This window comes from Eschrichtius robustus, chromosome 6, assembly GCF_028021215.1.
Source record: "Eschrichtius robustus isolate mEscRob2 chromosome 6, mEscRob2.pri, whole genome shotgun sequence".
NCBI lineage: Eukaryota > Metazoa > Chordata > Mammalia > Artiodactyla > Eschrichtiidae > Eschrichtius > Eschrichtius robustus.
The window spans coordinates 80,375,473-80,439,135 of record NC_090829.1 but is presented as its reverse complement, the minus strand read 5'-3'; the positions used below and the strand labels follow the sequence as shown (position 1 = coordinate 80,439,135).

At 38.0% G+C, this 63,663-nt stretch overlaps 1 protein-coding gene across 1 annotated transcript; it reads right to left on the bottom strand.

The window, feature by feature from the left end:
* Nucleotides 1-11,796: 11,796 nt before the first annotated feature.
* Nucleotides 11,797-36,452, bottom strand: LRRC58 (leucine rich repeat containing 58). The gene is made up of 5 exons (XM_068546668.1): nt 35,869-36,452; nt 24,450-24,578; nt 22,800-23,077; nt 12,944-19,881; nt 11,797-11,957 (listed from the first exon to the last, which is right to left on the bottom strand). The coding sequence occupies exons 1-4, from the start codon at nt 36,366-36,368 to the stop codon at nt 19,673-19,675; spliced, it is 1,116 nt and encodes a 371-aa protein (XP_068402769.1). The 5' UTR covers nt 36,369-36,452; the 3' UTR covers nt 11,797-11,957; nt 12,944-19,672.
* Between the last annotated feature and the right edge of the window lie 27,211 nt (nt 36,453-63,663).

Below are 63,663 nucleotides of genomic sequence, written 5' to 3'. Positions count from 1 at the left end.
AGACGCATAGTAATCAAACTGGCAAAAATTAAAGACAAAGAAAATTATTGAAAGCAGCAAGGGGAAAATGACAAATAACATACAAGGGAACTCCCATAAGGTTAACAGCTGATTTCTCAGCAAAAACTCTACAAGCCAGAAGGGAGTGGCATGATATACTTAAAGTGATGAAAGGGAAGAACCTACAACCAAGATTACTCTACCTGGCAAGGACCTCATTCAGATTCAACAGAGAAATCAAAAGCTTTACAGACAAGCAAAAGCTAAGAGAATTCAGCACCACCAAACCACCTCTACAACAAATGCTAAAGGAACTTCTCTAAGTGGGAAACACAAGAGAAGAAAAGGACCTACCAAAACAAACCCAAAACAATTAAGAAAATGGTAATAGGAACACACATATCGATAATTACCTTAAACGTGAATGGATTAAATGCTCCAACCAAAAGACACAGGCTTGCTGAATGGATACAAAAACAAGACCCGTATATATGCTGTCTACAAGAGACCCACTTCAGACCTAGGGACACATACAGACTGAAAGTGAGGGAATGGAAAAAGATATTCCATGCAAATGGAAATCAGAAGAAAGCTGCAGTAGCAATACTCATATCAGATAAAATAGACTTTAAAGTGAAGAATGTTACAAGAGACAAGGAAGGACACTCCATAATGATCAAGGGATCAATCCAAGAAGAAGATATAACAATTATAAATATTTATGCACCCAACATAGGAGCACCTCAAAACCTAAGGCAACTGCTAACAGCTATAAAAGAGGAAATCGACAGCAACACAATAATAGTGGGGGACTTTAACACCTCACTTACACCAATGGACAGATCATCCAAACAGAAAATTAATAAGGAAACACAAGCTTTAAATGACACAATAGACCACATAGATTTAATTGATATTTATAGGACATTCCATCCAAAAACTGCAGATTACAATTTCTTCTCAAGTGCTCACAGAACATTCTCCAGGATAGATCACATCTTGGGTCAAAAATCAAGCCTCAGTAAATTTAAAAAAATTGAAATCATATCAAGCATCTTTTCTGACCACAACGCTATGAGATTAGAAATCAATTACAGGGAAAAAAACTTAAAAAACACAAACACATGAAGGCTAAACAATACGTTACTAAATAACCAAGAGATCACTGAAGAAATCAAAGAAGAAATCAAAAAATACCTGGAGACAAATGACAATGAAAACACGACGATCCAAAACTTATGGGATGCAGCAAAAGCAGTTCTAGGAGGGAAGTTTATAGCTATAAAAGCTTACCTCAAGAAACACAAAAATCTCAAATAAATAATCTAATCTTACACCTAAAGGAACTAGAGAAAGAAGAAAAAACAAAACCCAAAGTTAGCGGAAGGAAAGAAATCATAAAGATCAGAGCAGAAATAAATGAAATAGAAAGAAAGGAAAGAATAGCAAAAATCAATGAAACTAAAAGCTGGTTCTTTGAGAAGATAAACAAAATTGATAAACCATTAGCCAGACTCATCAAGAGAAAAAGGGAGAAGACTCAAATCAATAGAATTAGAAATGAAAAAGGAGAAGTAACCACTGACACTGCAGAAATACAAACGATCATGAGAGATTACTACAAGCAACGCTATGCCAATAAAATGGACAACCTGGAAGAAATGGACAGATTCTTAGAAATGCACAACCTACCGAGACTGAACCAGGAAGAAATAGAATATATGAACAGACCAATCACAAGCACTGAAATTGAAACTGTGATTAAAAATCTTCCAACAAACAAAAGCCCAGGACCAGATGGCTTCACAGGCGAATTCTATCAAACATTTAGAGAAGAGCTAACACCTATCCTTCTCAAACTCTTCCAAAATATTGCAGAGGGAGGAACACTCCCCAACTCATTCTACGAGGCCACCATCACCCTGATACCAAAACCAGACAAAGATGTCACAAAGAAAGAAAACTACAGGCCAATATCACTGATGAACATAGATGCAAAAATCCTCAACAAAATACTAGCAAACAGAATCCAACAGCACATTAAAAGGATCATACACCATGATCAAGTGCGGTTTATTCCAGGAATGCAAGGATTCTTCAATATATGCAAATCAATCAACGTGATACACCATATTAACAAATTGAAGGAGAAAAACCATATGATCATCTCAATAGATGCAGAGAAAGCTTTCGACAAAATTCAACACCCATTTATGATAAAAGCCCTGCAGAAAGTAGGCATAGAGGGAACTTTCCTCAACATAATAAAGGCCATATAGGACAAACCCACAGCCAACATTGTCCTCAATGGTGAAAAACTGAAACCATTTCCACTAAGATCAGGAACAAGACAAGGTTGCCCACTCTCACCACTATTATTCAACATAGTTTTGGAAGTGTTAGCCACAGCAATCAGAGAAGAAAAAGAAATAAAAGGAATCCAAATCGGAAAAGAAGAAGTAAAGCTGTCACTGTTTGCAGATGACATGATACTATACATAGAGAATCCTAAAACTGCCACTAGAAAACTACTAGAGCTAATCAATGAATTTGGTAAAGTAGCAGGATGCAAAATTAATGCACAGAAATCTCTTGCATTCCTATATACTAATGATGAAAAATCTGAAAGTGAAATTAAGAAAACACTCCCGTTTACCATTGCAACAAAAAGAATAAAATATCTAGGAATAAACCTACCTAAGGAGACAAAAGACCTGTATGCAGAAAATTATAGGACACTGATGAAAGAAATTAAAGATGATACAAATAGATGGAGAGATATACCATGTTCTTGGATTGGAAGAATCAACATTGTGAAAATGACTCTACTACCCAAAGCAATCTACAGATTCAATGCAATCCCTATCAAACTACCACTGGCATTTTTCACAGAACTAGAACAAAAAATTTCACAATTTGTATGGAGACACAAAAGACCCCGAATAGCCAAAGCAATCTTGAGAACGAAAAATGGAGCTGGAGGAATCAGGCTCCCTGACTTCAGACTATATTACAAAGCTACAGTAATCAAGACAGTTTGGTACTGGCACAAAAACAGAAATATAGATCAATGGAACAGGATAGAAAGCCCAGAGATAAACCCATGCACATATGGTCACCTTATCTTTGATAAAGGAGGCAAGCATATACAGTGGAGAAAAGACAGTCTCTTCAATAAGTGGTGCTGGGAAAATTGGACAGGTACATGTAAAAGTATGAAATTAGACCACTCCCTGACACCATACACAAAAATAAACTCAAAATGGATTAAAGACCTAAGTGTAAGGCCAGACACTATCAAACTCTTAGAGGAAAACATAGGCAGAACAGTCTATGACATAAATCACAGCAAGATCCTTTTTGACCCAGCTCCTAGAGAAATGGAAATAAGAACACAAATAAACAAATGGGACCTAATGAAACTTAAAAGCTTTTGCACAGCAAAGGAAACCATAAACAAGACCAAAAGACAACCCTCCGAATGGGAGAAAATATTTGCAAATGAAGCAACTGACAAAGGATTAATCTCCAAGATTTACAAGCAGCTCATGCAGCTCAATAACAAAAAAACAAACAACCCAATCCAAAAATGGGCAGAAGACCTAAATAGACATTTATCCAAAGAAGATATACAGATGGCCAACAGACACATGAAAGAATGCTCAACATCATTAATCATTAGAGAAATGCAAATCAAAACTACAATGAGGTATCATCTCACACCAGTCAGAATGGCCATCATCAAAAAATCTACAAACAATAAATGCTGGAGAGGGTGTGGAGAAAAGGGAACACTCTTGCACTGTTGGTGGGAATGTAAATTGATACAGCCACTATGGAGAACAGTATGGAGGTTCCTTAAAAAACTAAAAATAGAACTACCATACGACCCAGCAATCCCACTACTGGGCATATACCCTGAGAAGACCATAATTCAAAAAGAGTCATGTACCAAAATGTTCATTGCAGCTCTATTTACAATAGCCAGGACATGGAAGCAACCTAAGTGTCCATCGTCGGATGAATGGATAAAGAAGATGTGGCACATATATACAATGGAATTTTACTCAGCCATAAAAAGAAATGAAATGGAGGTATTTGTAATGAGGTGGATGGAGTTAGAGTCTGTCATACAGAGTGAAGTAAGTCAGAAAGAGAAAAACAAATACAGTATGCTAACACATATATATGGAATCTAAGGAAAAAAAAAAAAAGGTCATGAAGAACCTAGTGGCAAGATGGGAATAAAGACACAGACCTACTAAAGAATGGACTTGAGGATATGGGGAGGGGGAGGGGTGAGATGTGACAGGATGAGAGAGTGTCATGGACATATATACACTACCAAATGTAAAACAGATAGCTAGTGGGAAGCAGCCGCATAGCACAGGGAGATCAGCACGGTGCTTTGTGACCGCCCTGGGGGGTGGGATGGGGAGGGTGGGAGGGAGGGAGATGCGGGAGGGAGGAGATATGGGAACGTGTGTATATCTGTAGCTGATTCACTTTGTTATAAAACAGAAGCTAACACACCATTGTGAAGCAATTATACTTCAATAAAGATGTTTAAAAAAAATGTATTTTGCAAAGATATATACACATATATGTGTGCAATACACTCACTTATGTGAATCATTGACTAATGTCTGCTTCATGATGTCATATATTTCAGTTTAAATTTGGGGGTGGTCTGTTTTATAATTTTGATGATCTTTTCTTATGATATTTAATTTTCATTTTTTTACAATTACTTTCAATAAAGGATTTCTATATTTTTTGAATTATTAAAAAAGAAAGAAAGAAAGAAAACAATAGCAAAGATCAATAAAACCAAAAGCTGGTTCTTTGAGAAGATAAACAAAATTGATAAACCATTGGCCAGACTGATCAATAAAAAGAAGGAGAGGACTCAAATCAATAAAATTAGAATTGAAAAAGGAGAAGTTACAACAGACACCACAGAAATACAAAGCATCCTAAGAGACTACTACAAACAACTCTATGACAATAAAATGGACAACTTGGAAGAAATGGAAAATTCTTAGAAATGTATAACCTTCCAAGACTGAACCAGGAAGAAATAGAAAATATGAACAGATCAATCACAAGTAATGAAATTGAAACTATGATTAAAAATCTTCCAACAAACAAAACTCCCAGACCAGATGGCTTCACAGGTGAATTCTATCAAACATTTAGAGAAGAGCTAACACCCATCCTTCTCAAACTCTTCCAAAAAATTGCAGAGGAAGGAACGCCCAAACTCATTCTATGAGGCCACCATCACCCTGATACCAAAAACTGAAAAATATATCACAAAAAAAGAAAATTATAGACCAATATCACTGATGAATACAGATACAAAAATCCTCAACAAAATACTAGCAAACAGAATCCAACAACACATTGAAAGGATCATACACCATGATCAAATGGGATTTATCCCAGGGATGCAAGGATTCTTCAATATATGCAAATCAATCAATGTGATACACCATATTAACAAATTGAAGAATAAAAACCATATGATCATCTCAATAGATGCAGAAAAAGCTTTTGACAAAATTCAACACCCGTTTATGATAAAAACTCTCCAGAAAGTGGGCATAGATAGAGGGAACCTACCTCAACATAATAAAGGCCATACATGACAAACCCACAGCAAACATCATTCTCAATGGTGAAAAACTGAAAGCATTTCCTCTAAGATCAGGAACAAGACAAGGATGTCCACTCTCACCACTATTATTCAACATAGTTTTGGAAGTCCTAGCCACGGCAATCAGAGAAGAAAAAGAAATAAATGGAATATAAATTGGAAAAGAAGAAGTCAAACTGTCACTGTTTGCAGATGACATGATACTATACATAGAGAATCCTAAAGATGTCACCAGAAAACTACTAGAGCTAATCAATGAATTTGGTAAAGTTGCAGGATACAAAATTAATGCACAGAAATCTCTTGCATTCTTATACACTAATGATGAAAAATCTGAAAGTGAAATTAAGGAAACTTTCCATTTATGATTGCAACAAAAATAATAAAATACCTAGGAATAAATCTACCTAGGGAGACAAAAGACCTGTATGCAGAAAACTATAAGACACTGTTGAAACAAATTAAAGATGATACCAACAGATGGAGAGATATACCATGTTCTTGGACTGGAAGAATCAATACTGTGAAAATGACTATACTACCCAAAGCAATCTACAGATTCAATGTAATCCCTATCCAATTACCAATGGCACTTTTTACAGAAGTAGAACAAAAAATCTTAAAATTTGTATGGAGACACAAAAGACCCCGAATAGCCAAAGCAGTCTTGAGGGAAAAAAACGGAGCTGGAGGAATCAGACTCCCTGACTTCAGACTATACTACAAAGCTACAGTAATGAAGACAATATGCTACTGGCACAGAAACAGAAATATAGATCAATGGAACAGGATAGAAAGCCCAGAGATAAACCCACGCACCTATGGTCAACTAATCTATGACAAAGGATGCAAGGATATACAATGGAGAAAAGACAGTCTCTTCAATAAGTGGTGCTGGGAAAACTGGACAGCTACATGTAAAAGAATGAAATTAGAACATTCCCTAACACCATACAGAAAAATAAACTCAAAATGGATTAGAGACCTAAATGTACAACCGGACACTATAAAACTCTTAGAGGAAAACATAGGAAGAACACTCTTTGACATAAATCACAGCAAGATCTTTTTGATCCACCTCCTAGAGTAATGGAAATAAAAACAAAAATAAACAAATGGGACCTAATGAAACTTAAAAGCTTTTGCAAAGCAAAGGAAACTACAAACAAGACGAAAAACAACCCTCAGAATGGGAGAAAATATTTGCAAATGAATCAACAGACAAAGGATTAATCTCAAAATATATAAACAGCTCATGAAGCTCAATATTAAAAAAACAAACAACCCAATCCAAAAATGGGCAGAAGACCTAAATAGACATTTCTCCAAAGAGGACATACAGATGGCCAAGAAGCACATGAAAAGCTGCTTAACATCACTACTTATTAGAGAAATGCACATCAAAACTACAATGAGGTATCACCTCACACCGGTTAGAATGGGCATCATCAGAAAATCTACAGACAACAAATGCTGGAGAGGCTGTGGAGAAAAGGGAACCCTCTTGCACTGTTGGTGGGAATGTAAATTGATACAGCCACTATGGAGAACACTATGGAGGTTCCTTAAAAAACTAAAAACAGAACTACCATATGGCCCAGCAATCCCACTACTGGGCATATACCCAGAGAAAACCATAATTCAAAAAGACACGTGCACCCCAATGCTCATTGCAGCACTATTTGCAATAGCCAGGTCATGGAAGCAACCTAAATGCCCATCGACAGACGAATGGATAAAGAAGATGTGGTACATAAATACAATGGAATATTAGCCATAAAAAGGAACGAAATTGGGTCATTTGTAAAGACGTGGATGGACCTAGAGACTGTCATACAAAGTGAAGTAAGTCAGAAAGAGAAAAACAAATATTGTATATTAACGCATATATGTGGAACCTAGAAAGATGGTACAGATGAACTGGCTTGCAGGGTAGAAATAGAGACACATGTAGATAACAAACGTATGGACACAAAGGGGGAAAGCGGCAGGTGGTGTGGGTGGTGGTGTGATGAATTGGGAGATTGGGATTGACATGTATACACTGATGTGTTTAAAACGGATGACTAATAAGAACCTGCTGTATAAAAAAATAAATTAAATAAAATTTAAAAAATAGGATACTGGTTAAATCAGTTATCTTATAATCATACATTTAAAAACAACAAAAGGATTGAGGTAGAGGTGTATGTGTTGACACAGAAACAGCTCCAAGATATTTTGTTAAATACAAAAGCAAAGGCAGCACAATGTGTATAAATGTTTAAAAATTTAAAAAACCTGCTTATATAAATATTTTAAAAATAGGTACTGTACATACTGTATATACTGATATATAAATTAAAAATAATTCTGGAAGTATCCACAAGAAATGTAAGAATGATTTCTTTTGGAACAAACGATTAAGAGACTTTAATTTTTCATTTGATACCTTCAGGTGCTATTTGAAGTTATTACTAAGGACATGTGGGTTTTTTTAATGTAAAAATTAAATAAACAGGTTGTACAACAATGTGAATGTACTTAATGCTAATGAACCGCACACTTAAAATGGTTAAAATGGTAAGTTTTATGTTATGTCTATTTTTCCACAATAAAAATGTAAATAAATATGTGTAAACTCATTTTAAATAAAAGAAGTATCAAGCGGAGAATAAGGAGCTGCAGGAAGAGAGAGTGAGTATGTAAGAAAGCTCTGAGGTGGCAATAAAAACAAGTTCAATGCCTTGTCTTGGACTCTCATTGAAGGCTATTGCACAGGAGGCCTCCTGGGGCTTTTATGGGGGTGGTTCAGAAAGGAGTCAGGACATGAATATTTGTCTGGAATAAGTTGGGGAGGGGAACCTGGTAATTTTTTATTTTCACTGGAGTTGTGGTTACACCCTGCACTGTTGTGTGAAATTAAAGAGCAGGAGGATTTACTGGGCAGCGTGACCAGTTTTCTACCTGAGTAACCAAGGGTTTGACTTACACAAAGTCCTGTACAAAACCTGGGCTGGATTCTTCATGGATGAGACACTGGCCTAGACTCATGGGGTCCGAGAATATCAGAGCTGGAAAGGGCCTCGGGTAGACCCTTCTTTTACTTGAGGATACTAAGACCAGGGAGTGATATGTCCTGGTCCAAGTCACACAGAAGCTCAGTGACTGAACTAAGATTATAACTTGGGTCTCTGGACCCCTGGTCAAGTACTGTTTTTCTAAAAAAGTGATACCAGCACTGTTCTAGTCATGGCTTGACTGTCTTCACTCAATTTCTCTTCCTGTTAATTGCCCAATGCTCCTCAGATTTGAAGGTCTGGTGTTTGGTCATTATTCCTTTGATGCATTGCAGGATTCTGGTTGCCTGATACCCTAGAATGTTGGCACCTGTATTCCATATGTGAGATTATGGTTTTGCACTATTATTTTTCACCAGTTTTGTGATGCATATTGTTTCATGCTTTAGTATCTCTGAAATCAAGGGCCACTGACAACTGCCATAGGCCAGGCCTAAGTTGTGACATAGCTGTGGTTGCTGGTGCCTGTGTGAACTTGTCTGAAACCTTCCATTGACACTTGCAGCAAGAGTAAGAAAGAGGTGGCATCAAAACTGGCCAACGTGAGCAGTTTGAGAAAAAAAACAAAACAATCCAGAGACAGCAATGGACCCTTCTTTTGGGAAAGGCAGTATTACCAATGCTTTGGTGGTGTGGAGAACAATATTTTATGGAAAAATACAGACATCAGCAGCTTTGGATTGAAAAGTGATTCAGAAGAGCTTGACTCTGAGTATGAAGACCTTCTTTTTTTATGATGCACAAGAGTGATAGAAGACAATCTTTTAAAATAAGTCTAAATCTGAGTAAATTTAAAATAAAAATTCCAAGTGCTAAGAATGTATTTTTGTCATAGTACATAAAATAATGTGAATTTTGCCATCATCGGCATCTTAGATTAGGTGAAATATGTCAACTATATCAAGCTTTGATATTAAGCCTTAAAATGAACTGAAGAGAGTCCCATTTTTTGCTCTAGGCTTTGACCATTTAAAATAACATGAGAATTAACTAAAGGTCAACTAAGGCTCAACTATGAACCCACATAATCCTGGGGTCTTTCCAATGCAAGGTTTTTAAGTACATTTTAAGCTTTTCTGTGCTAAATGTTCTATTTATTTATTTATATTTTTATTTTTGACTTTTAAATGACTATTAGTACAATATCAGTATACTAAGTAGTGACATGTAACAAGTTCTTAAATTCTATCATCTAGTAATTTTGAATAAGAGAAACCAAAAGCAGCCCAATACTAGTACCCATTGTTTTAACTCTTAGCTGGAAAGGACTATTTTAAGGCTGGCTGTTCACATAGGTTACAAATAACTATTTGCTACTTTTTCATAGATAAAGCCCCTGACCTTCAAGAAAGATTTAGGGAAAAAAAAAATTTAATCCCTTTCTTTCTTAAGAAAATTGGTTTTTTAAAAACTATATCTAAGAAAGAAAAAGTCAGTGTTCATAATATGCCACCTGAGCGAAAAGGCATAGGAAAACAGACAACATATACCCATTAAGTTTCTAAGAAATATGAGATAAAAAGATAAAATCTTTGGATAGGCTCTAAGTTTGTACAAAGAAGCTACGCTTGCTATTCTGCAAAAAGTGAAGGGACCTATTATATAATATACAGAAATAATTCAATGCCTGTTCACAAGAATATAACCCAAGCCTTACTAAAGCCTCATATTCCATGAAGGCATCTAAAATGCCAATCCACGGAACAGCGCTTTTGTTGTTCCCCTATCCGTTTATGAGGTAATTCTCATGGATTTCTGGCCGGATGTCACAGACAAAGGCCAAGAGGTTATCCAGGACTTCATCCTTGCTCTGCCAGAAGTAGGTCTGAAGGATGATCATCTTCTCCTGGGTGTCCTTCTCCACTTCAGTGCTGCAACTGCTGTGGGATCCCAGAGCTGCAGCTTCCTTGGCCTTGAACTCCTTCTCCCTCTGCAGGCGGTACTGTTCAATTTCAGCCAGGGTTAAAAATGTAATTACAGTCATGCCAAAGCTTAAGTCATAGGGATCTAGCAATCATCTGATTCATTTTTATCCATTGGTCATTTACACACGTCTTTCTTTTATGAGATGCTGCCCTCAGCAGAAATAAAAAAACAGATAGTTTGTTTCAAAGCTGCCTATTGACTTATCCACTACAACAAACCCTTGGAAGTAATATAAAGGGTAGAATTTTAATTGCAGATTCAGGGGCAAAGTTCTCATTATTCCACTAACACTGCCCCTGGCTGCTTGTGCACTGGTTTAAGAGGAAAGATTAAAAGACCCAAATAGAGGTGATTAAAAAGGGTGGGGTGAGTGAAGCAAGAACTTACAAATATTTGAGAGCTACAAAAATGGAAAGGAGTTTTGAACACAGATAACTGTAGACTCAAAGTAAGGAAAAAACTCAAAGATCATTGTTGAGTTTACAAACAGGTTAAAATTACAAATAATGACAAAATTCTAAAATTGTAGAAGCTTTCTAGCTGTTACATAAGCTTAATTTCCAAGAAGTTAAACTTATCTCACAAATCTTTATTTAATTCAGCTTAAAAAACCCCCAAAGCAACATTAAATCCTGTCTTTATTCATAGAAAGAAAATACCCATAGTAACAATTTAAGAATATTTTTTCTTTGAGTTTCCATGGCATCATGAGCAAGTTTACTTTTCCATTTAAGTCTTCCATATATTTACAGAGGTCTTAAGATTGCATTACTATTCAGATTTAAGCAATAAAATAATCATGTAATCTTATAGCTAGACCTAAAAGAAACTGGAGTAGAAATTATGCATAGTGCTTATAAAAATGTGTAGTTGAGTTGAACTTTTCTGTTTCTTAGCAAGAGAATCTATGTTTATGGATGAACTATAGCGTTTTCTTCTAGGCAGATGTCTACATTTTCTTATCTTTCGTGGTAATGTCAACTTGTTCATCACCGCTGCTTAGGATGTTAGCCATTTGTTTACCTGTGGTCAAAAGAAGCAGTGTATAGTGACTTGATGAGGTTTTCCTCGCCCATGGAAAGGCTGTCTCCTGCCTTGTGGCTTTATCCTGAAATATCTGACCAAGCCATCCTTTTACGAATGTTTCTACTCACGTTGATCTGTTTTGCTGCTTTTGTGCTCCATGATTCGGCAGGTACTCCAACTTAGTTGAAGCTGGCTTCAATACAGCCAATTCAGTATTCCACTTGAATATACCATCTTATGTCCAGCAAATGTACATCCATCTTACATTTCAGTTCAAGAAAAGGTAACTGACAGGGAGAAGCAAAGAACATTGGATTAGTAATCAGCGCCTGATCTGAAGTAGGCATTCAATTAAAAAAAAATTTTTTTTTTAAATAGATGAATGGATTCTAGCTCCAGCTCTGTCACGATTTACCTTAAGAGAACCTGGGCAGGTCACTTCATCACTTTGGGCCCATTTCTTCATCTGTAAAAATTCTACTTCACTGACCTCAAGTTACCATGAAGGGATTTTCACAAAAGAATCATCATCCTTGCTGGGTAACTGAGTCACAGAGAAGAGCTCAGTGGGCATCAATAATTATTGATGCCCAGACTCCACCTCTAGAGATCAGGTTTCAATTGGTCTGGGGATGGGCCCATACTTTTACATATTTTGAAAGCTCCCATAGTGATTCTCAAGTGCAACCAGGGTTGAGAACAGCTGCCCAGAAGAAATCTTTTTAGATCTTTTTCCTCCCTGTGGGAGAAATACTAATTGGGCAGCGCTACAGGGCTTAAGATTTGACTTGACCTCCTTTGGATCTGTGGTGTGTTAGGGCCAGTCTTGTGAAATGCTATCTGGGAGTAGAGGGAGTCTGATTTTGGTTGGTTATACTCAATTTACATAGAAGTTCAATTTGGATTTGATAAAGCTGATATTTATATCCCTTTCTCAAATCTCTGTCAATTTCTTAATTGATTTCAAACTCAGAGGAGGGGAAAGGGTGTGACAAAACCACACCAACAAATTTCACCTAGTCCTACCTCACAGTGTCATGACGATTAAATAAGGTAGACTCTTGAGTATGCTTTGTAAACATAACGAGCTACCCAGATATTTACTCTTATCTAAGGTTTCCCACTAGATGTAAAGTTCTGAAGAGACGGTGCGGACAGCATCACTTTGATGCGCGTTGGCAGTTTACAATGCAGTACCAATGCTGTTACTGATTTCCTGTCACACAATAGAGTATTAAAGAAAGCAGCATACTGTAGTGGAGACAGCACTGACCTGGGAATCCAGAGGCTTGGATTCAAGTTTCCACCATGTGAAGTCTTTTCTTTTTAACATCTTTATTGGAGTATAATTGCTTTACAATGGTGTGTTAGTTTCTGCTCTATAACAAAGTGAACCAGTTATACGTATACATATATCCTCATATGTCCTCCCTCTTACGTCTTCCTCCCACCCTCCCTATCCCACCCCTCTAGTCCACCACGTGAAGTCTTGAACACATCTCTCTGGGCTTAAATTTTTTCATCTCTCAAACATGAGTCACCTTCAGACCTTTGAGGTAGCCTTAAGCTCCAACATTCTAGGGCATGCTGATGGAACTGCTCACGAAGCTGGCAATGACTGATGTTATGAATGGGACACGTCCAAGTCTTACATAGCCCCTGAAATGTTCTGGCTTCCCATGTAGTATCTACAGAGTTAGACAAGCCATTAAAGAAGAAAATTTTCTTCCGACACTTGTTCTAAGGAGAACATCCACAACCGGGCAGGTTAGGGAGCAGTTTTATCCTCAGGAAAGATCAGTTACACCCAATGTTTCTTCTCTTGTGCCCTCAAGTTTCTGAGCCCATCTTCACCAAGAGGACTTCCTATATACCAACCAGGGAAGTGCTGAGCTTTTTCCATTTCAGCAATTCTGAAACATCGGCTGTTTTGCAGAGTGTGTCTTTCCTACCCACTCTGTTTACCTCAACTCATAAGCAACCATGATATTCTTCCAAATTCTGGAATCTAGAAATATGTCAGGTGTTCTAGGGTCACCAAAATAATGGCACTAAATAAGTACTGCAATATCAATGTGCTCAGTTAATACTATACTATTTTGCATTAAGATTGTTTGATTCTGGACTAAATGCAAGAAGTAACTGACCTTCAGTAGCAACATGACCTCACCAATTTTTTTTTAGAGTATGCATCCGTAAGTCTGTTAAGATTGTGGAAGCAGAAGGAACTCTGGTAGAAAGGATCTGGTCTAGTTCATCTTTTATCCTTTGCATCTAGCACAGAGAGTATAAATACTAATACACGCTTAATGTATTATTCATGTATTGAAAAAAGTCAATGAATAGATGAGCAATGGTATAGCAAGTAATCAGGCAAAAACCAACAGTATAAGGATTTTAGATTTTTTAAGTAAATGCCTGTCAATTAAAACTAAAATACTTTTGCTTTTCCAGAATACAGAATTAGATTCCAACAAAACACTTTTAATAAAATAAGGCACAATGTTTGATAAGGCAAAATTCACACAGAGGGTTAATATTAGATCACATTCTTTTGTGTGTCCTGGGGGAAAAAAGGAGGTATAGAACTGAAGTAGCTTAAATACTCTTTTTAGAGCATTTACCATTACAAGGTAATACATAAATTTGATGCAATAAACTATATCTTGTTCCAAAAATAAAATGTAATTATTGAGTCACATTGCTGAGTTACATTTATTGTTACCATTGTTTTAAATATATATATACCTACAGATATAGATATTAAGTCACAAGAATGCAAATACAGAAAATTAAGAAATCAGGTAATAAAAAATAATCTGACTAAAGTAAAAGTATATATATATTTGATATCCTTTGTTGATACTTTAAAGTCCCAAGCTTTATAAAGAGTTAAAATACTGGTTATTTAAAATATTTCTCCCATTATATTTTTGTTTCTCATGAATACAAAGTGGGCTCAGAAATGCAACAGACACCAATTGCAGGCACACAGTTTGCTCCGTAATTGCTGTAAAGTGATTGTTGAGGTTAATAATCCTTCTCAGTAACACATCGTCAACCATTTAAGTTAGTGAAAGGATTCTCTTAAAACACCAGTTGTAGACAGAAGAATTAACCAATTTAGTAATGCTTTTGTAGTACCAGCAATAGTGATGTCAAGCTTATCCCCAGTTTCTTCCCATAACTGGAATTGAAAATAAAAGTTTTATCCAATTTAGTCAGAGCAAAAGGAAGAATAACTTCTGTTGAATGCAGATAGTCTCTCCAACCATGGCTTTCTAGTATAATTGTATATAAATAACCTTCTTTATACTAACAAATTTTAATATTAACTAGATTGAATACTGTCCCTTACGATAAACTGAGACTGACAAGCAAGTGCTAGGTAAAAGTCTAGTAGCACCCAAATCAATATTACCCTGTGGGTGTTCAATAATGTCATGTTTGTTGTTAGTGAACTGTTATTTTCTACATCAATTCTTAGCAAATATGAACCAAGTAGAGACATAAAAAGAATGGGGATATTTACCTGCAAAAATACTAAACCATACCCCCTTTTTAACCTGGTATTACAAAGAAAGCACAAAACATGCTAGGCCTCATGGCAATAATATCTTTATAATATGCTATTAATATGAATTCGTTAGGAACTTGTCATCCCTTAGTGGTAGCAGATATATTTTCTTTATATGAAAGAGAATATACTTTTTCACTGATTTTATTTCAGGGACTCTAATCCTTTTATGACAGTATGCATGATTGGGATTCCTTCTTCAAAAGCCCTAGACTCAGAGACATTAGGTCTACTTTTAGTAGAAGGAGTCCTTCAGGATCACAGTCATTCTCCTTCAACTCAAAGCAAAGGGTCATGAGGCTGTCACACACAACTTATTAAATGACATAGTTCCCCAAACTTTGGCTCCAGCGAGGAAGATGTAAGGCACATACTTTCAAAGCACAACTAAAGGCACTGCTATCTTTAAAAAGATCATGACTATAATAAAAATACAAAATTGGATGCTATTAAATTCATCAGATTAATGTTATATAGTGCTTAATACAGGAACAGTGAAGGTCAAATACTTCTCTTCTGTACAGTGGGGATCAGAACTATGAATTCCAGGTCACGTTGCCTAAAACCTATACAGCAGCCTTCACTGTTGTTAAATGCTCAACACAACTTCAAAACTGACTATTTTGGACTAAATGGGGAGTGATAGTTATACTGTCATAAAATCTCTACTTTGGATGAGAAGAAAGGGAGTCATTTAGGTAAAAATTAGGTATTTCTAAATAAATGCAGCTTAACTAATTTTATATACTATATATACATATTATAACTGATAGAAAGTTCTGCCCACAGAGGGTCTTTAGAATAACTTTTTTTTATAAACAGCTACTGCTAAAATGCTTTATAAGATCAAACTTAATTTGCAGTAATCATTTGCTTAGTATTTTTTCTCTTTTACATAGTGAAAAGGTAAACATTAACCAAAGGTGTACCACAAATTCCAGGTTAATGAGGTATTACTTTCTCCCTTTGGAAAGAGCAAGGTTGGGTGTAAGAAAATCCTATTATTTGCTGGCCCTTCATCATGGAGGGATGTGGACAATCTCCCACTAGCAGAAACTGAAGAAATTTAGTGATAAACAGGCTTTCAGATGGTAGTTAGTGGGCCACTTAATTTCAAAACAATTCAGTATTACTTTAAAAAACTTTCTTGGCTCAGGGATCTCCTTGGGTGTCTGGTGCCTTCTCTTTCCCTGCCTTTTGTGGTTTTTAAAGATTTCTTTCATTTAACACTCCAGCAATCAGCCTTTCCCTTGTCTTCTTTTGTTTAAATTGGTATTTACAATGTTTGGTAGAACTGGTCTGCAGTATTACCCTGCACTAGTGTGGACTGCTTTTAACTTTACATTAGTACAAAAATTTCTCAAGTTTGAGGTACAGTTTATAATACAAGTCGTTACTTTTAAATTTGTTAACTTGAAGTTCCAAATATCAAGAATTTTAGAGTAAGAGACTCCCCCAGGAAGCATTTAGAAGTAAAATATGAACAGTAACCCTTAGACCTACCTCTACTACACAAATACAGAGAATGCTGAGAACCCTGACTGGCTTGTCCTCAGGTCAACCAATCCCTGGCACCATGGAAGCAAAACGTTATAGTAGCTAATCTTCCTATTTCCTAAAATCCTAGGACCATTTCACCAACTCAGTTTGGTGACACTGAGAGAAGTGGATTCTAGGAATAAAGATTACTAAGAATGTTCAATGTATCCATTTCAATTCCAAATATTAGCACTGAAGAATTCCATTCTAAACACATTTATGCTTTGGTTAAGTAGTTTTATCCACAGAAGTTTTGGTCACTAAAATTGTCCAAGTAGAGCAGTATCAAAAACTTACACACAAACAAGTGACTCAGCAACTAGAGAGACTTTCAATTTAAATACACAGTCAGCTGTATGACTCTGGAACTGTAACTCACTTCTGGTTAATTTCTACAGTCATCAGTTATGAAAACAGGGAAGGTAGAGAAAAGAAACAGGGGAAAGCTTAGAAATTATTAGCAGCTCAGGAAAAGTTTGGAAATTATTAGAAGCTCTTATAAAAGTTTAGGTCAAAGATAAAAAAAAGATAAAACTAACAGCTAAAAATGTAGATTTCAGTAAAAGTCACGAAAGAGAGCTGCATACTGATCAGAGATTTTCAAATGTACATATAGAGAAGCGTAACAAACATTTTGTTGAAAGACATTTTGCTGTATACAATGTATATATCTACATAACACAGCAAAGACTAGAAACTGTTTCTGGTTGGACCTATTTACATCTGTAAAGGATCAATCAGTATGTCTTCTTTCCTGGAAGCTGGCAAGGTTAAGCATCTATTTACATACCTACCTGTTTATTTCACAAAGACTAACTCTTAGAAGATTACCCAAGCTGTTACTTAGATCAAACTGGTAATTATTAGGAAGTAAACCAAGGCATTTAAGCCAGAAAAATTTGGTCCTATCAATTTGAGTATTTTACTATGAATACATTATTTTCTGTGAAAATATTTTATGTATCTTACCTAAATCACTTACAAAACACTTTCGGCTTGCCACCTAGGCACTGCCTAAATCATCTTTTGTCTTTTATAATTTTGTCATATGCAGCCTGCTGTGGCTCAAATGGAGAAGTAAACAAAGACTTTTTATTACTTCTATTTTATGATATAATCACACATGTACTACTTTGCTAGGCAGTAGAAAGATACATTACTTCTACAGACATAGAAAATTTCTGGATCAAAAGGAAAAAAGAATCTTATTACAACAGAGTGAAGGGATTCACTCTATAGCAGCGTTTCACAACTGCAGTCATGAAACTCTCATGATGTTTCATGAATTAACATATAATAAACAAACTATCCTACAGTATATTTTCTTCTAAAATAAAAAATATATGTGACAAAAACCTAACATATGTACATATCATTATTATACAACAACTTGCTTTTAGGAAATGGTGTGCCCCAGTCATGAATGCCAGAAGTCAGAAAGGAAATCATCTGATGTTCCAATGTGTTTCTGACCTTTGTATTACTCTACAGGTAGTATTTACCAACAAACCATTACGTTATTACAGATTAGTTAGCTAACGATTGCTAATGTGTGCTATGTACTTTATTTTACAATGTCAACTTACAGTTGTACTATTACTCAATTTTTACTGCATGCTAGTTAATAAAAATTTGTCATTTCTATTGGCAACTTGTGAAACCATTTTTCTGCTGTACTTTGTAAGGATATATTTAATACATTTAAAATATTTTATCAATATATTATTTTCAAAAAGTACTCCATGGTTAAACTTGTTTTGGAAACTGTTCTATTGTGTAAAAACACAATGACTGCTGTGCCCAATTTTATTTCACTTGTAATGTTTCTCTAGTTTTTCTTTAACATTAGAGGAAGTTACAGTTCAGTACACACAGGCAAAAGAGTCATACTGGACTGCTAAAACCTTTAAAATCATTTTCCCACTCCTTTAATGCACGACATAAAGAAGTTTCCTATCTTACATCTCTTTTCTGTTAAAAGAAATCTGACAGATTTTTCCATTAAAAACTATTATTCTGTCTTATGATGAACAGACTGATCAAGATCGTGGCCTCCCATTAATTATAAAAGTGATTTGTTTGAACAAAAAATGAAGTTAAGGTGGCTATGAGCTCAGATGTCAGATATACAGTTGTTTACCTAGTTCTGTTAAAGCATATTTTAAAGTGTTCTGCATAGTATGTCAGGTTATAGGCTGCTCTGGTATCGTTTCTTGAATAAATTTCTAAATCCTTGTTATGATTAAGGCACTATTACAGTCATTGCTGGATTATATACAAGGGTAACAACAATCATATAGAACAAAGGAGCAGAAGTGAAGAGTTTTTAAACCCCACATGAAAGTTATATCCCTTACTTTACCAGTCAGTAGCTGAGAAAGGTTTAGGTCCTATGTAACCATCTGTGAGCTTGTCTGAGTAACTCTGTAATCTAGACATATGGGTAATAAAAGAATGGAGGGCTAATCCTGTTACGGTATAGTGTTCAACCTAAACTCAAGGACAACTCTGGTAAAAATTACATCTTTGATCATTTCTATCTTCATATCAACTGTCACAAGTTACACCACTCATGGTTTATTATAGCACTGCTCCTTCAGGATGTTCCATTCTGCTGTGTGATTCATGCAAAACTTGAGTGAAAACTGCAAACAATCAGCTAAATCTGAAACTGCCATTCACAGTGAATTATATTAAAAGAATCCAAACATGGAACTGGACTCATTCCTGCTGAATGGCTAAAAACACAAAATCTTTTACACCATCTCCAACTCCATCATGGACATTTAAGATGAAGGTACGGTTTCTAGTGAACTTCCAAGTCTATTCTCTTTTCTAACCACCTCTGCTCAGTCTCTTAGTGTTTCACACCACCCTGCTCCCTTTTCAGCCAAGAAGAACTTTCTGCATTCTGTGTGCAGCCACACTGGCTTCATCTTCTGAGTCAGATTCGCTCTGGGATGTGGAGCTGTGAGAGGCAGAGCTGCAAGGGGAAGAGCATTCCGGTGAACACAGGTAGTGCATCAGGGGGAGACGGTATTTCCCACAGAAGTCCACAAATTTAATTTGTCTGACGCAGCAATCAAAGTAGACTCCTGGAGAGAAGAAGGAATAAGGACAAAGTAATCATTACAAAGCAAAGACCCACATTTTCTTTTTCAACCCTATCTCCAGCATTCTGAAGAAATGTCTTATAGTCTTCTCTTTTGAGAATCTTAAGCAGAGGTAGTGGCTGCTCCCGTAATTGTTTATAGAAATACTGGAAGGTCTTAGGGATGGCAATTTGACTACAAAGAGAAGGCCAGGAGATCTATCTTAAAGGGAGCTGGCGTTAAAAGGACACTATTTACTTAGCTTGTTTTCTCTGGGTGACTTGGTGGACAGTGGTTGATGGAGATTACAGGATACCTAAAGTGCCCTTTCTCCATCCCCCAAGCCCCTCCTTGGTACTACCCTACAGTCAAGAACTTAAAAAAAAATACAAAACTCCTTTGATAATGATCTTAAAGAATTAGTTGTTATACCCAAAATTTGCAGAAAGGAGACGACTTTTAGTACCCCTGTCCTTATGTATTGGGAAGGAAAAATTAAAAGTAACAAAATGCCATCCTATTTCCACAGGGTCTAAATCTACAGCTTCAAAGCTGTTTCACTACTGATCTCACTTGACTTTCATGCAATTATATATTGCTAAGTAAACTGAAACAACTAGTATTCAGTTCTTTTGAGTCCTAATTTAGTGCTCCTGAACTGTGGCCCTTCAGCTAAGTAAAAATACAGCTAGAGATGACAGGAAAGCAGAGGTTGCTGTTTTGCGGGCTTCTAGCTGCTCCTCCTACTAAATATTGCACATCTCTAACCCATGAAGGCTGTCACAATGGTTGCAGTATAACCGGAACCCCTAGAACCCTGCATCCCATCACCTCTCTGGAGAAGAATCTCAACCTTTATACTCTACCTAGGATTCCCCTGGCACCAACTACTCTGTGTATATCACATAAGGGACCAAAATAAAAAAATGTGGTCCAAGCAAAGGAGAAACAATTTTTCTCCTATTTATTTATTTTTTCTGTTACTTCTCCATTAACTTTCTAATTTTTTGATCCTGTAGTAAGTTAGTATAATTCATAGTTTAAAAAGGGAAATTCATGGTATGTTACTTTGAACAATTCAGAAAAGTAGACAGATTCAGTAAACTGATCAATCAATATTAACAATAAATCCCCCCAAATGTGTTCGCTTTCTGAAGCAAATGGAAGTAATAAAATAATTATAGTTACCAAGAGCTAAAGTAGTACAATACTATCTTGTCATCTGTAAGATCTCAGACTATACAAAGGCAATATCTCACAAAATAGAAAATTACTTTTGTTTAACTCAGAGTTCAATAACTAGGGAATCTGAGGGGGAAAATGTCAATGGTTCACTTCAGATATTATCTCAAAATTTTAAGCTAATAATTTAAAAAGTATTTTTGTTCCTAAGACAAATTACACAGCAGTATATTAAAGAACTCATTAAGAAACCTTTTAAGAGAGAAAAGAGACTTCTTGTAGAGATCTATTTCTAGAAGAGGATAGGTTCCAAGAGATTAGATACAGACTATGAAGCCTGAAGGTCTGGTGTGAGTGTTGTCTCTTGCCACTGTTCAAGCCAACTTCAGAAGGAGAGTCACAGAGAAAATCTAAGTACTTCTAACTTGGCACGGCAGTCTCTACTTCTAAAAGTAAATGGTCAGAAATGGCCCAGAGTAGTGTCATTTTTCTTTTTTAAACTAGTAGTATCTTTTTTACCTTTTAATATTCTTTGAGAAACTTAAATCACCTTCTCTCTGTTTAACGTTATAACAGTTTTCAAGGCCTGACGGGACATCTGGGGAAAACCTCAGCTGGCTCTGATCATATTTATGCAGCATTTCCCTGGCACCTACAATTATCCTACAATAATAAAAACCTTTCTCTACCCCCATTAAATTGGATTTTTAAAAAAGTAGTCTTTTATGAGGGAGCCAAAATAAAATGACCTGCTATCATTCACCAACTCCCCTCCACACACTCTGGCACTTCAGGCCCTTCATAATCTGGCCTCAATGTATCTTTTACTCTTCTTTCATTACTCCCTTAACTGTACATTTGAGCCAAATTATTACTCATCCAACATTCTGCCCCATATTGTTTTGTTTCCAATTTTACTCTCTCCATCTGAAAAGTTTTCTATCCTCAATCAAACCATATCAAAATTCAACTCATACTTCAAGAATTGTCTCATCTTTTCCAGATCTAATAAATGTGCTCTCTTCCTCCTTTGATTTCCAACAGTATTTTGGATTCCTACTTTACACTGTCTTACATTATATTATTTGTTTAGTTCTCTCTAAATGCTCTAAACTCAAGAAATTTTGAAGCATGGATTTAAAAGAATATAAAATTCCAGGGTACATTCTGAAACTGGCACACATTCAGCCTATTCTCATACACCTTGAATTGTACTCTATAAAGGTACCTGATACTCAGAATGGTGAGTCTAAGAAAATGTCCTTCAAATAAATATGAAAGGTGGCCAAACATTTTAGAGACTCTTCTAAAGCAATTAGAACTGTTTATGCTTTCTTTCTGTTTCCTCTCATGTTACCAATTTACCTTACCCTATGACAGTTCCAAGAAAGATGAGACTTTCTGGGTATTTTCCCTGTGTATGAATCCTGAAGTACCATGAAAAGAAGAAATAAGGAAAGAAAGAAGAAAAGGAGGGAGGGAAGGAAGGAGGAAGGAAGGAAGGAAGGAAGGAAGGAAGGAAGGAAGGAAGGAAGGAAGGAAGGAAGGAAGGAAGGAAGGAAGGGACCCAGAGAGGGTGAAATGTCTTACTTTCTGGTAAAAGGGTGAAAGAATAAGGCAAACAGAAACAGAGACAAACTGCCTTTCTCTGAAAGAAACCAGCTAATTAAAACAACATTTAGATAATTAATTTAAAAGTAACTAAATGAATGGGAAACAAGGACACTGAATTAACTTACCTCCACACTTTGGGTTTGGGCAATTGCTGGCTAAACTCAAGTATCTAAGAAGATTCCCAGGAAGATCATAGGGAGTATAGGAAATATTTCGAATTTTAATGGTCCGTGCAGCTAACTCCAGGAGAGTTGGAGGATCATAGGTTAAATCTCTAACAAAACGAACAACCAATGGATTTCCTCGCAAACTCAGTTCTTCCAAATGAATAAGGTTGAGGATCTCTCGAGGCAGGTATGTCAGCAAGTTATTGTGAAGACTGAGGGAACGAAGTGAATGCAACCTAGAATGAATGCAATACAAGAATCAACCGCCATAAGCAAGAAAACTACTCAGAAAGTTAAGGGAAGGACTCAATTTCCCCGTAAGAATGAGCAATTAAGATTAAGGTCAATGGAAGTAAAATTAAAAGGTGCTGAAACTAAATTAGAGCCCATACTTGTATATATCATGAAGGACTTTGCCCATGGAATCTTAGAGAGCTTAGAGAGTATTCTGATGTGTTAGCTGATATAAATGCTAGATTTAAAGGGGTTTTTTTTGGCATGTTTTATCATTCAGATACCTAAAAAAGGAAAGATTTCAAATGCAACAGGAATCAAGATCCTTCACATTATCTCATTAGGATAGGAATGCTTCATATCAAATATAAATCAATAAAATCCCATAAAACCTTGGGGAATCTATGCCAAAGTAATACTCTATTTTTGATTACAGAAAAGAGGCTCAACAACTATGGAAAACAGTATGGAGGTTCCTCAAAAAACTAAAAATAGAGTTGCTATATGATCCAACAATCACACTCCTGAACATATATTCAGACAAAACTATAATTCAAAAAGATACATGCACACCTATGTTCATAGCAGCACTATTTGCAATAGCCAAGACATGGAAACAACCTAAATGTCCATCGACAGATGACTGGATAAAGAAGATGTGGTATCAATACACAATGGAATACTACTCAGCCATATAAAAGAATGAAATAATGTCATTTGCAGAAACATGGATGGACCTGGAGATTATCATACTAAGTGAAGTAAGACAAACAGAAAGACAAACACCATATGATAACACTTACATGTGGAATCTAAAATACGACCCAAATGAACCTACCTACAAAACAGAAACAGACTCACAGACACAGAGAACAGACTTCTGGTTGCCAAGGACAAGGATGGGGTGAGGGAGGGAAGGATTGGGAGTTTGGGATTAGCAAATGCAAACTATTATATATAGGATGGATAAACAACAAAGTCATACTGTATAGCACAGGGAGCTATATTCAATATTCTGTGATAAACCATAACAGAATAGAATAGGAAAAAAAATATATATGTATAACTGAATCACTTTACAGCAGAAATACAACACTGTAAATCAACTATATGTCAATAAAATTTTTTAAAAATAATAAATTTAAAAAAAGAAAAGAGGCTCAACGATTATGAGGAATATATCAAGAGCATTTAAAAGTAAAATAAAAAATAAGCCACCCAATTCATAACACACCTCAGAACTTTCATTCTCATGTATCATTTACTTTGAGAACACTTAATTCTTTTCCACATACAAATCATGTGGGTGAATGCAGGATGATAATTCCTAAGCATGTATCTCTGTGTGTACATAAACTGTCTGAAAATACTCACTGTGAAAGCTGAGGAGGCACACTTTGGATTTTGTTGTCACATAATACCAAGTAATTTAGAGAAGGCAAATTTCCTAATTCTGGTGGGATTTCTTTGATGAAGTTTCCTCCAAGATATAAACACTCTAAACTGCAAAAATAAATGAAAAAAACAAAAAAAACACAAAATTTGAACAAGTACCCCATTATCTTTATTACAATGAACACGTATCATTTATTCATTCAGCAAATGTTTTACTCAGGCTTTCTATGTGCTATACAGTCTCTGGAGGAATAATGCAATCTTCAGGGAGCTTATATTATAGGTAAGCAGACAGGTAAGCAGACAAGACACACCAATGTTAGACAATATTATAATTAAACGCAAAACAAGGCCCCAAATAAGCATAACATGATTAAAATACCAAAATAAGCAGAACAATCCATAAATGATATAGGAGTTTAAAAAGTAGAGAAATAAAAAAAAATACATTAGTTCTGATTGGAAAGGCTCCCAAAAGTGTTGTGACTTCAGCTGGACTATGAATTTAGCCCATTTAGGGTAGGAGGAAAGAGGACCTTCAGGTCAGAAGAAGGGTTTTTATGGGATAATGAGTATACCTTTTAACACATAAGAAGAGAATTCATGTTGAGGAACCCAGAGATAACAGCTGGATAAAGGCCAAATTACAGGAGCCCTGTATTCGTGCTGGTGGGTTTGGACTCAATGCGTTACTAGGCAATGGGAAGGGGAAAACCACTAGCTTTTTTTTTGAAGAGTGGAAAAACACAGCTGAAGTCTGTTTCTTCTTTGCTCTTATTATGGCAAATGCAGTCTTCAGAGGCTAACTAAATAAATTATGTAAAACTGACCACTATTATGAAATTAAAGTTCCAGATAATTATCCTGTTTCCTAATAATAAGTTAACAACATTTTAGACATAGCATATATTGCACCAAAATGTACTGTTACTCCTTGTGGTGATGACTGTAGAAAGGCTCTCTCCAAAAGATTTTTTCAGGTGATGGGGGGGATGGCAGAATCAGTTCTTACTACATAAATATCAATGGAATGTATACATATAGATCTTTCCCATAACTATGTTACTTTTGTCTTCCTGTTAAATCTGCTCAGTAAACATTATCATTCTTTTAAGACACCTTTAAATGTAGGGAAAAACAGCCTACTAAACTGTTACCCAAACTTCCAGGATAAGAATTAACTGGGAGGGCTTCCCTGGTGGTGCAGTGGTTGAGAATCTGCCTGCCAATGCAGGGGACACGGGTTCGAGCCCTGGTCTGGGAAGATCCCACATGCCGCGGAGCAACTGGGCCCGTGAGCCACAGCTACTGAGCCTGCGCGTCTGGAGCCCGTGCTCCGCAACAAGAGAGGCCGCGATAGTGAGAGGCCCGCGCATCGCGATGAAGAGCGGCTCCCGCTTGCCGCAACTAGAGAAAGCCCTCGCACAGAAACGAAGACCCAACACAGCCAAAAATAAATAATAAATAAATAATAATAAATAAAAATTAAAAGAAAAAAAGAATTAACTGGGATACTTCTAAAGCTACAAAATCTAGGCCCTGCTCAGATCCAGTAAATCAGAGTTCCAGGGGAAGGGTCTGAGAAGTGGCAGATTTTAGGGTACAAGCTGTAATGTTAAAAGAAAAAGCCAAATTACCCTGCAGAGTTATAGCTAACTACAATCCACAATTCACATTTAAGAGCACTCTTTACCCTACAGCCCTGCCAACACTTAATATCATCACCTGCTTTAACGTTTTTATTCTACTTTTTACTTTTTAGCTGGTGTGAAAAATGATACCATTCTGTACTAGTAATCTCTAATTATTAGTGACGTTTAGCATCTTTTTATGTTTTGACCATTCGTACATCTTTAGAGAACTGCGTTTCTAACCTTTACCCATTTTTCTCATGGGTTATATGGCTTTCTCTTAGTTTGCTGAGAGCTTTGTTGTTGTTAAACATATGTTCTGCATAACCTTACTCCTCTGTGGTCTAAAGTGTGGTCTATTTTTGTTCACATTTTATATGTGTAAAAAGAATGTGTAGTTATTAGGATTCAGCTTAGCTGTGCAATTCAAATTTTTTATAGTCTCTCATTATTCCACTTTCTTACTCTGGTGGTTAGTTTCCTACCAGAACCATGGTTTTCCCTTTATAGTTCTGTCAATTTTTGCTCTCTTTCTCCTCAAAATATGGAAGCTATATTGAAGATACATTCAGGTTCATGATGGTTAAAACTTCTTGTTGCATAGTTCCTTAATTCACATGAAGCATTTCTCATTCTTCCTTCTAATCCATTTTGCCGTAAAATCTATTGCCTCTGATTATCAATACTGCCTACCTGTTTTTGTTAGTATTTATTTAATCCTAGCTCCACCATTTACCAGTATGAGAACTTGGGCCCGTTACTAAATCTCATTATGCCCCAGTTTCCTCTTCTTTAAAATTGAATAACATTACTATATATCATATAGTCAATAAATATGAACTAAGCACCGACCACGTGCCAGGCACTATTCCAGGGAATATAATGTAAATAAGACCAAGTTCTTGACCTTAAGAAGCCTACATTTTAGTGAGAGAGACAGTAAATCAATGAATGTATATATATTATGCCAAATAGCTTTATGTGCTACAAAGAAAAACGGAGGTAATCAGATGTTGATGGAAGTGATACTGTAGAGAGGGTGGTCAGAAAAGGTTTCTCTTAGGAGATGACACTTGAACAGAGATCTGAAGAAATGACTGAGTACAAATCCCTGCAGTGGAAAAAAGCTTGGTGTGCTGTGAAAGAGCAACACAGCCAGCGTGGGTACATCAGGGTGACAGGGGTGGGGAGAATGGTGGTCAGAGAAGTTAGAAAGGTAGCCTGGGAAAGCCAGATCACAGAGGGCCCTTCAGGCCTTAGCAAGGATTCTGAATTTATCCTAGGTAGAAGGGGTTTGAACAAAGGCCAGTTGTATAACTTGACTTACACTTTAGAAGGATCACTTTGGTTACTGTTTGGAAAACAGCAGGAGAAGTGGCAGGGACAGGCGAGTGCAATGGGAGGAGTGGAAGCAGGAAGACCAGACTGGAGCCTAAGGCAGTTGAGTCCAGATATGAAATGATAGAGATTTGCTTCGTACATCTTTTTCTACCCCTTAACTTTAAACATATTGGGGTATTTCTATTTTAAGTGTAACTCTTGTAAACAGTGCACAACTTGATTGTTGATATATCTGCACTTGTGTTTTCTTTACCATGCTGTATCTCAATATCTTTTTCTCTTCTGTCTGCCTTCTGTTGTGTTCATCAAGTTTCCTTTTGTCCCACTCCCTCTATTATTTTGAACTGCACATGCTACATCTATTTTGCTAGTAGTTACCCCTTCAATTTCCTTTGCTCTCCCTCTCACTCCCATATACACAACCATGCTCACTTCTCTGTCATCTTCATATCATCATCTAGGATTAGCTCTACCTTGATCTGAAAATAAATTGAAATTTATTTATTCCCAATCAATAATTACTCAGAGTCATCAATATGTTTTACCAATTTCTCCGTTCACCACTGTTTTTGGCACTTGCTATTTCTTTTAAAGTTCATTTTTCTTGGAGTACATCCTGTAGAAGTTCTTTCAGTAAGGACTCACAGTTGTTAATCTTTGAGTCCTTTGTCTCTGACGTTCTTATTTTTTCCCTTCACACCTGAATAATAGCTTGGCTGGGCATAAAATTCTAGGTTGACAGTTACTTTTCCTTACCAGGAGGAAGATACTGTTCTACTATCTTATTACAGCCCATATTCCTTTGTAGGTAATCTGCTTTTTTTCTTATTAGGAGTTTTTAGGGTCTTTTTTCTTTATCCTTCTTGTTCTACAGTTTTATTATGATGTGTCAAGATACCAGTTCAGAGTGTTCTCTTTCTTTAATCATGGGAAATTCTCAGCTACTATTACTTCTGGCATTGCCTTTCCTACATTCTCTCTATTCTCTTTCTGAAATTCCTAGCAAACAGCACTTTGAACTTCAGGGTCTATTTTCCATTTCTCTATACATTTCTTTCATACGTTCCATTTCTTGATTTTTTTGTGCTGCATTCCAGAATGCCCCAGTAAGATCTTTTAGCTTACTGATTCACTATGCATCAGCTGACTCCAGTCTACCATTCAGCCCACTGAGTTCCTAATTGTGTATTTTTATTTCTAGAAATTCCAATTGGGGTTTTCATAGTTGTCAGTTTTAAAACTTCTTATTCTTGTTTCACTGATGAAGTGCCCTCCTTTATCTCTCTGAAGTTAGGAAACAAACTTATTTTAAAGTCCTTTATAGATGACCTTTATACATATTTTCTCAGATACAATTACTTCCATTTGTTGACTTTCTTATCTGTATTTCATAATCTCAGCCTTCCTTGATGTGTGGTGATTCAAAAAGCCAATATGAATCTGAAGTTTTGTCATTTTAAAAATATATTGATACTCTCCTTTCTATTTCTTATCGTGCAAATCTTTTCAAGACTGCATTTCTCTCTTTAGACTTACAATGCTCAGTAAAAGTAGGCAGAACACTTAACCCTGATAGACTATTTTTTTCTCCTTAAAGGATTACCTTGTAGCAAATATCAATGGTCTGGATACAAAACTGAATTCCCCTACGTATAAGTGTTTAAACACTGGTGAAAAAGGTTCCTAGGCAGGATTTTTTGATCTTACAGATTATGGTATAAGTTACTGCTCAGTTACTGAGAAATTTCTATTTTTCAATGATGAGAGCTACTAGAATAGAACAGAATAGAGTAGAGTAGAAAAGAATATTTGGAGTCCAAAACAGAAACTTCTCTGGAAAAAAAACAATTCTAATGAGACCGTTGAGAAAAATTTTTAGCAAACTTGGAAGTCCTTTTATAAAGGATTCAATAGTTACATAACAACTTGCAATTTAGCCTAGTGAGGGAGAAAAGAAAAGAAAGTGATGAAAGGGAAGAGTGAGTCTGAGAGCAAATATAAATATTGCCCTTTCTATATGGTTAAGTCAGGAACCAAGAGAAACTAGTGTCTGGTGGTCAGTCACTACTCAATGTCTTCTCTCAGTGATTTGGAGTTGGTGGGGAGGTAAACAGACAGAAAGGACGCCAAACCTTAGCTGTTACTATGACTTCGGCAGAGAAAGATCTGATGTTCTAAAATATAACCAAGTTCATGACTTCAAAACCATATAAATCTCTTCTGCAGCTGATGGGTATCACTAATTAGAGTATACAACCAGCATATTAAATTTACATTTTCAGGCTTATGTACTACTTTGAAACTCAAATAATTTCCAAAGTTCTTGGACTTAAAGCCTTTCAATGATTTGTGGGAATTAAATTTCTAAAACACACTCTACTGTTTCCAAACATGCTTTTCTATAAAGAGAAATGAAATTATTGTTGAATTTAAAGCAAAACTGTAGCGTTTAAAAGTTCTTGTATTTGTCAAAATTGCACCTCTGTTAATCAGACTTGAAACAATTCTATTCTTTTGATGTTTGACAAATACAAAAAACATGAAAATTATTCACAAAATTTAGAGAAGAATTCTTCCTTTCTTTCTTGTTTAAGGTTAACAGACCAACCTTAAATTTGTTTTCTGAAAAGTATCTCACCTCTCCAATCCTTAGGGATACTGAAGTGGGTACCTTTCCTATAGGAAGGGCCAGTGACCCACTGGAAAAATACATTAGGGTCCACTTAGTGCCAATCAACTTAACCACAGGTGTAAGCAAAAAATGTTTTGCTTCTCCACCCAAACATTAAATATAACAAAAATATACATGAGTCCCATGTTATGGCTGGTTAAAGGGAGATGGAATTAAAGTGAGACAGGTTTGTACCTAAAGAGGCAGAAAATAGAAAATAAGAGAAACACAGAAAGATAAGAACCATACATTTGTGGATAAAGTAGTTTTCTTGAGGCAGCATCCCCATACTAAATCATTTTCAAATATACTCACTACAGGATTTTAAAGTCTATTATACATTCAAAAGTAGCACAAATGAAGGAATCATCTCTTGGTTCTTGCCCCAGCCTAAGGCATTGAAAGAAGTCAGAAGGAAGAATTGAGAGCCAGAGAAAAACTCAATATGTGACTCTAACCGGGGAAAAGAGTTTTTATTTAAACTTTACTGCTGCATTCTATTTATCATCTGGTTGAGTCGCCTCTTTTGTAAGATATCAACCTATTGCACACTAGCTTCAAAACAGTCCAGGACATTAATATTTAGCTTTTATTTCCATCACAATTCTCATATCTTTAATTTCTAAAACCACATCAGGCAGACAGTGAAAGAGGGGTCATGAACAGAAAAAGGAAGGAAATCTTTTCTTACTTGAGAAGAAAAGATTGTGGGGAATGGTACCAAAGAAACTCACCTGTGCTCAAACCTACTCTCCCCATGTCTAGCATCCTGGATGCCAAAATATCCTCGAGCTTTTGTTTTCTTTAACAAAGTCTATTACCCGTTGGGTGATAAGTTATTAAGCTCTTCCTCAGTTAATGTCTGAGCTAGTTGAGAGGAATAAAAGTTAAGAGTTCAGAAAAAGAAACAGGTCAAAATATGAATTACACCTACTTTTCCAACACTGTAAGAACAAAACCAAGTTTGTCCATCTACTAGCTAAACAGTTATTATACCCACTTGCTGAAGAAGAACCTCATATTTTGATGGAAAGAACCTACATCCACAACCTCATGATTCACACTGAGCCTAATTTACTCAAGGGGAATGAAGTTAATCATAAAAATAAGATTTTCACCATCTACTTGTTATACTTTAAAATCATCTTTCAAAAACCACTTTTCAAAAATTTTACCACCAGGGAAAAGGATCAACAGAATACAGAAAATATACATGAAAATACCCTGATAAATCTGGAGGATCAAATACACCAATTAAGCTAGGAGTATTTATTTGTTATTCCCTCCTGGAAGGATGGAGGGTGAGGAGAAAGGGGACCTCTATATGGATTATATACTCCGCATTATTATTATTATTTTTTTAAAGCCTTATTCTTTTAAATTTTATTTATTTATTTATGGCTGTGTTGGGTCTTCGTTTCTGTGCGAGGGCTTTCTCCAGTTGTGGCAAGTGGGGGCCACTCTTCATCGCAGTGCACGGGCCTCTCACTATCGCGGCCTCTCTTGCCGTGGAGCACAGGCTCCAGACGCGCAGGCTCAGTAATTGTGGTTCACGGGCCCAGCTGCTCTGCGGCATGTGGGATCTTCCCAGACCAGGGCTCGAACCCGTGTCCCCTGCATTGGCAGGCAGACTCCCAACCACTGCGCCACCAGGGAAGCCCTCCGCATTATTTTTTAAACTGCTGTTAAAGAGGGTAGAAGATTCCAAATGCTCAGAAACACCTCACTTGGTTTTAAAAGCAACATGGCATAATAAACAATATTCATCAATGTTACCAATGAGGTCTAGGGACTCCACATATATTCTAAGAGAAGATGGTGTTCTTGGGCAGGTACCTTAGGGTCTGAGTAACTGAACCTCCACCTCTACATTTTTGAAGCTTTAATGTATTATTTTAGTAGTAAGCAGTAAGTAGTAAGCAGCCTTTGAGGGTTGAAGCACATGAATCTCCCTGTCACTATCTGGCCTCAAGCAAGTCACTGATACTAAATCTGTTTCTTCGTCTGTAAAAAGAAGAGGGTGACTCAGGCCAATTGCCTAGGCTGTCTCTACTTCTAAGAGTATATTTCTACATGACCCTTTCAGCCTACATTCAACTAGAGTTTATATTTGGAGCATATATCCTAAACCTTTACTGATTCTTATCAGTAAAGAGAAACAGAGCAGACAACTGAAGAATGAAAACAATGACATAAAAGAGCCTACATACAATTGGAGACAAAGGTACAATGACCCAAAACCACAGTAAACAGCCCAGAAAATCAGGTCAATCAGGAAAATGGCTTTAGCCAATCCTCCTGATCACATATTCAACAGAACAGAAGTCAGAAGAATTAGGTTCTAGCCCTTACTCTGTCACTGTGGAAAATTCATGGGTTTGAAGTCAGAGATCCAGTTTGATCCAAAGGTCAAATCCAGTTCTACCACTCACTGGCTTTGTGATCTTAAGACTACTTCTCAGGGCCTCAGTTTCTTCTTCTCATGTCACAGAGTCATTGTGAAAATTAAAAAGCATATTTAGAGGATCTACCACAGGGCCTACTGCATTGTAAGGATTCAATAAATGGGATTTTTGCCTACCTTTCTCCCCATGTGATGGTAATATTTGCTCTAAGTTTTCCTTAGTATATTAAAAAAATTCAAATGAGAATGTTGGCATTAACATCAAAATTAGAAGGAACTAAGGCTTGACAATTTTACATCTAAATCTCTCTCCAACCCTTCTATCAATATTTCTTTCTATCTCTCCTAGCATCACCCTGGTATAAACTACCATCATCTCTCATTCTACTAGAATAGCCTCCTTCCATCCAGCCTTCAAAATGTCTTCTCATCTCTCCACCTGCTCCCCCCTACATTCTTGCACAGCAACAAGACAGATGTGCTTTTTAAAAACTCTTCCATGCGTACTTAGAATAAAATTCAAGCTTTACCATGGCCTTCAAGATATGACATAGCCTGAGATCTGGTCCAAGTTTATATTTGCTACTTTCCCTCTTGGTCACTTCCTCACTATGCTCTAGTACAATGTCCTCCTTTCAAAATTTTGGCCTTCAGTCCTTCTTGTCTCTGGGTTTTCATGTGCGCTGTTCCTTCAATCTGGACTGATCCCATCCCACCCTCTCCTGGTTAATTCTTACTCTTCCTTTAAAAGCTCAATTCAAATGTTACTTGCTCAAAGACCAAACTAAGTTACTTCGTTTCAAGGCACTCTGTACTTCTTCACAGAACTTATAACAACTGTAATTAAATAATGAAGTTAACAGGTGTTTAATGTCTCCTCTGTTAGAATGCTCCATGAGGGCAGGATCCCGTTCACCACTGTATCCCCAGCACCTAGGACAGTGCCTAACACTGGGTAGGTACTCAATAAAAATCTGTTGGTGAGTAAACAAAAGGACATCTTGTCCAAATGCCTCATTTAGCTGATTAGGAAGCGGTAGTCAGGATATGTTAAAGTGACTTGCGTAAGGCTGGGACACCAAGAGTTCTTTTTTTTTTTTTTTTTAACAATAATAAACATTTATTTAGTGCTTATTACATGTCCAGCATAGGTTTAGACTCATTACTTTTTTTTTTTTTAACATCTTTATTGGAGTATAATTGCTTTACAATGGTGTGTTAGTTTCTGCTTTATAACAAAGTGAATCAGTTATACATATACATATGTTCCCATATCTCTTCCCTCTTGCGTCTCCCTCCCTCCCACCCTCCCTATCCCACTCCTCTAGGTGGTCACAAAGCACCGAGCTGATCTCCCTGTGCTATGCGGCTGCTTCCCACTTGCTATCTATTTTACGTTTGGTAGTGTACATATGTCCATGCCACTCTCTCACTTTGTCACAGCTTACCCTTCCCCCTCCCCATATCCTCAAGTCCATTCTCTAGTAGGTCTGTGTCTTTATTCCCGTCTTGCCCCTAGGTTCTTCAGGACTTTTTTTTTTAAAGATTCCATATATATATGTTAGCATACGGTATTTTTCTCTTTCTGACTTACTTCACTCTGTATGACAAACTCTAGGTCCATCCACCTCATTGCAAATAACTCAATTTTGTTTCTTTTTATGGCTGAGTAATATTCCATTGTATATATGTGCCACATCTTCTTTATCCATTCATATGTTCATGGACACTTAGGTTGCTTCCATGTCCTGGCTATTGTAAACAGAGCTGCAATGAACATTTTGGTACATGACTCTTTTTGAATTATGGTCTTCTCAGGGTATGTGCTCAGTAGTGGGATTGCTGGGTCGTATGGTAGTTCTATTTTTAGTTTTTTAAGGAACTTCCATACTGTTCTCCATAGTGGCTGTATCAATTTACATTCCCACCAACAGTGCAAGAGGGTTCCCTTTTCTCCACACCCTCTCCAGCATTTATTGTTTCTAGATTTTTTGATGATGGCCATTCTGACTGGTGTGAGATATCTCATTGTAGTTTTGATTTGCATTTCTCTAATGATTAATGATGTTGAGCATTCTTTCATGTGTTTGTTGGCAATCTGTATACCTTCTTTGGAAAAATGTCTATTTAGGTCTTCTGCCCATTTTTGGATTGGGTTGTTTGTTTTTTTGATATTGAATAGCATGAGCTGCTTGTAAATTTTGGAGATTAATCCTTCATCAGTTGTTTCATTTGCAAATATTTTCTCCCATTCTGAGGGTTGTCTTTTCGTTTTGTTTATGGTTTCCTTTGCTCTTATTCTCAGGTCAATATTCTTTTCACTACACTTAACTCTGAGGTCCCTTTCAGCTCTAATATTCTGTTATCTCAGAAAATTCAGTAAAGGATGTGAAAATATTTTACAGATGGAAGATTCTGTTTTTTCACTTTGGACAATACACTTGCTCTTACTTTATTTCTCACTCCCCTACAGGGCACCTTTAGGGGACTTTGGTTACCCTGCTTCTCTGCTTCCTTCTTCCATTTAATTCAACATATATTTACCGAACAATCTAGTAGATGAGGCAGATCTGTAGGCCAGGAATTATAATCAATAAGTGCAATGGCAGGGTGAATGAGGTACAGAAGAAGTACAGTTTAGGCAATAATTAACTGTTGTCCAAAAAGCAGTAAAGAAAGGAAACAAAGAAATGACCCTTAAAACAGGTTTTGAAGGATGAACACGAGTTTGCCAGAAGTAAGCAACATTCCAGACAAAGGGAACAGCAATACAGAGGCATTGTATCAATTCAACACATATTTAGTCAGTGCCTACAAGGTGCTGGTAAAGTGCACAGCTCAGTGAATTCCACAAATAGTTTTGCTGGTATCGCTACAGAGAAGATGGAGCAGGAAATGTAGTGGAAAGCAAGGATCAGATCGGAGTACCTTGTCTGTCACGCTACAAGACATAAATTTGATCTACAGGCATGGAAAACCACCCAAGACTTCGGAGCAAGGAAGGAACCGTCGGAGCAAGGTTGCAAGGAGCAACCTCATATTTACATTTGTTTGAGTATGTACTCAGTTCGGATCACTCCATCAGACCCCAAAAGACGACAGAAAAACTGCCTCGAAGATCTGCACAGGGCAAACACAACAAACCAAATGCTGTCACGACCACGATCTTATTAGATCTTCACTACAACTCGTTGAGTTGGCAGGGCAATACTCACAGCCAAAGAGTTGAAGAAGAGCCTAGACTAAGACAAGTACGTGACGACCGAACGGCGCCCCAAGACCAGAGGCGGGGCCCCGGGGCTCCCGGACACCGCCCCGGGCCTCCCTACTCTCAGGCAGGCACCCGCTCACCTCCTCAAGTTCTCGATCTCGGCTGGGATGTTCTGAAGCTGGTTGCCGCCGAGGCTGAGGGTCTGCAGCGCGCGCAGACCCAGCAGCGAGGCTGGAACCTCTTGGAAGCAGTTCCCGCTAAGGTTGAGCACCTGGAGGCTGCGGCAGAGCGGCGACTGGGCCAGGCCCTTGGGCAACGCGCCGGGCCCGCCGAGCCGGTTGTTCTTGGCCAGCAGCGTGCGCAGGCCGCGCAGCGCCAGCAGCTCCGGCCCCAACGCGGTCAACGCGTTGCCGCTCACGTCCAACAGCTGGAGGTGCGGAAAGCCGCTGCCCAGCGCCCGCGGCAGCGACACCAGACGGTTGTGCGGCAGCAGCAGCCGCAGCAGCGCCTCCCGCGCGCCGCGCCGCTCCTCGCCCCGCGCCTCCAGCTCCGACTCCAGGGTCTCGGGGGACACGCTGAGGCGGGACAAGTTCAGTTCGGCCTCCCCGGCCGTGGCCACCACCGCTCCGGCCTCCTCCATCCCGGCCGCCGCAGAGCGCCGCGCGCTACCCACAGGCCGGGAGCTCCGCGGCACCCCGGAACCTGAACCAAGCGCTGTGTCGGAAGTGGCGTGGGTGGGCGGGCGGGCGGGCGCGCGCGCGCTAAGCCCGCGCGCCCCCGCCGAGTCACGCGACGCGAGACGGCGGGGTGCGCGCGCCGCTCGGGGGCCGGGCTGCGCCGCTCGGGGGCCGGGCTGCGCCGCTCGGGGGCCGGGCTCCGCCTCACGCGGCCCGCTGCTAGGACCGGGCGTGCCGGTGGGGGCGGAGACCCGGCGGCCCTTAGTTACTCTCTGAACGCGGCCGGGTTTGGGCAGCCGCGGTTTATGGTCCCTGGAGTCTGGTGACCTGTCCCAGGAGTCCAGGACCGCCTCGGTAAACAGCCCGAGGACAGTTTTGTTATTTGGCTTTGAGGGTTCGCGTGTCACGGTGCCCCGCCCTCTTGGTTTCCAGTTTAGGAGTGGGGCCCTTGGTCTGCGGGATTAAGCAAGAACACAGGAATTTAGTGGTGATTCAGCTCCATGGCAGCAAGACCCAGGAATTTCAAGTCCCGGGATTAACCAAGCCGACTTTGAAGTGCGAAGGCAGCTGGACTAGAAATCAGAACTCTTGGATCTTACCTCGGGTTCAGCTGTTAAATAGCCTTGTTTCCTCGGACGTGGGATTTGATTTCAGTTTCTCCATCCATAAAATATGGATAATCCTTGCCCTGCTTGCCCTACAGCATTTTTTTTAAAAGAAGCGTTTTAAAAGGAGTGTGTCAAATAAGGACGTTTCGCCATTTTAGCTGTAGAAGCACTTCTGTGGTTTTTTGGTTTAAGTTTTAGTGGCTAGAAATGAATTTGGGAGCCATGGAGAAGTTTTCGTTAATTTGAGATAGCTCAGATTAATTGATCAGTTTAAAAACGCAGAAAGCATTGAGATTTTAGTTCAGGTTAAAACTACAATTTAACTGGGAAAATCCACACTCTGGCTTTAACTCAGTACTTCTAATTAACATTTTCTTCCTTGCCCTAAATTCAGTCTTTTCTGAAATTACTTTTTATAATTTTGAAAAGTCATTACTAGAAATGAAAATATTCAGCGTATTTTTTACAAAGTCATGCACAAAAACGTTAAAAGATTGTGTATAACCGATGCCATTAAATTGCTTTCTTCCTAAAAAGGAGGATAAATAACTTTTTTCTTGCCAGTTATTAGTGTGAGAAACTTTATGCTTCTTACCCCCCCGCCAAACTTCACCTTAATTTCTGATTGAGTTATAGCTGTGGGAGGTTACACATTGTGAGTTTAAACCAGGGATGGAATGTTTTTAAAACCGCTGGAGTGTCCTGAATTTGAAGACTGTTTTGAAAGGGCCCTTTTAAAAATGAGACCTTCCTTATTTTGGATCAAGATTACATTCTGGCAGGAACCTAATATGTGAAAATTGCAAATGTGTAAAGTAATACAGTTTTATGCTTTTAAAAATGTGTATGTGTCTGTGATAAAAATAAACTGACGGGAATGTAATGTAAAATGAGAAAACATAATTCAAATATGATTCAGAAATAGAGTTAAGGTCACAAATCGGTGAAATTAAGGGGGAAGAGATAGAAATAGTCTCAATATTAGAGAATGAAGCTACCTGGTAGAAAGTTTTGAAGATATGTTGAGAGTAATGGGAGGATTCCCTCCCCCCCACCCCATTGCTCATTATAAGAACCCTCTCTATCTCAGCTACCATGGGTGCATCTCTTTGTTGAAGCCAGGTGGGTCTAAATAAAGCAGCATCCCTCAACACTACAGTGGGCCTTGAAACTGTCCAGTGAGCTTGGAGAGTTTTGAAAACTCCTTTGGAGCTGAAGGAGCTTTGGTGGCTTGTGAACCTTCACAGTGATGGATGCAGTTGGGGCACCAGAAAGTGTGAAGGGAAAAGGAGACATGATGAGTTATCTAGGGGAAGGGAGATGGATGACAGGGAGTTGGGAAAAAACATGGCATACTTGCCCACTTACCAAAACTTCACCATTGAGTTACTTTTGCGGCAAATTGACTGTTTCAGGATAAGTCTCCTGACTAGAATGTTACTGAAAAAAAGGAAGACCAAATGAAGAGCAGGTCCTCCTTCAGCCCCCCTGTCCAGGTTTCCTGAGGGCAGGAACTGTGTCTATTTACCTTGGCACCACCCCTGAGGCATAGTAGGCACTCAGTAAATAGTAAGTGAAGGAAATAAATGCATGAATAGGTTTTGGTATACCTGACTAGGATGGCCACTATTGCCCAATTGACTGCAGAAGAAACAAGAATAAGCTGAGTGAAGAATCCTTTCATAAACCATACTAGCTAGGAGGCAATGTACTAATTATATAAAGTGTGGGCTTTGGCTTTTATCAGATATAGGTTTCAAATCCCACCTCTGGAAATCAAATTTCTCTTATTTAATCTTGATTTTGTTACTTAATCTCTTTAAGCCTTGATCTCATTATCTGATTATTGTCTGTTTTGTGGGGTCATTATACGGGTTAAATCTAAAGAGTTTAGCTTAGTATGTATGTAGCATGAAGTAAATAATCCGTAAGTAGTGACAATTATTGTTATTAGCAATAATAGTAATAGCAGTTATTGTTATAACTATTACTCTCTCCCCCTTTTTAGATCATGATCAAGGTAGAGATTAACAAAGTTGAGAACAATCTTTACTATGATGGCACAATTTACTGCATAAACCTTGGTTTTCTGTTCTGGGCCATGTAATGTTTGGGGGATTAGAATTTGAGAGGTTGGTGTGAACTCTCCTTGCCCTTGGTCTTGACACCCAAGATTTATGCCTATTACCCTGTCTTTCTCCAAGTTATATCAAGACCTCATCCCTCCTAAACTGGACTCCTACCTCCATTCCAGCTACCTCTGATGAAGCACTGCTTTTATTATTTCAAGCTATCTCTCTCCTTCCTCTCCTAACCCCATGTCTCTTCATTATCAGATGAAGGTCAATTGCTTAGCCTGGCATGCAGGGTTTTGGATTATTTCCATTGCTGAGTCACTGTCAGAGTGGCTTATCCAGTCTGGCCTGGGATGGTTTAAAGTTCTGCCATCTTCCTACCAGCTGTAGTCCAAATATCAAACAACAGTTACTCTCTGTTCCAGGCAGCATTGAAGGCAGAGGGAGCTGTAGTCTTTCAGTCCATCATGAGGAGGAGTCCGCCTCTGTGTTTACAGGAACCTAGAGTGAATCTGCAGACAGTTTGGTAATTTAAGGTCTACAATTTGGTTATTAGCAGGTTCTTTCCTCTGCCTCAGTGTATTCTTGCTGTAGAATTGATAGATCAATATTAATTGGTAGATTAAGCTTTCCTCAATACCTTTCCCCAAATGAGTCTTTACTGAAGTATGGGCTCTCTTTAGTTTGAAGATTCAAATAATGACATGACATTTTTGAATCTGGGTGTCTTTCAGTGAGAGATATAAAAGCATCCTCATGACTACTTCCATTGAATTCACTTCATGTAGGGGTTTTCTCACACCAGTTGAGGTGTTTTCCTTGGTGATTGTTTTGGGAATTTGAGTGGCTATGCATCTTTTATTTATTTTTAACATCTTTATTGGAGTATAATTGCTTTACAATGGTGTGTTAGTTTCTGCTATATAACAAAGTGAATCAGCTATACATATACATATATCGCCATATCTCCTCCCTCTTGTGTCTCCCTCCCATCCTCCCTATCCCACCCCTCTAGGTGGTCAGAAAGCACCGAGCTGATCTCCCTGTGCTATGCAGCTGCTTCCCACTAGCTAGCTATTTTACATTTGGTAGTGTATATACATCTTTTAAATTTTATCCACTTGTTCAGCCTACATTCCATAATTGGGTTGTTTTACCTTTTCATAGATAGCTAGTCATAACAACAACTATAAACAAGCTAAAATACTTCTAGTCCCCAATTTATTCATCTGTAAATACTTATTGAGCACCTCGTGTGTAAGAAGCTGAACTATACATTTGAGATGTATAACCAAAAATAATGGCTAACATTTTTGAGTGTTTTCTCAGTGCCAGGCACTATCCTAGGGGCTCTGTAGTCATTATTTTATTTAATTCTCGTACTCATTCTGTAAGGTATTATCCCCATTTTACAGACAAGAAAACTGAAGTGTGGAAAAATTAAGTAACATGCCACGTCACAGTTATGAAGGGGCTGGATACCAGCATAGTAGAATATGACTCCAAAGTTTATGATTTTGTTGAAATACAATCACTGCCTTCAAGGGATTTATAATATAGTAACAGAGTAAACATGAACCCATAAAATCCCAAATAATCCAATTTAAAATTGGGCAAAAATTCTATAGACATTTCTCCAAAGAAGATCTGTGGATAGTCAATAAATATATGAAAAGATGCTCAATATCTTTAGCAAATGTAAATCAAAACTGAAACAGGAGGTAAGGGGGCAGGGCATTGAAAGAATGACATAGCCCAAGGACATGACATAAACTGATTAGAACCAAATGGGTCCAAGATGGCAGACAAGTCAACTTCCACTAGACCTTGAGCCTCAGTATACCTCACTGTAACACATCAGCACACTAAATGACACGCCCACAGGCACCATGACAGTTCCAAGACCAACCTTGATCAAAGAGAGGGCGGTGGCCCAATTCCTGGAAATGCCCGCCTCTTCCCAAAATAGCCGGAATACTCTTCCCACTCATTAGCCTATGAGATTACCCACCCCTATGAAAACTGTCAACCCCATACCCCGGTGCCTTTCTCACCTTCTGAGGTGGCCCACACTCTGTGGAGTGTGTTTCTCTCTAAATAAATCCACTTCTTACCTATCGCTTTGTCTCTCACCGAATTCTTTCTGCGATGAGACATCAAGAACCTGAGCTTCATTAAGTCCTGAAACCAGGTGTGTGATCTCAGTTGGAAGACTGTGGGTTTTGGCCGGGTTCAAGTCCCGGCCGCATGGGTTCAAGTCCCAATCTGGGTTTAGGCTGGGTTTGAGTCCCAGCACATGGGTTCAAGTCCCAATCTGAGGTGCACGGTTTCAAAACCACAAAGAGATACCACTTACAGCTATTAGGATGGCTAAAACCAAAAGGTAGATAATGAGTGCTCACGAGGATGTGGAGAAATTGGAACCCTCATACACTGCTGGTGGGGATGTAAAATGGTGCAGCCACTTTGGAAAACAGTCTGATAGTTCCTCAAAAGGTTAAAAAAATAGAATTACTGTATGACCCAGCGATCCCACTCTTAGGGATGTATCCAAGAGAACTGAAAAAATATATCCAACAAAAACTTGTGCACAAATGTTCATAGCAGCATTATTCATCATAGCCAAAAAGTGGAAACAACCCAAATTTCTATCAACTGATGAATGGATTAAAAAACGTGTTTATCCATAAAATAGAATATTATTTAGCAATAAACATGAAGTACTGATATGTATTACAACGTGGGTAAATCTTGAAAACATTATGAGAGAACACGTAACTGGAAGAAACCAGTCACAAAAGACCACATGATGTGATTCCATTTAAATGAAACGTCCAAAATAGGCAAATCTATAGAAACAAAAAATAGATTAATGGTTGTCAGGGGCTGGAGAGAGGGGGGAATGGGGAGTGACTGGTACAGAGTTTCTTTCTGGGGTGATAAAAATGTTCTAAAGTTGATTGTGATGGTGGTCGTACAACTCTAAATATACCAAAACCATTGAATTATACACTTTAACTAGATGAATTGTATGATATGTGGATTTTATCTCAATAAAGCTGTTATAAACCCAAAGCAATTAAAATATTAAGTAGCATTTGGTAACTGTCGAATAGAGGCATAAACAAATACTATGAAAATTCAGAGGAAAGAGACCACTTCAGGCTCCTGCAGTTAGGAAAGTCTTCATTGGGTGGTGGGGTTTTGGTAGAGATGGGATGAGGCATACGAAATTGGAGAGAAAGAAACGAAGAAGGTATTTCTTGAGAAAGAATGGCAAAAACAAGAAGGAAAGCTTATGTCTGGGAAACGGTGAAGGGTCTGATAGCTGATGTGCTTGGTGCTGGTGGTTACAATAGCCTGGTATTGGTGCACTTTGGAGAATAATGGGAGAAAATATTTTAAATTGTAACTTTGCCCCCCAAATCTAAGGTGTACTGTTATTATTTTGTATAAAGGAAGGGTAACGCTTGAAATGATAAGCTGGTCTAGATCATGGTGGGAGAGGTATGAATACCAGGTGAGGAGAGCATCTCTAATTCTTTCCTTACTGGAAGCTCGAAATCCCATTTCCTTATTAGCTTGTGTAGACATACATGAAAAACTCCCAGGCTTGGGGGAGTCTATGGAGTGTGGCACCTGTAGAAAGAGCTTTATATATGAAGACAAAGTATTCTTCCCCATTTCTCAAGACTGTGGTAACATCAGGATGTTTCTCCTCTGCCTCAGAGGGGAAATCAAATGTATTGGGTTGGCCGAAAAGTTCGTTCGTTTTTTTCCGTAAGATGACTCTAGTAGCACTTAGTCGTCTTTAACTTCATTCAAAACAATTTTGTTAGATGTATGTGACAGCTGTCATATCAGCGTGCATTTAAAAAAAGACATCAAAATTGGTGAATTTTTGTGTAGCCATTTTCATTTTGAAAATGGAAGATAAAAAGCAACAATTTCAGCGTATTATGCTTTATTATTTCAACAAAGGTAAAAATGAAACCAAAATGCAAAAAAAGATTTGTGCAGTGTATGGAGAAGGTGCTGTGACTGATCGAATGTGTCAAAAGTGGTTTTTGAAGTTTCATGCTGGAGATTTAGGGTAGACCAGTTGAAGTTGATAGTGATCAAATCAAGACATTAATTGAGAACAATCAATGTTATACCATGTGGGAGATAGCTGACATACTCAAAATATCCTATCCAAATCAAGCGCTGAAAATCATTTGCACCAGCTTGGTTATGTTAATCATTTTGATGTTTGGGTTCCACATAAGTTAAGTGAAAAAAACCTTCTTGACTGTACTTCCTAGGGCAATTCTCTACTGAAATGTAAAGAAAACGTTCCACTTTTAAAACAAATGTGTGATGGGCAATGAAAAGTGGATACTGTACAGTAATGTGGGATGGAAGAGATCGTGGGGCAAGCGAAATGAACCACTACCAACCACACCAAAGGCCAGTCTTCATCCAAAGAAGGTGATGTTGTGTAAATGGTGGGGTTGGAAGGGAGTCCTCTATTATGAGCTCCTTCCAGAAAACCAAATGATTAATTCCAACAAGTACTGCTCCCAATTAGACCAACTGAAAGCAGCACTCAACGAAAAGCATCCAGAATTAGTCAACAGAAAACACATGATCTTCCATCAGCATAACACAAGACCGCATGTTTCTTTGATGATCAGGCAAAAACTGTTACAGCTTGGCTGGGAAGTTCTGATTCATCCGCCGTATTCACCAGACATTGCACCTTCAGATTTCCATTTATTGCAGTCTTTACAAAATTTTGTTAACGGAAAATTTTCAATTCCCTGGAAGACTGTAAAAGGCACCTGGGACAGTTCTTTGCTCAAAAAGGTAAAAAGTTTTGGGAAGATGGAATTATGAAGTTGCCTGAAAAATGGCAGAAGGTAGTGAAACAAAAGGGTGAATATGTTGTTCAATAAAGTTCTTGGTGAAAATGAAAAATGTGTCTTTTATTTTTACTTAAAAACCGAAGGCACTTTTTGGCCAACACAATAGACCAAGCCTCAAGCCCCATAACAGGAATTAGAGAAGTGATATGAACTGATCACAATTATTTCATTCCATTATGTTCCATTCCACAGTTATTTTATTGAGCAACTGCATAAAAAATCTATGTTAGATGTTGTAGGAGCTTTCAAAAAAAAAACAAACAAACGACATTCTTCAACAGTTCATGTTTGTGGGTGTAGCTTTAAGTTCACTTTGACATTTCATGGGTGTTGCCTTCACTCAACCACTAAAGATGATTAGAACTGAGAGGTTCTGGAGATGCAAAGGGAGGAACTAACTGCTTCATTAGCAGTCAGGAGAGGCCAGGGATCCGGGGTAAAGATGCCTCTGGCACTGATCCCCAGCAGGAGACCTCCTGTTTATGTCTTTATCTTACTTGCCAAGTGTTCCCTCAAACCCTTGTCTGTAGTTCACCTGGGTTGCATGCTGAGTGTAAGAACTAGGGCAATCCAGTTCAGACCCAGACCCAGTAATTCATTTGCTGTGGTGATGGGAGAGGGAAAGGCACCCTAATAAAGAGCTGGCCACCACTGAACTTGAGTTTAAAGGTTAATCAGAAAGGCTTTAAACAGGAGACACAAGCCGTACTCATCCCTAAGAGGAAGAGAGTAGAGAATAAATCTCATTTGCTCTCCTTCCTGTACCCTCACTCTCTGAACCACATTATGTGTGTAAGTTCTGTCTGTCCATTTCATTATTTTTCCAGTTATAAAGTATTTATTGTAATGTAAATGTAAAGGGTCATTACAGAAGATTCAGAGCTGTGGAATGAAAACAACTAAAATCACACATAATCTGACCATTCAGAAGTAGCCACTGCTGACATTTTGGTGTATTTCTTTCCTTTTCTATATGCACATATTTTTTCCCACAAAGTTGAAATTATGCATGTGTATAAACATATATTAAGTTTTGTATTTTGATTTTTTCACTAAAAATTGTATAGTGAGCATTTTCCATGTTATTATTCTTCAAAAATGTGATTTTTAAAAACTGCGTGTAGAATGATTCTCCAATATTGGACATTATGGTGTTCTACTAGTTCCACTCTTCAGCCATAATGCCTTGCAAGCACTTTTTTGCCAACAAATATAGCCATTAGAAATATTAAATCTCACAAAGTTCTTTGCTGAGCTTTTGCTGCAACAGCTTGGTAATAACAGAATCACCAAGCCTTCTCTCTGGGGACTGCCACACAACCATCCCTCTGAAAGATATGCTGACTCCACCTCACTTGCTTCTCACCTGGCTGATCAGAGGGACCAGCTGTGATACAGGTAAGCTCTTTCAATAAATAGACTATTTATTTGGGAGAAGATGTTGGCCTTGATTGTGAACTGGAGAGTCAAATGATGGATAATGTGACTGAAGTATTTAGGTATCTACTCCAACTGTATGTGGTCCCTTTACACATATGCCTCTATATCAAGCTAGTTCATAGTCTTCTCATAGTTTTTCTGTAGACGAGAGGTGAAAAGGGTACAAGCCCTGGAGACAATACCGGGGTGCACTGCTGGAATTGTCTGCTTTGGCAGAGTTGATGTTCATCTTTAGTAGCATATGAATTTCTTTCTTCTATTTTTTTCATTTTTCTGTTATAGAGTGAAAATTTGTAAGAATGCTACACCAAATTAAATTTAATTTAGTTAATGCAATAAACACGTATTGGGCCTCTACGACATATGGAACACAATGATGGGCATATGAAAGACAAAGAGGACCTAGGCAGGCCCTTAGGGAACTTACAGTCTAGTAGGCATGATAAGATATGCACACACATAACTATAAAACAGAGTAGACCAGGTTATAGGGATATTTTTAATGATGAAGAAATGCTCACAAAACAGTGTCAAGAGGAAAATTAAACTGGACACTAAACTGTATACAAATTTAGTTCTCTTAAAAAGTACACATACTGAGTATGTGTACATACTACCAAAATGGCAGCAGTGGTTGTCTGGATGGACTTAAAAGTGGTTGTAATATTCTTCTTTATTCTTTTCCATTTTTCTAACATTTTAAAACAATCAATATGTGTTACTATTAGAATCATTAAAAAATACGCTCTATTAAATGTGTGAGAGTACTGCATAAAAGTACAAAATACGGTGGAATTATGGAGGACCGAAGATTATATCTCACTGGGGTGGGGGAATTGGGAAGGCTTTAGGATTTATGTCTCTAATAATGATGCAAAACTTTCAACCTTGGAAATAGATAATGAAATTTCATTGAGTTGAAAAGGCATTTTATATTCCTACAACTTTTTATATCTATGACATTTGACTACAGTCTCTCTCTATTGACTATCTGTAGCTCTAGTAGCTGCTATCTGGCATATTACCTTTTATATTTTTTATTATTTTAGATATGTCTTTAAAATTTTTTCCTACATATACCACAGAGAGATATTCTCTAAATCAGTAGTTGTTGTCAATCACTAGTCGTATTCCTAGTCAGAGTATATACTTTAGGCAAAGAATCTTTCCACTTGTCCCACTGACCCCAGAAATGCTTTACTTGGACATTTGCTGGCAGGGGCTCCTCCTTCATCCTCTTGTTCTTCTGAAGACTTCCGTATCTGTTAATATTCAACCCACAGAGCACATATTCTCCAGGGTCCAATAGGCCTCTAGGAAAGAGACTTACTATAATATTCCACAAACCATCTGCTTCATCAGCCATGAGCTTCCTGTTCTTTTGGTGGACACCCTGGGTGATGGGACTTCCCATGGTATGTGGTGACAGTGCAGGGGTTTGTCAAGACATAATTTAGGTGACGTGACAGGCTTCAGCTAACCTGAAAGATGAGCGTCTTGGTTCTGTGTGACCCTGATGAATTATTTACCCTCTCTATGCCTTATTTTCCTCACTTATAAAATGGAGATAATAAAGAGAAAAAATGGAGATAATAATAGTACCCATTTTATAGGCTTATTTTGAAGATTAAATTTGGCATTTGTTAACATTTGATATATAGTAGCTATTATTATAATGTATCACAGACCTGGGGGATTGTGGAGTTTTATTTTTCTCCTTAACAGATTATAGGAAGAGGCAGAATTTTGAATGATAAGTGAGTAGTGGAGGGCAGATGAGGGCGGTGGTGATGGGGGATGTGCCAGGCGAGGAGGCTTTGGACAGCACCATGACTCAAGGATGGCACTGGTGGAACTTGAGGTGTGGGAGAGTAGTCAGAGATGAGACCAGAGAGGGAGACTGCATCCAGACCATAAGATTGCCTTTACCTGCTCTAGATGTACATTTATGTCAGAGCTTCTTGAAGGGGCTGAGTGTTCCCCGAGACCTTTCTCCCACCGCCTCTAGAGATGTCCCAGGCTTGTTAGTACCATTCCCATCAATGTGCAGCCCTGGCTGGGCAGATGTGTTTAGTACTGTCTCTTGGTTATTTTTCTCTGGTTGGGGAAGCATCGCTCCATAACTTCCCAGGTACACCTGTATATCTACTAGTTATATCTCGCCCACTGCTGACTTTCCCCAAGCAACATCCAGAAAAACCAATGACAATCGCTTGGGAAGCTGTCACTGATCCCTCAAACATCATTTCAGAGCTAACTCTGATCCAGATGAATTCAAATGTGACTCACCTCTAGAGCTAGATTTGCATATTACAGAAATAGAGTTCCAGGTTCATATAGCAAATCAAACAAATCTGCATAGAATCAGCCTGGGTGAACTTGACTCAGTGGACAATCCCACACAGAATGTTGAAGTGCTGGAAACCTCTGTCTGCTAAGAGTGCATCAGGTGGGCGTGGAGTCTGGCGGTGGTGCCTGTTGTGGGGGCCTTCCTTGGACCCAGCAGGGTTGTGCTGGTTCACACTGTTTCTCAGCTGAAGCAAATTTTCTCCCTTTCTTTTTGTTCCTTACAGAATGTCTTTCTTTTCGGTGACTGTCAACATACTTCTGCTTATTCATAATGTAGATGAGTCACTTTTCAAAAAATCTTTGTGGGTATTTCTGAGAAAACTTTGGGGATAGTGAGGGAAGTAGTGATTTGGAGATTAAAAGAAAATAAGCAAATTACTTAATCTCTCTGAACCTCAGTCTTTTCATTTTTTTTAGATGGGAGTAACAATGTTATATTTGTTTAACCGGAAATGGTGAAGACAGATGGGCAAATATAACAGACCCAAATTGTAAAGCATTCTTGTTTATTCTATTTTCATGTTTCTAAATGAGAAAAGCCTTCCCACCCCCACTGCCAATTTGAATTGCCCATTTGAGGCCATATCTGGATAATTACACCTATTCACATCTATAATTTGAACTCCCCCAAGTAAAAAAAATCTAGACAGTCCTCCCCACTTCAAGTGCCTGATAAGTGCTGATTCAGAGTATAGCATCACAGAATATTTGAGATCAGGTCTGTCCTGAAAAATCTGGATGGGCAGTCAACACAGAGTTTGTATAATTTTTATACTCATTTCTTCAAAAATGTTGAGATGAATAGTATATAGATGTTGATAATGTTAATGTAATTCGGCTAGCCAAAAATATATACGCAAAAATTTCTTTAAAAAAACACATATATCCAGAACCTGCAATATAACTACTCAAAAAGTGGTCAAACACATTAATAGGTTTTAGGTATATGCAGTGTCTCAGGGACCTATGGCAGTTCTGCCAGTCTTAAAGCTGGCAGAAGCTGGAAGGCATCCTCAGGAGATGCATCCAGAGATCTACTTAGGAGTTAGTGCAAGGCCTGGTCCATCCAGATTATATTTACTGGCTCTTTTCTTTTGATGCTTGGTTCCTGTGTGTGTGTGTGTAGAAGGGAGCAGTAAGGCAAAGTGAGATGGTAATCCACTCATAGTTAGGAACAACCCAACCAAACAGATTAAAGGAATAGGTATATATGTAAGTAAGAAAGAGAAAGATATGTTAGTTCTAATAATATCTTATATTTTATAGCAATAGTGACAACCTAATACTAGGTGCTAGGTATTATATTAGGTGTTTTTGATGTAGTATCTTTCTACAGTTTTCAAAGTGTTTTCCCATATTATTAACTTTTTGCTGAGCTTTTGCCTCAGCTTCTTAGGCCTTGGGAAGCTAAAATACAAACGTCTAGAAATAATACAGATTGAAATAGACAAAAGAGTTATTCAGATTCAAGTAGGACCATCTGCAGACACATCACTCAGAAGTTGGCTTTTATATTACCAATTACATCACTGGCAGATCCTGTTTCATGATTCATTGGCTAGAGCCTTTGGATTCCTGAGTCTGAGACCCCTTTCCCTTGGGGCCAGAAAGTGTACAGCTGTAGCGAGACTTCCTGGATATAAACTGAAAAGCCAGAATCAAGGACCTCTCATATTTTTATGAGAGAGTTTGGGAAGAGGGGCAGCTTACTAAGGTATCCACCCATCTGGTCCACTCCTTCTGTCCCTCTGGAAAATGACTGAACCATATCATATAAAAACAGTCCCTAAGATCCCAAGGTATTTCATAACAGCCCTGGGGCAGGTGTTCTTACCCTAATTATACATAAGGAAACTGTAACATAAGAGAGGTTAAGTGACTTGCCCAATTCCAAATGACAAAGAAAACTTAGAACTAGAACTTGGATTTACAAATCTACCAAGATTTTTTTGTACCTGTAATCCACTGCTTCTTGATTATAACCACATCAGACAAATAACAATTTAAGCAGGAAAGCACTAGTGTTTTTGGTATGCAAATCCATCCTTCCAAAGGGTAGAGAAGTTGTTTCTCCCTGCCTCCTTTTTTTCCATTGTCATCTGTCTTTCTTTATATTCATTCAGTCATTTATTTCATCAGTCATATTTTCATTCATCAAACTTAGAACGAGTGCCTACTGTTAGAAGACAGAACCCAGTTCAGATGGAGGGCTCTGGAGCCAAACTGCCTGGGTTTGAATCATAGCCCTATTTCTCACTAGCCATGTGTCTCTGAACAACTTCACCTCACTCACTGTGCCTTGGTCTTCCCAGTAGTACATTGAGGATAATAGCAGTACCTACCTCGGTGTTAGTATACAGATTAAATGAAGTAGTTCAGGAAAAGCTCTTTGAATACGCCTAGGACATTGTAAAACTTAATAAATGTTACCCAATGTATTAGTTAGAGTTCTCCAGAGAAACAGAACAAATAAAATCTATATAAAGAGATCAAGTGATTATGGAGGTGAGAAGTCCCCAGAACTACAGTGGTCAAGCTGGAGACCCAGGAAAGCCCATGGTATATTTCCGGTGCAAGTCCGAAGGCTCACAACCCAAGAAGAGCCTATGTTTCAGTTCGAGTCTGAGCAGGAAAGGACCAAAGTCTCAGTTCAAACAGCCGGGCAGGAAGAGTACCCTATTACTCAAGGGAGGGCTGGTCTTTTTGTTCTTTTCAGACCTTCAACTGATTGGATGAGGGCCCCCCACATTGGAGAGAACAGTCAACTTTACTCAGTCTACTGATTCAAATGTTAATCTCATCTAAAAACACCCTCACAGACATGCCCAGAATAATGTTTGACCAAATATCTGGGTACCCTGTGACCCAGTCAAGTTGACATAAAATTTACCATTACACCTGATGTTTTTTTACTGTGTCAAGTCCTGTGCTAGGCATTGGTGAAACAGGGTGGTTAAGATATGGTCTCTGCCCTCTGTGTACAGTCTATACCCAGCCCCATCATTAGCCATGTGGTTGCCACTGCTGAAATGAGCAGATTGCATCTATTATTCAGCTGGAATGTGCCCTACCAGATGTCTCTCTGACTGCTCTTTGCTAGGCTGATGGCTTAGAAGCTTCCTTGCCTATTAACTTTCACCATTTGGGTTTTCCTTGGTGCCTCACGTATTTCTTTCTTCTATTTGATCTCACTTCATTATATCAAACAATATCCTTACTTAGGCTCATATGATAAGTGCTTCCTTTATGATGCTTCTTACTTGCATAGTGTCTCTAGGAGAAAAAAAAGATGGAGTCCCTACTTTCATAATGCAGAAGTTTCATTATTCTGTCTTACTCAAGTTGGGAATTTAATAAGTCTTTTAGGCTCAAAAGTTTGATAACTATGACCCAAAAGGTTCTTTTTAAATTCTGAGAGGTCTTGTTTCTTTCTGTTGTGCTAACAGTATCTTACTTTGTGACCCCAAGCAACTTTGCTCCCTGGGTTTCAGTTTTGTCTTTTAGTAGCAGAGACACTTGATGAAAGAATTCTTACTTGGAAGCCCCATTTATAAATTAAATTAGAGAGGGATTTTTCTGATTGAAGTGATAAAGGAATGCAGATCTCACTGATTTAGTCTTTCACCTGGCTGTCAATGAGGTGGGCTTTGGGGAAAATAGTTTGGAAAGATTGAATCAGATGATCTCTAAGCTTTCTTTCAGCTCTAACATATCAGGATTCTATTCTAGGTCATGATTCTATGAATGGTACATAGTGCATGGCTATATTCCCCATAGCCCTCAGCCCCTTCTGTTGATAACTCTGCCCAGATGAGTAGATATTTGTGGCAGGTAGAATAGACTGACTTACTGAAATTCTATTATTGCCTTTTTAACATGCCTTCCTGAACTGCTGAGACTACAGAGTAAAAAGCTATATTGCCGGGCTTCCCTGGTGGCGCAGTGGTTGAGAATCTGCCTGCCAATGCAGCGGACACGGGTTCGAGCCCTGGTCTGGGAAGATCCCACATGCCCCGGAGCAACTAGGCCCATGAGCCACAACTACTGAGCCTGCGCGTCTGGAGCCTGTGCTCCCAACAAGAGAGGCCGCGATAGTGAGAGGCCCGCGCACCACGATGAAGAGTGGCCCCCGCTCGCCGCAACTGGAGAAAGCCCTTGCACAGAAACGAAGACCCAACACAGCCAAAAATAAATAAATTAAAAAAAAAAAAGATAACATTTGAAACAATTAAAAAAAAACAAAACTATATTTCCAAGATTCCTTTGTATTTTGGGTTCTGGAAATGACGTAGGCTCTGCCAATCAGATACATTTGCTAAAGGACCAAGTTAGCAACTGATTTAAGTGAGGAGAATGGTGATAGTGCATGAGGCATCCTTTCTGTTCCCAGTGTGAATCTAGCAGGTGCAGTTTGACTCTGGAGCCAATACCTGCAGTGACAACTTCCTGATTTACCAGCTTCCTGATATGGCAGAGGCAGCAGTTCCATTGGCAGACCAGCTCAGCCTGTTGTTCTGAGCTTAGCATAATTCAGGGAAGGACTTAACGCATACATTGCATGTCTTACCTTCCGTGACCTTCTTTCGGCTCACTCCTCTAGCCTTCCAATGATTTTGTAAATGTCTAATTCCCTGTACAAAACCCCTTTCTGTTTGACATAGCTAGAGTGATTTATTTTATCTGTTATTTAACCCTACCTGATGCAGTGTTCACTGTCTTTACAAATACTTTGCTGACTTCATTTCTTCTTCGACATCCTCAGTGTCTATAGAAGAGTTACGGGCCCATCCTTTCACTGATGTTACCCTTTCCTGTCATTTCTCCTTTGTGGAGGGCACAGAAAATCTTGAGTTTTCTTGGAAGAGAGAAGACATCAAACAGGAATATGAGGTAGAGGATGGTAAAGAATATTACCGATTTTTTAGGTATTATGATTTTTTGGAAGTTTTCTCAAAATTGGTTTACCAGTTTAGCAATAACACAGAGCAACTAGAGGACCAAAACTCCTTGTATGAGGGAAGAGTCTCTGTGGATCGGGAGGAAATTTCTGAGTGGACTCTATCACTCTTATTAAGAAATGTGGATTTCATGGATGAAGCTATCTACAAATGCTCAGCCATCACACCAAGTGGAAGAGGCAAAAGTACAATTAAATTAATAGGAGAAGGTAAGGGAATTTATTGGATTAACTTGGTTTCAAGCTCTGTTTCTGTTCACAAAGATAAACTACACGTTTTCTCTTCTGGTGTTCTCACTTTTTCTCTTCTACTCAAATCATTATAGGTACTTCTTATTCCCATTATGAGAGTCAGGTATTTGGAATGTCAATTCATCTTAGCTAAAAATATTGCTCTGAACCAAAGGTGTTAATCTGTACCTGACTACATCATTCATTCATTCAAACAAGCAAACAAAACATAAAAAAAAAACCCCGAACCCAAAACCCTGGTCCTATCCCAAACTTACTAAACAAATTGTAACACTGAAAAACCAAAATGTTGCAAAAGACTCCTACATGAAAGCTCTGAGATATGATGTGTGGTTTGGTGAGAAGAGCCCTGTGCTGGGAGTCAGGAGGCCCAGGTTCTAATTGTGTGACTCTGGACAAATCGTTTAAATTTTCCAGGCTTCATTTTCTCACTATTAAAATGTAAGATTGGACTGGACCAGTGGATCTCCATAATGCCCCAAGGATCCTCACCCTTTTCAGGATTACATGGAGAGTGGTCTTTTCCTCATCAGAGATCTCACGAAGGGGGAGGGAGGCATGGCAGAATTCCTCTGGGTAGGAGTTGCAAGAGATGCCAGGGTGGTGCTGAGAGTCATTTATCTTCTATGATCCTCAGCAGGGCTATCTGAGTGCAGCAGAGAGTCTGAAATGAACCCCCTCACGTAGAGGAAGTTTCCAAAAATAAAGACAGCAGTGGTAGATGAGACCTGGAGGGCAGGCGTATGTGTGTATCCTGATATTCTCTCACTGTGCCTGGATCAAAATTTTAACTACGGTGAACCTCAAGATGTGTTGCCTACATAAGGGTTAATGTAAAAACTCAGGGCAAGATTTCTGCTAGCCTGATCCTCTTGGGGCTGAAATTTAAAAAGGAACTAATTGTTTTGTTATTTTTTCCAACCAGACTCTGAAACGCCCCAGGTGTGGTTTGAGAAGATTAATGATGAGGATGTAGCCACGTGCGTCTCCAGGGGCTGGTACCTCACACCCAGTGTGACCTGGCTGGACCGAGCAGAGAGGGACCTGAGCAACCACAGTACCGTGGAGGTCCTGGAGGAGCAGATGAATGGCTTCTACCGGGTGTTCTCTGTCCTGAAATACCCAGTCAAGTTAAATGAGAAATATGTCTGCCACATAACAGAGACAGATGTGAACAACCAGCCCTTCAGAATCATCTGCAAGGACCCAAGTAAGTGAGTTAAAGCAGGGTGTATTTCCCCACAAAGAAGTCATTATTCAGTAGTATTTACCAAATGCCAAATGTATCAGGCACTTCTGGGCACTTTGGAGATTTAAAGAAACTCAGGAAGAGAAAGTTGTAGCTTGGGGCAAGAGAAGGTGGTGAGGTGGGAGTCTCTCTGTGTTTGAAAAAAGACCACACTTCAGGAACTTACAGCTTTCATCCCGATCAATGTGTCTGTTCCTATTGGTAAGGCTTCTCCCCCTCTGCTGAGGGTGTCAGCTTTATGGTGTGACAGGCTGAATAAGCATAGCTGCCCTTTATCAGTCCCTTACCATGTGCCTGGCACTTTACATACGTCATTTTAAGTCCTTGCCTCAACCCTGCAAGGTAGTTGTTATTGCCGTCCCCCGCCTGCGTGAGGGAAGCAAGACGGCAAAGAATTTGACCAAGGACATGGCTAATAAGCACGTGAGTTAGAATTCAAATCCATTCTTTCTGAATCCAGAGCTCATATACTTTATTTTCTTACACCACCCAGCATTTATGTATCTAAGATTATACACTCCATGAACAGATTTAAATCATCTAAGTCTGGAGAAGGGGAGCCCCTGTGCGACAAGTAATGAGACTAGAAATGAAGTCGCTGCTCCACTCATGAATCCTGGAAAGTCTTAACATTGCTCTCTAACTAACTATGCTCTGCAGAACCCTGCAGCTTCTTGAGAGAAAATTTGATGGATAGTTTTTTGTGTGTCGGTTCTATTACTTCTAAACTGTGCCTGCCTTCTTCAAGGAAGTGTTCAAGGACTTGAAAGCGCATATAAGAAAAGGAACATGTATTTATCAAACACGTACTGTGTGTGAGGGTGGACCTAGGTAACTTCTCATACCGTATTTAACACCACAGCGACCTCTGAGGTAGATACTAATATTACCCCATTTGGCAGAAGCGGAAACTGAGGCTGAGAGAAGGTAAATTACTGAAGGCTACACAGCTGAAAGTGTTAGAACCTAGGATTTGAACACAGGCTTAACTATTAACAAGGCGTAGGAACTTTCCACTCTACCATGGTTGACTCAGGGCCATTAAGCTCTTTGTGTTATAACATCCAGAGCCTCAGGCAGAGTGACTGATCTGTGCTACCTTGTGTGGCCCCACCTGCCTCTTTTAAGAAGGAAGGTTATGGTGATGAGGACACTTGCACATAAGCTAATTCTTTCTACTTTCCTGTGTGTCTGACTTAGTCTTCTTTGGAGGGTTAGATCTGCCAGGGACTTTAGCCATCCTCTTCTACTAACCACAGCATGTGGGAGCAAGGAAACAGCAGTCCAAAGAGTTGGGGTACTTGTCCAAGGGTGTACAGCCTCTATACAAGAAGTAATAAGGGAATCTGGCTTCATGCAAAGATTGGTCGGTCACCCTTCAGGTCTAGTCGGTATGGGCCTAGCAATTAATCAAAGCATTCAAGACACTTGTAATCCTGGATCTATCAGTAACTAGCTGTGACTATTATACAACTGTTAAAATTATTCACTAAAAATTTTAATGACATGGAGAAGGGTTCACAATATACAGTTAAATTTAAAAAAGCAAGATGTAAGCTTGCATGTGAAGCATGAGCCCAAGTTGTTCAGCTGTATACAGATTAAAAAGATAGGAAGTATAATAATAATAATAATAATTATTAACAACAATAACTGGTTACCTCTGCATGATGGGGTTATAGGTGATTTTTGTTTTCTTCTTTGTACTCCTCTGTCTTATGCAACATTCTACAATGAACATGTATTATTTTTATAATCCCAAAAAGCTATCCTTTAAAAAATCTTTCTTAACATCTTTGTGAAACATAATTCGCATGCCATAAAATCCATCCATTTGAAGTGTACAATTCAGTTGTTTTAGTATATTCACAGAGTTGTGCAACCATCACCACTATCTAATTTTAGGACATTTTTATTACCCTGAAAAGAAACCTCAGACCTCTTTGCAGTCACTCTTCATTCCTTCCGCTGTGTCCTCTAGTACTAGGAAAATATTAATCTACTTTCTGATTACATAGTTTGCCTATTTGAACCTTTCATATAAATGGAATCATACAGTGTGTGGTCACCGGATTCTTTCACTCAGGATAATGTTTTCAAGGTTTTATTTTTATTGCTGAATGATATTCCTTTGTATGGATATACCACATTTTATTTATTCATTCATCAGTTCACGGAAGTTGGGTTGTTTCCACTTTTTGGTTACAGTGAATGATGCTGCTGTGAACATTTGTGTACACGTTTTTGTGTGGATATATGTTTTCATTTATCTTGATACTTACTGGGAGTGGAATTGCTGGATCATATGGTAACTGTTTTTTAACTCCTTGAGGAATTGCCAGACTGTTTCCCAAAGTGGCTGCACCATTTTACATTCTCACCAGCAGTCTATGAGGGTTCCGATTTCTCGGCATCCTTGTCAGCACTCATTATTATCTGTCTTTTTGATTTCAGTCTTCCTAGTGGGTGTGAGTGATATACCGCTGTGGTTTTGATTTGCATTTTCTTGATGACTAATGATGCTGAGCATCTTTTCATGTGCTTATTGGTGATTTGTATATCTTCTTTGGGGAAATATCCATTCAAATCCTTTGCCCATTTAAAAAATGGGTTATTTATCTTTTTATTATTGAGTTGGAAAAGTTCTTTATGTATTTTGAATACTTGTCCCTTATCAAATGTATGATTTGCAAATATTTTTTCCCCTTTTGTGAGTTATCTTTTCACTTCTCGATTATGTCCTTTGAAGCAGAAAATTTCTGATTTTCATAAAGTCCAGTGTATCTATTTTTATTCTCACTGTGCTTTTGATGTCATATCTAAGAAATCATTGCCTAATCCAAGATCACAAAAATTTACTCCTATGTTTTCTTCTAAGAGTTTTATAATTTTAGCTCCTGCATTCAGGTCTATGATCCATTTTAAGTTAATTTTTGTATATGATGTGAGATAGAAGTCCAAAATCATTCTTTTGTGTATAGATAATCAGTCTTCCCAGGGCTATTTATTGAAAAGACTATTCTTTCCCTTGATGAAATAAAATTCATATTTTATGGAAAAACAAGAAAAATTTAAACATAAAATTTTTCTTTGCCAGTTTGGGCCTCCTCCCTCCCCTTTAATGTGTGTTGTGAATCTGCAGACCTCCTTAGGAGGTAACATTCTTTCTTAATCTCATAAAGGGTCACAACTCCTTAGGAGACAACCTTCTTTCTTAATTTTGTAAGGGGCTACAATTAACCGTAATCCACTATTTGCTAGGTATTTGTAGATCTGGATTATGTAAACTGTCAATAATATGTCATTTAATGTACAGCTCTCTGTCTCAAAAACTTATATAACTGTGCTTTGACCTCTCATGGGCAGAAGAGTCCTCAGAGCTTTCTTCTGTAAGATTGATTTTTGGGTTGTAATCCTCAGTTTGGCTTGAATAAAATTTTCCACTTTTTTAAAAAAACTGAAGTATATTTGATTTACAATTCCATGTTTTGATTTACAATTCCATGGGGATCGACTATTAATTTTTTTCATCGACACCCCCATTGCATTGTCTTGACATCCTTGTCAAAAATGAATTGACCATAAATTAGGGTTTATTTCTGGATTCTGTTTTATTGAACTATGTATCTATTCGTATGCCCATCCTGTCCTGATTTCTATAGATTCTTATTAAGTTTTAACACAGGTAAGTGTGAGTCCTCCAACTTTGTTCTTTTACAAGATTGTTTTGGCTGTTCTTGTTTTGACATTTCCAAATGAATTTTATGATCAATTTGTCAATTTCTGCAAAAAGGAACCTGGGATTTTTTTTTTTTTTTTTTTTTTTTTTTAACGGCCTTGCAGTCTCTGGGATTTTAGTTCCCTGACCAGGGATTTAACCCCAGTCCCTCAGCAGTAAAAGCGTGGAGTCTTAACCACTGGACCGCCAGGGAATTCCCAGCACTTGGGATTTTGATAGGGAATGTGTTGAATCTATAGATCAGCTTTGGGAGTACTGCCATCTTAACAATATTGTCTTCCAGTATATGAATGTGGAGATATCTTTCCATTTATTTTGTTCTTCTTTAATTTCTTTCAGTGATGTATTATAGTTTTCAATGTATAAATCTTGTACTTTTGTTAAATTTATTCCTCAATATGTTATACCTTTTAATGCTTTGTAAATGCAATTGTTTTCTTAATTTTATTTTTGGAATGTTCATTGGTAGTATAAAGAAATACAGTTGACTTTTGTATATTGATTTTGTATCTTGCAACCTTGCTGTATCTGTTTGTTAGTTGTAACAGTGTTTTTTTGTGGATTCCTTAGTATATTCTGTTTACAAGATCATATTATCTATAAACAGAGATAGTTTTATTTCTTCCTTTCCAATCTTGATTACTTATATTTCACTTTCTTGCCTGACTGCACTGACTAGAACCCCCAGTACAATCCTGAATAGTACAAGTGAAAGTAAACATTTTTGTTTTGTTCCTGATCTTAAGAACAAAAGCATTCAGTCTTTTTTTAAAAATAAATTTATTTATTTATTTATTTATTTATTTATTGGTTGCATTGGGTCTTCATCGCTGTGTGCGGGCTTTCTCTAGTTGCATTGAGCGGGGGCTACTCTTTGCTGTGGTGCGCTGGCTTCTCATTGCAGTGGCTTCTCTTGTTGTGGAGCACAGGCTCTAGGCGTGCGGGCTTCAGTAGTTGTGGCATGTGGGATCTTCCCGGACCAGGGCTCGAACCCGTGTCCCCTGCATTGGCAGGCGGATTCTTAACCACTGCGCCACTAGCGAAGTCCCCAGTCTTTCATTTTTAAGTATAGTGTTAGCTGTGGGTTTACTATACATGGACTTTATCAGGTTGAGAATGTTGTCTTCTATTGCTAATTTGCTGAATGCTTTTCATCATGAACGAATTTAAGATTTTATCAAATGCTTCTTCTGTATCTGTTGAGATGATCCTGTGGTCTTTGTCCTTTATTCTATTAATATGGTATATTACACTGATTAATTTTTGTGTATTGAACTGACCTTGTATTCCTGGGATATATCACACTTGGTCATGGCATATAATCCTTCTTATATGTTGCTGGATACCATTTACAGGTATTTTGTTGAAGAGTTTTGCATCTATATTCTTAAGAGATGTTGGCCTGTAGTCTTCTCGTCTCATGATTTCTTTGATTTTGGTATCAGGATAATACTGGTGTCATAGAATAAGCTGAAATGTGTTCCCTTATCTTCTGTTTTTTTGGAAGGGTTTGTGAAGGATTGGTGTTAATTCTTCCTTAATTCTTCAACTTTTAGTTTTGTTTATTTTGTCTATTTTTTGTCTATTCTCTAATTCATTTACTTCCACTTTAGTCTTTATTATCTCCTTCCGTCTGCTTGCTTTGGGTTTAGTCTGATTTTCTCTTTCTAGTACCTTAAGGTAGAAGGTTAGAGTATTGATTTGAGATCTTTCTTCTTTTCAAATATAGACATTTACAGCAGTAAATTTCCCTCTGAGCACTGATTTAGCTGCATCGCATAAGTTTTGGTATGTTATATTTTTATTTTCATTCATCTCAAAGTATTTTCTAATTTCCCTTGAGATTTCTTCTCTGACCCCATTGGTTATTTAGGATTGTGTTGTTTAATTTCTACATTTTTTTATTTCCTAAATTTAATTCTGTTACTGTGTTCTAATTTCATCCCATTTTAATAAGCTTTGAAAATGTAAAGTGTGAGTTCTCCAACTTAATTCTTCTTTTTCAAAATTGTTTTGGCTGTCCTGTATCCCTTGCATTTCCATTAAAATTTATGATCAGCATGTCAACTTCTGACAAAAAGGAAGCTGGGTTTTTGATAGGGATAGTGGTGGATCTGTAGATCAATTTGGATAGCATTGCTATCTTAACAATATTATCTTTTGACCCATGAATATGTGATATCTTTCCATTTATTGAAAGGTATACTTTTTAAAAAATATAAAATAAAATGTGGAAGCCTTGAGGTTAAGTGAATTTGGAGAGAAAAAAGACTGGTATGTGACACACTAGAGAAGTGAAATCAACTTTAATATTAATTTTGCTACTGTTACATTGTTGAAGGGTATAACGACTCAAATCCATCCTACTGCAAAAAAATAAAGAGAAGGGGAAAAATGAGGAAGAGAGAGAAAGGAAAGGAGGGAAGGCGAGAGAGAGCCAAAGGTATAGAGGGAGGGAGAGAATGCAACATGTACTGGCAAGTTAGATAAAGACAGAAAATGTTTATTTCATTTAGTGCCTTGCAGGTCTTTTGTGACCTTAGCAAGAGTTGCTCAGTGGAGCAATTGTTCAGCAACCAGAGCAGAAAAGATTGAGGATTGATAATGATAGTATTTTTCTCATGGCATTACTATGAGAATGAAAAGATTTAATGAAGTTAAAAGTTCCTAGCATAGTTGCTGGAACATCATACACTAACAATAAATGTTAGGTGTTATTAAGAATGTTCTTGTTATTATTTTTATTATTTCAATATTATTATTTATTGAATAGTATTATTCAATATTAGTTATTAATTAAAGTGCTTGTCTTTAAGAGAATAGGATTATAGATTGTGCCCTTTATGCATTGCTTCTGAGTCATAAAATCACTGACTAATAGTGGGCAAAATCATGAAATTCATTTAAATAAGCAGACCAGGCATAACTGTCTGAGTATAAAAAGACAAAAATAAGAAAAGGAAAATCCAAATTTAAAAAAAACAGATGCTTATTTTACTTTATATATGTACAGATTATGGAACATTCAGACAATATTGCAAGAGGAAAGAATAATCTTTTTCCTCCCTATAAGTTTATTATAACAAACATATATTTTTCTAACTAAAGAAAAAATAAAATGTGGAGGAACTTTAGACAGGCTTTAGAGAAGAGGAACAGGTTCATATAGTAAAAGTAGTAAAAGATCAAGTAATTAGAACCTAATCTTAAGAAGAAAATATTAGGAGATTGTTATTTTGGCCTTAAATATTTATAGGACCTTTATAAAACTGCTGATTTGCCGTTTATGAGATTTGTGGAGGAGACAATAAAATGGAAGTTATAAATTAAAACATGAAGATTTCAAAATATCATTTAAAAGTTTGTCAAAGCTGAACTAGGCAACTGAAGAAGAGTCTTACTGTATAGCCAAGTGTGTGTGTGTGTGTGTGTGTGTGTGTGTGTGTGTATGTGTGTGTCTGTGTTGTATGGGTACAATAAAAATAATAGCAAATACTTAAATAGAGCTCTTACTTGTCTTCAGTTGCTGTTCTAAGGCTTTACAGGTGGGGTTTTTTTTTCATTTTAATTACTTATTTATCCTCATGGGAATCCTATGGGGTAAGAAATATTTCTATCCACGTATAAGTAGGTTTGCCAGATTTAGTAAATAAAAATAGAGGATGCCCAGTTAAATTTGAATTTCAGATAAACAATAAATATTGCCACATACATATGCCAGAAAGAGATTCATTATTTACCTGAAATTCAAATTTAACTGGGTGTCCTATATTTTATCTGGCAGCCCTACGTTTAATAGATGGGGAAGCTGAAACTCAGACATGGTGGGAAGGGAGCATCCAAACCTCACTGGAAGAACAGAAAGAAGAAACTGCAGAACTTCCACTCTTTTACGCTCTCTGTGCTTCTCTGTAGAAGACAGGGGGCTGGAACCATGGTTTTTGGAGGCCCCATCTTCATTACTGTTCTTTGTCTTTGGGAAGCCAGTTGGAGTCATTCATCTATTAATTCAACAAATATCGGTAGAATGCTTAGTCAGGTCCAGACATTGGAACTGCACCATGAACCTAAACAAGATAGATGTAGCTCCTGCCCTCATGCAGTGGACAGGGTAGTGGAGAAGACACAGGTTAAATGAGTGTACACTGCAGAGTGAGGGGAGTTGTGATGGAGGGAAATTGGGGGCAGCAGGGACATGCAGAAGGCCTCCTCTCCTGGCTTAGGGGGCTAGTGTTGGGTAGAGTAGTGGTTCTCCAAGCAGCACACCACACCCAGCAACACTGGCACCACCTGGGAGCTTGCTGGAAATGCACATTTTCAGGCCCCACTCATGACCTCCTGATCTGGGGCCTAACAATTTGTGTTTTAATAAGGCCTCCAGGTGATTTTAACTCACTCAGGAACCACAGATGTAGAGCATTGGCCATTAGGGGAGGTGAAGACGCCCAGAGCATCTCTGGCCTATCTTCCCCTGTGAGGGTGGGGTGCCATCTCCTCAAAGCCAGGGCTCCCAGATCCTTGCCCCATTCCAGTAAAACAAGACTAACTAGACATATACAGTGATTTAAATGTCCTGTTTTGAGCTGTCCTTTCCTTTAAAGGAAAGAAAAGCTGCAGCTGCTTATTCCCCAGGCTATTAAGCCTTTCTCATGCTCAGGAGTAGTTAGAGGTCTTTGACCATTACAGTGGCCACAGATGCTCTTCTGAGACACTGGGATGAGATATTAATGAGCTGACTTTAAGGAAATCCTTGTTTTATGTCCCCTTAAATTTCAACACTTTAAAAAGGTCCTGGAAATGCCTAAGAGACCCTTATAGTTTACTTTTCTTCATCTCCTTTCATGGACTTATTTGTATACAGCCCTCAGAGATCTGGTGTCTGCCTATTTTTCCAGTCTCCTAGGTCTCTGTTTTTCAACACGACTATTGCTCATTGCTCTCAGCTTACTGACTCCTTGTGGTTTCTACTTCTGTTTATTTTTTCATTCTGCCAAGCCTTTATAGAGACTCTGCCTGTGCTTGGAATGCCTTTCTTGGACTGCCTCATGGACTCTACTCATCTTTTAAGACTTCGTTCAGACTTTAAGCCCTTCTAAACTCTCCTACTCCCATTTCCAGTTGTTCAATATTTCATTCATTTATCTAATATGTGCTGGGCTATAACTCTGTGTCAGATACTCTTTTAGGCTTTGGGGATGCAGCAACGAAGGAAACAAATCCTCGCCCTCATGGAGCTTACATGCTAGTAGTGGGGCAAAATAGGCAGTAAATAAACAGATCATTAAAATATGTAGTATGTTGCTATATGAGTCCATTTATATGAAATACAAAAGCAAGCAAAATTAAAATCTATGCTGTTAGAAGTCAGCATAATGGTTACCCTTGGAGTGTGAAAGGGGGATGGTAGCTAGAAGAGAGCATGGGAGAATCTGGAGGTGTTAGTCATGTTCTGTTTCTTGATCTGGGTGCTGGTTACATGACTGTATTCAGTTTGTGAAAATTAATTGAGCTGGATGCTTACATGCACTTTTCTGTGTGCATATTATATTTCAATATAAAGTAAATATTTGTGTAGTATATCAGACAGTGAAGAGTCATATAGAGAAAAATAAAGCAGGGAAGGAAGATTGGGAAGAGGGAACTAAGGGGGCGAAGGAGGGTTGCAATTTAAAATAGGCAATC

Bases quoted from the DNA above. Each gene is read 5' to 3' on its own strand.
- LRRC58 (XM_068546668.1), bottom strand. From the start codon at position 36,368: ATGGAGGAGGCCGGAGCGGTGGTGGCCACGGCCGGGGAGGCCGAACTG. The intron at 23,078-24,449 runs GTGAGTATTTTC...CATTCATTCTAG, and splicing joins GTGCCTCCTCAGCTTTCACA to GTTGCATTCACTTCGTTCCC. The intron at 19,882-22,799 runs GTAAGTTAATTC...TCTTCTCTCCAG, and splicing joins CCCAAACCCAAAGTGTGGAG to GAGTCTACTTTGATTGCTGC.